Here is a 72,089-nt window from a genome sequence, read left to right as displayed (position 1 = left end):
CCGTTGTTAAATCATCTTGAGTATGTTGAATGTTGCATACACAAAAATCCATTAGCTTCAAGCACTAGATGTTTTACTCTGATACTTGTTTTTAAACCTGATACTTGCTTGAAACTGATTTTGAAATTTATACTCTGTTATATTCCTTACTGTTAGCTCTGTTACAAAATGATAGGGGGAGAAATTAATGAACTTAGAGCTAATGCATATTGATAGGGGGAGCATCGATTTCTAATATTAATCTGTAAAATTACATATTGGTGTATCTTTGTATGACATTCTGTTTCTATTTCTAAATTCCTTTTTTGCTAATGCCCAAAGGGGGAGAGATACTAGAAATTATAAATTGAAATTTGATGTTGCTGAAAATAACTGTTGAATAATTTCTGGTTGTGCATCATGGTTGTCTTCTACATCATGGTTGTGCATCATCAAAAAGGGAGAGATTGTTGATAGGGGGAGCAATGTGAATGCTAATCCCAATTCCCATATGTTTAGTTTTTTATGATGACAACACGCATATATGTTACCATGACAACAACAGAAATGTGTCTTTATGTTTTATACATATATTGCTTAAACTGATTGTCTGCATACTCACTATGATTATAAATGTGTTTACATCTGTTGTATGCATTCTCATGTTTTCATATGTTAGAACCACTTGTACAATGCAAGTCTGTATGAAATAATCGATTACACTGGTTTAGTAATCAATTAAGTTCATCAGATAGCTTTTGCTTAAATCTGTGGCACACTACACAAGTTTCAATCGATTACGTTAATTGTAAAATCGATTAAAACTCGTGTCCTTACAAACACCTTTTTAAAAATATGCAGTGATGTGTTTCGAGAAGAAAAAGTTTTCAAAATTGTCTAAGTGTAGGACTTAACCGATTACATTGATTATGTAATCAATTAAGTCTGGTATTCTTTGAAAACTGTTTTCAAGCTAAGTCATAATTGTTATAATAGTCATATTTTTAAATGTTTTGACTTACTGTTAACATGCAATCAATTACATTAGTTATGTATTCAATTAAATATGTATCAATGTAATCCTGGTATAAACTTTGTTAAAGCATAACCGATTACATTATTTTTGTAATCGATTAAAGTGCGTCTGATATGAGAAATTCTATATAATAACATGTTGCGTGTTGTATTAAGGACTTTTGACACTTTGATCATTTGAGGATTTTCATATCTGATATCAGTAAGTTTAGAAAAAGATTGCAGGTGCGCTTAGTGCTCCAAGAATCAAGATTCAAAGGTTTGAAGATTTTGAAGATTTCTTAAAGGCTAGCATTGAACGTGTATAGGCTGATCACTTCTGCACAGTTCACGTGTATTCTTTACTGATCAGAATTTGTTTTGCAATCAAGAGAAGATTGTTGTTTCCCTATGCGTGTTGCTAAGAAGAAGAACTTGATGTTCTTGGTACTTTGACAAGAGCTCAAAGGGTTACTGTAGTGTAGAGGATTGTTCTTCTGCAGGGTGTTTTGTATGCTATATTAGATTGGTTTGAGTTAGAGAGGAGTTTTGTATTTTGACAGTGTGGTCTATGTAAAGCCTTGTTGTAAAAACTCAAAATCTTTATAGTGGAAAGTCTTTCAATCTAAGGTTGATTGAAAGAGACTGGATATAAGCATTGAGGCTGAACCAGGATAAAAAGACTGTGTTTGTTTTCTATCTTTAATCTCTCTACTACATTATTTTGATATTTCTATTGTGTGCATTAAAAGATCATCTATAATTCCTAAAAGGATTAAATAAGAAACTGTTTTTATTTTATACCAATTCACCCGCTTGGTAAAAGAAAGAGGCCACATATCTTTTCTTACCGATATTCTTTTTAAATATGTTATCATTGACATTGTTATGTATGAATATGATTGTAGCAAAGATAAATGTGATAACTTGTTCGGTTTGTTATATTTTCTTAATGCATGAGGTAGAAGATTTAATTAAACCTTGGCTAGAGCTTAGGTGTATTATTTTTTTAGTCACGTTTTTTTTAGCGAATGAGAAGGGAGTAGGTTCATTGAATCTAGACATAGGCACTAGAGCTAATGTTAATTAAGGTAAGGAGGAAACTTGAAGTTAATGCGCAAATCAGAGAAGCATGATCAAATTTTATTTTAACGTGATTTAGAGTCAGAAGAGGAAAGATATAATCAGAATTAATCAAGTAATTAGCACAAAAATATTCTAGAAAAATTAGAGGAGGGGAGGTGGAAAGATGTTTTAGGGTTTCAACATGTAATATTAATAATTTTCTAAGAAACAAACCTAATAACGCGAACCTACAACAATCATGAGTTGATGTGTCTAGAGAAAATTACTTTTGTCTCAGTTGAGAGTGTAGGCCACTAGATTTTGATGCATGTTTCTGGAAAGAAAATTGACTCTAGAATGAAGTGATTATTGCAATGTTTTTAATTCTGGAAAATTTGTAAAAAAGTTATGCATGGTAATAAATTCGTGCAATTATTTGTATGGATAGAAAATTTTGTTTAAGAGTGAACATGCAATGTTTAAGTGCTATTTCAGAGTCTGTGTATTGGCTTTGTTCAGTGCTTAGTATTAGAACTAGTTTAGAAATGGTTACGTTGATTGTTCAAGGCCTATTGTATGCGGTCACGCTTTTTTGATGGTTCAGTGCTGTGTGTATATTGGTTGTTGTAGTGTATAAGTCAATTGACAATTGCTAGAAGCTGACATATGGTAGTGGACCTAGTGCAGGGTTATTTTGGTTAAAGATTATTTATGTGTTAGAAACTGAAACTTGTAGCGGTTTGAATGCATTGGTTGAGTGTATATATTGGTTGTTATAATGTTGAAAACAACAGATGATTTTGAAACCCGAAGTCTAGAAATAGTCATGGTGCAACAGTAAGCTTGGTCAGAAAATTTTGTTGTTGAAGACATGAGTGTGCAAAGTTTTGAAGTGTTGTTTATGTATGAATCTTGTCTTGTTCTTTTGAATATTATTGTAATTTTATTTTGGCTTGTTTAAGTAATAATTGCAGGTTGTTTTCTTTAAATTATGCAAACTGTGTGTTTTCTTAATTTTAAACTAGTTAATTGCATTATTGTGGGCATGGATCAGGTGTTGAGTTTTGTTTTTAAATTGAGATGCTAATGACTTAACACGTGGGGTGATTAAGTTTAATGTTTGGTTGCCATTTTTGATCGAGACTTGTGGTGTTTTGACCAAATTTCTTGTGTTGTTTCGTCTTGCTATAATTTTCCTTGGATTTTATAGAAGATGTATGAACACATATTGGATGGTTGTGGATTCAATACATGAATATATGAGCTTTTAAGGGCGATTTATGTGTGGTGTTGGAACTTGGTTGTGATGTATTTTATTTACTGTGAAGCTGAAAGATGTGTTGGTTGCTACGTGAAGCTAGGATTGTAAAGCCAGGATTGTAACTTTCACTTGTATGAAGTAGTGGAAGAGGGGAGGTTCAAGTGTTGTACCATGTTGTACCATTTTTCCTGTGTAAAGTAGTAGATAAAAGAAGGATGTTTCACTTATATATTTCCAACTTGTTGCTAAGTATAGTGCTCAGTATATGATGCATCGAAGTTTTACTCGTAGATCCTTGAGGTGTAGGGGAGACAAATATGAATCCGAAGATCAATACAAAATATACAAAATATTGTTGACAAATATTCTTAAATGTTAAGACATTTATATTAAAATATATATGCACTAATAAACTATCAAAAAGTGACTAATCTTCTTAAATTGTCTAATCAAACAATTCAATGTTGAATTCATATAAATTATTAGTACCGACTCCTTTTATATTAATTTTAAAAAAATACAATTTCATCAAAAAAAACTTAGAGACAATATATAATTTTGGTATTGAATCTCAGATGGAAAACTAAGACTAACTAAATGCAAGAAAAATCTATAATAAACAAAATAAATCAATATATTTAAGCATATAATTAACCACATATCTAAAGCAAAGAAAACAAACAACATACTACAAAAATATAAAGCAAATTAAGAACCTAGGAGTGAAATGAAATCAACAATGAAGGAGCAACAACGAGAAACACCAATGCAACCGTACCTAGACAACAATAGCCACAAAAATCGTGAATAACATTAGAGTAACCAACCTTAAGGAAAATAATCTAAACAAAAAATGAAAGAAAAAATCTAATAGGGAAGAAAAAACACTCTCTCAATAGTGTTTGACGTTGAGTAGTGGCAGGGACACGAGTTCAACAACAATAGGTGGCGATGCTCAAGAAAAAGGGAAAATCAGGGTGTAAGAGAGTGTAAGTGATCGTAACAACGTTGGAATACAATGATATTAATGGAAAAAAGAAGAAGAAAGCAAAATGTTAATAGTTTAGTGGTGGTCATACAATGGCGGAGGAGGAAGGAAATAAAATAACAAGGACAAAATGTTTGGTGCAATAGTAAAATTTCATAAAAAATAATCTTCAGCATATAAGATTCAGTTATTTGTAAAATTAAAGTCCAAACACGTTTATCCTTCGGTTATAAAAATAACTGAAGCCTAAAACTCTGTCCAAAAAATAAATTAAAAACTTTTAGTGGCATTTTTGAAATTAATGTGAACTTTTAGGCATGATTATCAGAATACCAAAGTCTAAAACTCTATCATAAAATAAATTAAAAAATTCCAGTGGCAATTTTTAAATTAATGGAAACTTTTAGGCACTGGTTCTCGTTTAACCAAAACCTAAAGGTTTAATTGCTTCCTTTGTCCCCAGTTTGGTTGAATTGTGTCAAATTCATCCTCATTTTTAAAAAAGTTTCATTGTCGTCCTCACGTGGTGTAAAAGTTTCATTGTCGTCCTCACGTGGTGTAAAAGTGTCAATTGAATCCAAACATAGAAAAAATTTGTGTCAAAGTAGTCATTTTTCCTATATCTCTGTGTCTTCCTTTCATATGTCACTTCTCTGGAGCTATGAAAAGCCTTAAATTGGATAAGGTAAAATGAATATCTGTACTTGATTGTATGAAAGGAAGACACAGAGATATAGGAAAAATGACTACTTTGACACAAATTTTTTCTATGTTTGGATTCAATTGACACTTTTATACCACGTGAGGACGACAATGAAACTTTTTTAAAAATGAGGATGAATTTGACACAATTCAACCAAACTGGGGACAAAGGAAGCAATTAAACCAAACCTAAATGTGTATATGCTTTAGTTTTAAGTCTCAACCGTTTAAAAGTGTCACTACGTTTTAATATGTTCTCTTTTTCTTAAATCCCGAACATATTAGGGGAAATTAAATGAGCTTTTTGCAATAATGGATATAATGATCTATAAAATTTCATTGAATTCAGGTAATATAAATTGTGATTGGAAATTTTTTTTATATAGATATTTAATAGAAATAAACATTTTACTGTTAATAAATTAAAAAGGTTTAAATTGTTGGCAAGTTCTATTTCTATATACACGAGGAAAATATTTTAGCACACGACTAACTTTCAAGTAGTTCTTGAAAACATTTAAATGTTATTGAGTAAACCTATTCGGAGGTCCCTAATTTTCGTCGGGTTGTCTCAGTTACATCTCCGTCTTCTAAGTTTTGTCAATTAGGTCTTTAATATTGAAAAATTGAATGAATTTTGCCCCTTCCGTTAAATCAACTTAACGGGGTTAAGTTTTTGCTTACCCGTGAGGTTGACGTGGATAATTTTGGATACGTGACGTGCACAGACCCTTATACCTGGGTTTTTTATTTCTACGTGGATTTTTCTTAAACAACAAATTTAAAAATTGGGGTCTTTTAGGGATTATAAAATTAGGGTTAATTGAAAATTGAATTGGGATTATAATTGGGAAGAGAAAATATGAAGCTGAGTGTTTCGCAAGCAAAGGTGAAGTCCTTAGGGTATTGGAGCTTCGTGATTGGAGTAAGGGTTGCTATATGGTCGTGAATCGCGAAGTCCTTGAACGTGTATCGCAAGCAGTTGGTGTGGATTTTCGTGGGAGGTTAGTATGTGTACTATAGATAGGTATCAATTTAATATTCGATGCTTTTTGTTGTTATCTGGCCATGCTTTTTTGAATGTGGGGTTGGGGTTCATTGTAGTGTGATTTATGCATATTGCGGTTGTGGTCCCGCGTGTCCCCCATAGTTAAAGTTCTTTGTCTGCTGTCATTATCAATTGTTCAATGTTTTAATATTTGGTGTTTTTTGTCGTTTTACGTTTATTTATAGGTGTAGAATATTCTTGATTTTTTTGTTTGTGATGGAGGGTGATATAAAGGTTGTTATTCACCATGGGGGAACTTGGTGAACGAGGGGTGCCTGAAGTATGAAGGGGAAAATGATACTATGCATTTTGACCCTGACTTGTGGAGTTACTTTGTTGTGGTGAGTGTAGTAAAAGCGCTTAGATATGATGGATTTAAGGATTTGTGGTATTCTGTTGGATGTGGTCCTGTATTAGATGGTAAGCTAGAAAGCCTTGTGTGATGACGTAAGAGCTATGCATATGGTCAATTTAGCTAGGTTAAATGGTCTGGTTCATTTATATGTTGTGCACACTATGTTTGAACCTGATGTCATTAAGATGATTGAATATAATGTTCATGAAGAAGGTGAGGAAGTTGCACTTGAGATGCATGAGGGTGGTGAGTGTGCAATGTTGGATGAAAGGACAGAACAAGATGATGGTTTATGTCTTAGGCAATCCTTGGGAGATGGTGGTGTCACAAAATAGTTGGATGATGGGGTAGGTGGTCATGTTGGTGAGGGTGACAGAATAGAAGTTCATGTTGGTAAGGAGGACATAATAAAAGTTGATGTTGAGGGTGAGGGAATACAAGATGATGAGGCTCATGACGAGAGGACATCACCAAATAATGTTCAGGAGACAATAGAAGTTGATGTTGAGGGTGAGGGGGACATAATAGAAGTTAATGTTGAGGATGAGGGAATACAAGATGATGAGGCTCATGATGAGAGGATAGAACCAAATAATGTTAAGGATGAGGGAATAGAAGTTGATAAAGCACATGATGAGAGTCCAGAAGCAAATGATGTTGAGGGTGAGACAGTGGAAGTTGATGAACCACATGATGAGAGGACAAAAGTAAATGACGGTGAGGTTAACAGAACAGAAGTAGAAGAAGAGTTGGAGGACATAGAAGAACAAGTCCGTGAATGGAGTACATCAGATGATGATAATGCTGAAGTGAATAATATGGATGGTTTAGTAGACATAAACATCCAGTGTGACTTCAGAGAAAATGATAGTTCTGGTAATATGGAGGTTGATCGCAGTGTTCTTTGTGAGTCATATTTGGAAGAACATGACATTAGTGATAGCAGTTTATTCAATGATGAATGGGAATCTGAGGAGATAACTTCTCCTGATATCAGTGATGAAGAAAGTGATGTTGAAGAGGGATATGGAAATTTTATTACATTCACTATGCCAAGAAAGATGGTTGATTTCAACTGGGAGGTGGGAACATTTTTTGGGCACAAAAAAGACATCTTGGATGCCATCAAAACCTATGCACTAGAGAATGGAAAAAATCTAAAATTTATTAAAAATGATAAAAAAAAAAGAATAAGGCTTATTAAGTGTGTGGGAGCAAAAGAAGAATGTCCATGGATGGCTTATTTTGGTTGCATGGAGGCAATAGATACATGGCAGTTGAGGACCGTGGTGGATCAATACACATGTAGTAGGAAGCATAAGTTGGGCCTATTCAATGCAAAATGGCTAAGTAAAAAATTGGAAAAAATAGTAAAAGAGAATCCTAATGTTAAGGGTGTTGACATTAGAGATAAAATAAGTAGGAAATGGAACATAGCAATAAGTAAAAATATGGCTTACAGGGCGAAAGCCTATGCTTCAGACAAAGTGGAAGGGTCCTTCACTATGCAATATAGTAGAATTTATGATTACGCTCATGAGCTATTAGCAAGAAACCCAAGGTCCACTATCAAGGTCAAAGTGTAGGACTATGATGGAAAGCGAATATTTGAAAGGATCTACGCATGCCTCAAGGCATGCAAAGATAACTTTGTCTCATGCAGGCCAATCATTGGCCTTGATGGAGCCTTTTTGAAAGGTAGACATCGTGGTGAGTTGTTAACTGCTGTTGCTCGAGATGCAAATGATCAAATGATGCCACTAGCATATGCCATAGTAGAGGTCGAGAATAAGGAGACTTGGACATGGTTTATGGAGCTACTCATTGAAGACCTAGGTGGACCTGAGTTGTGTTCTTCACTTACATTGATATCAGATCAATAGAAGGTAAATTGCATTATTGGTTTTTGTGTTTTATCTTATAAATATCATCATACTTATTGCTGACTCATTCACAGGGACTCCTACCAGCTGTACAAGATCTACTTCCTGGAATTGAACACAGATTTTGTGTAAGGCATTTATATGCCAATTATAGGAAGAAAATCCCTGGAAAGAATCTTAAGAAGCTTATGTGGAGGGCAACAACGACAACCCACCCACAGAAATGGGAGAATGAGATGAGAAGTATAAGAGAGGTCAACGAAGACGCATTTCACCACTTGATAGCTATTCCTCCAAGGTATTCCACTGTCCATCTTTAGATTTCTTTTACTGTCTGTTAGGAAGCTAAAAGTATGACTTATTTTAAATACTAATTGTATGACTTATCTGAAGTAGTTGCATCCAACTAACACTTTCGTCAATTCCCCCCTCACTGGACCATCTGAAGTAGTTGCATCCGGCATTTTCACTTCCACCCTTATACCTAGGGCAACCCCAAAATTGTTTGCCTCGATTCTTACTGGTTTTCGCAGTCCTCAGCACAGACTTCTCTCCATAATGGCAAATCAGTGACGTGTCCTTCCTATTCCAGCCTACATCTCCACTACAGCTGATAGAGCGGAATTTCTTTCGACACTCATTGCAAGTGGACGATGAACACGAATGCTGCATAGACATGGTTGCGTCTTGCTTTCCCACTTCCCTCTTTCCAACCTTCAATTGCTTTCCAATGTTCAACAACACAACGAACCCTAAATGAACCCTAAATCTCAATATTTATAAAATCAGTGATGGAAGCTTTTAAAATGGGTCAGAAACCCCAATTTTTAAATTCATTGTTTAAGAAAATGCCACATAAAAATAAAAAAACCCAAGTATAAGGGTCTGTGCACGCCACATATCCAAAGAACTCCATGTCAACCTCACGGGTAAGCAAAAACTTAACCCCGTTAGGTTGAATTAACGGCAGGGGCCCAATTGATTCAATTTTTCAATAGTAAGAACCTAATTGGCAAAACTTCAAAGAAGAGGATGTAACTGATACAACCCCACAAAAATATGGACCTTCGAATGAGTTTAACCAAATATATATGTTTGATTCATAAACAAATTCTAAATTTTTAAAACTAAAAATATATTTAATCACTTAATAAATAGTAAGAAAATTATGAAAAGACAGAAAGGCAAAAAGCCGATGCAAAGATTGGAAAAGACCCTCTAGAAATTGAAATACAAGAGTAAAGAAAAGGCTGTTTACAAAGATAGAAATAGGAAAGACATAAAAAGAAAGGGATAATAAAAAAAAGTAACGATAAACAGCTTATAGTTGTGTACTCTACAACATCAAGTGAATGAAGAGTTGTTGGAGAACCTTAAATAGTTTATTAGAAGGAACCTTTTGAATTGCCAACTCTATGCCTTTTATTTTCCAACATTACCTGACACACACAAAGTGTCATAGACTAAATGGGCTCACGACAATGACCACTTCGTGAAAATTCTACATTTGCCATTCGATCTTAAATTGCACCATTTTGTTCTGGTTCTTTCTACTTTCTTGTTACTCTCTAGCTCTTTACATGGGGGCTCGTTGCTCTAAATTCTCTTTCTGCTGGTTCCACTCCCACCTCAAGCCTTCTGTTCTTGAGTCCTCTGACCAAGGTTTATGTTGTTCTTTGTTTTTGTGTGTTTAGTTCACACGCACATCTTTTGTCTAGAAAGTCTTGCTTCTCTTAAAAGTGTCGTCTTTGCTGCAGAAAATGGTGAGAAGAATGAGAGAAAATTGTGGCCCAGTTTTGGTGAGTTCAGTTTGGAGCAACTGAAGACTGCCACAAATGGGTTCTCCTCCGAAAACATAGTGTCTGAGCATGGTGAGAAAGCTCCCAATGTTGTATACAAAGCAAAGCTTGATAATGGACAGTGGATCGCCATCAAACGTTTCAACAAGTTTGCCTGGCCTGATTCTCGCCAATTCCTAGTTTGTAACATGCACTTACACTACATTTTCTCTTTGACTGATTTTTTTCAAGGTTATAAATGCCATTGAAATTGACTCCAAATGCTAAGGACTACATACAATTGTGGAGCAAAGTTTTAATTTGCAGTCATCGTTGCAGTTTTGTCTCAATCCTTGATTTTGAAAGAAATTGTTGACAAATTTGACTGATGCTGCCACAATTAAGGCGCAGAGACTTCAAAATCCTTAACACCGCTCCCGAAATCACAATTGTGGACCATTTTAAAATTAGTGAAAATGCAGCTGGTATAATTGTGGCTGGGATGTAGTTGTTAGATCTACAAATGCTATAGCCACAATTGTGGTCTTGATGCAATTTTTGAGATCTCCAAAATCCTGATGTTGAGGCTGAAAATTGAGCAATTTGAAACTTCAAATTTCTTGTACATCTTTTCTTTCAGAGTTTGACATGATGTTTTCTGTGCTTTTAGGAGGAAGCCAAACAAGTGGGGAGCCTTAGAAGCGAACGCCTAGCAAATTTGATTGGTTATTGCTATGAAGGGGAAGAGAGGCTTCTAGTAGCAGAGTTTATGCCACATGAAACTCTGGCCAAGCATCTATTTCATTGTGAGTTGTTTGTGTTACGTTAAACATTTATGTTAATATTGATGGGTTTCAAATCTTCCCTTAAATTGTTTTCTTAGGACTTGTAATTTTGAACATGAAAATAATTATGGTTTATTTGGTGCAGGGGAGGCACAGCCAATGAAGTGGGCCATGAGGTTGAGGGTCGCTTTCTACTTAGCTCAAGCTCTAGAATATTGCACTAGTAAAGGAAGGGGCTTGTATCATGATCTCAATGCCTATAGGATCTTGTTTGATCAGGTAGAAAGGGTTTTAATAAATACTTCCGAGTTCCAATTAAACCTTGTTTCTTGCTATTTTTAACTTGGGACTGGCTTGTGCTGTATCAACAGGATGGTAATCCCAGGTTGTCCTGCTTTGGACTCATGAAGAACAGCAGAGATGGCAAGAGTTACAGTACAAACTTGGCTTTCACCCCTCCTGAGTACTTACGGACTGGTAAAGTTTTTAGGTTGTTTATGTGTGGTTGTTAGATGAGTGTATGTACTTGATCCGGGGCACAACTGAAAGAGATCTGACGCCACTGAATCAGCCATAAAGTTGTACTGTTCTGTTTGTAATACAGGATCTTATTGTATCACAAAGGGGCCTGCATTCACTTTTACACCCTCTTCTGCAAATAAGTCAAAAACTAATTGCTTTATTTTTTTTTTTCAGTTTTAGAAACACAAATTTATATGGAAATTTATCTGGAAAAAAAATTGAGCTTCTCTTCCTTTTTTCCTTTCTATTGTTTCCCTAACCTAAGAAGAGTCATCCTTTAAGATGAGGGACCCGTATTTGTAGTTAGTTTGCATATGCTTACATATTCTGGTATGTGACTCTTGTTCTTCTGTACATTTGGTTCATATGCAGGTAGAGTGACCCCAGAGAGCGTGGTTTACAGTTTTGGAACTCTGCTGCTAGATCTCTTGAGTGGTAAACATATTCCACCAAGCCACGTAAGCTTTTCCTACTCTTGTTATGTCTTAAACACTCAATGATGTTAAAATTTAACTATATGTATTTTTTGATACTTGAATATTGAAACTGGATCTAATAATGTATATTTGTATTTTTCACTTTAACGAGTTTTCATTTGATAAGCTTCCTTAGTCACAGTGTCCAATATTTAGAGCTTTTTTAAGTTTCAAAAATAGTGTGTCGACGTAAAAATGTGTTAAATATTTAATGTTCATGGGACCATGTCTTGTATAAGATGATTCATCGAGGTCGGTTAATAAACGTGCCAGACTTGATGAAGTTAAAAAATTGATATTCAAAGCATTCACTTCTCTCTACAGGCACTTGATCTTATTCGTGGCAAAAACTTTCTGATGTTGATGGATTCTGCCTTAGAGGGTCACTTTTCAAAGGATGATGGAACTGAGTTGGTTCGTTTGGCCTCTCGTTGTTTGCAATACGAAGCTCGTGAGAGGCCAAATGCAAAGTCTCTTGTTACGTCTCTTATGTCACTTCAGAAAGAAACAGAGGTATACATCATTCATGTCGAGTTTTCATAATAGCTTGTGCATATGTTTAATAAGATTTTATTAGATCATCAGATCATGCCATTCGTTAATATGATGTGACGCTAAAGTAAAATCCGAATATTATGTGTGTATGTAACAATATTTTATAATAACAATGTATATAAACTAAACTCGTATGTGTATATAATTAAGAATTATATTCAATTTTTAAGATGTTACATAATCAATGTGAAATGTGACAAACGTTATACCCGCATGTTAGGAAGACTATAATTTCTGATTTGGATAGTATATGAGCAGGTCCCGTCGTATGTTCTGATGGGTCTACGGCAAGAAACTGCATCCTCAACAAAGCAATTGTCGTTAACACCTTTCGGTGAAGCTTGTCTGAGACTTGATCTTACTGCAATCCATGAAATATTGGAGAAGACTGGTTACAAGGACGACGAAGGAATTGCGAATGAGGTTTTCTACCATTTTAAACTTCTAGAAAAAGGGTTTCATCTTACTTGAATAGAATTTACAAGAGAAGCTTTGTTTACAGACTTTTCCCTTTATATTTGTTGTTACTATGACTACAATGTTGATTCCCTTAATGCTGAAATTGCAGCTTTCCTTTCAATTGTGGACCAGCCAAATGCAGGAAACCTTGAATTTGAAGAAGCATGGCGATACAGCTTTTCGAGCTAAAGACTTTGTCACTGCCATTGACTGCTACACTCAGGTAAGAGGATTTTTGCTTAATATAATTTGTTAGTGACTGATCTTGAAAGCTATCTAGCTAATTCAATTTCTAGTATCTACTTAAACAAGACCAACCAAGGCATTACTTGATGATATGCATCACCAGCTTGCAATAATGGTGCTCACAAACATAACCATTGTTTATTTAATTTGTTTCAGTTCATAGAGGGAGGGACCATGGTGTCACCCACAGTGTATGCAAGGAGATGCTTATCATATTTGATGAATGACATGGCACAAGAAGCTCTTGGGGATGCCATGCAAGCCCAAGTTGTATCACCAGAATGGCCTACAGCTTTGTATCTTCAAGCAGCTTGTCTTTTTAGCCTTGGAATGGAGAATGATGCTCAAGAGACTCTCAAAGATGGGACTAACATGGAAGCCAGAAAAAACAAAAACTGAAAAATTGTATAGATTTTCCTATTTTCCCTTTTTCCTTTTCTTGTCTTGAGAATTATTTAATGCCCTTCTAAAGTAGTTTAATTTGTTAGGCTTTGCTTCCCATATCCTCTACCATCATTCATTTCTTTTTTATTTTTTTGGCTTTTGGCTTTCCGTGATGCCCGGGAGTGAAAATACAGTGCCTGATTTGAAATTTAATACGCGTGCACCCTCTTTTTCCTTCTTTTGTTTCACCTGCATGTCCTTTGTTGTCTCCACTCAATAACAATGATGTCAAAGTTATATATCTATGCAGTACAATTTATGATGGACCAAAAGGAACGTTCAATAATTATGATGTCACATGGAAATATGTTATTAAATACAATTATTACTTTAAAAATATATTTAATATATTTTTTTTATTAACTCGCTGAATTTTATTTTGTGATTACATGCCTGCATATCCATGACTTTTTAGAGGCAAAACAAAAAAAATAAATAAAAATCAAAACACTAAATACTTAAATACAGAGTGTATTTAATTTGAACTTTGCTGTTTAGACAAAATTAAATGCCTTACAGCAACAGTTAAATGCGATATTTCAATCTCTGAATTCTTCTTGACTTTTCATAAAAGCCGTGGCTGATCTTGATTATTTGGAAGCCTATAGTATTCTTAAAAATTGTATATTTTTTCAATGATACAATAAAAAATAATGCCTAATTTAATTTAATATTATTATGATTATAAAATAAATTGTGTATATTTAATAAATAATTTTTATTTTTTTAATTATTAAACCCATCAATAATTAAATCAAAACTAAAATTTTCAGTTATACTTTTTCTGATGTAAATAATTATATTATATACAAAAGATTTGTCTTCCATTTTATTTCATAATCTTATTTTGAAATAATCATTACAAAAAGAATCTTTTTATTCAAATAAAAGGTATTTCTTATTTTTGTCATAGTTAATAAAATTTTTCAGAGTTAAATATTTAAGAGCATTAACTATAAAATACTAAAGTTTAAGTTTTATATTAATTTTTTATTGAATATGATTTGGCAACTTAGTTATAAAATTATTAGTTAATAGTAAATAAGCATGTAAAAGAATAATGATAAATATTATTACCTTTCTTCATATTTTAAATTCTATAATTGTTTAAGTTTTTTCTATAACAATTTTTTTGAAGACTCTTACTTTAAAATAATAATATTATATTATATTTTAATAAGCAATATGTGAAAAAACATTTGGGGATGGGGTTCAAGGCCCTCTTAGTGGTCAACCAAACTCCGCGACTGCATAGGAAAGGTTCTTTTTTTATGTGCCTATATACTACAATATTTAAGACTTTTTAGAATATTTTTTAATTATGTATTCAAAATGTTACTATAAATAAATCTCGTACAATATATGACTCAATAATCTTTGATTTATTAGGGTTAAATATGACTCTAGAAACAAAATATGGATGTTCAAAATTAAAATTACTTACATATGAGATGATTGAACCAATCAAACTGAAAGAAATCAAAAACCCACATGGTTTATGATGTAGAACTCGTGAAGACACACATAAATGGTTTGAGCAACGTATGTGTGAATTTAATTGTGATAGTTTATTTTATATGTATGCTTATATCAAAGTTAGCTTATTTTTTCGCTTTGTGTGGTTGTATTGTTTCTACTTGCTATGATAATGTAGTCGCATGTGAGAAGATGGTGCATCATGTGCAATTAATGCTTTCAAATAGTAAAGGCATGAGAAACCCTTATAGTATAGGAGATTTTGTATATATTTATATTCTTCAGGACAGATAATGTTAGAATTGCACAACAAAATCTATGTAAACAAAAACCATAAGGATGAATTGGTTTAGTTAATAAAATCGTGTTTTTTTACAAAATTTCTATTTTTATAATCTAACTTTACAATAAAAAATTATCTCATTAAGAAAATAACAGATAAATAAAAAGTCTAAACAAAGAGAATTTTACACAAAAAATTTTATACTGGTTCGGATAAAAAATATCATACGTCTAGTTGTTAATCACTCTAAAAAGAGATTAAGTAATCATTAAGAAATAATAACAACTTACAATAACAAAGAATAAAGTTTGAGTTAAAAAGCATTTCTCTTGAGGAGACTAAGAGATGAAAAATACCTCCTTTTTTGACACATAACGGATGAACAACTTTTCTAACAACAACAACAACACTCAATCACTTAAGACACACCCAGTGAAAGTTCTCACTCTATCCACACTAGGTTTTTCAAAGCCATTTTTCACAAACACAAAGAGTTTCTCTAAAGTTGTAAGATCCAAGAAAATTAAATATTTAGATCGGTGGTAGACGTTGGCATTAATAATTAAAAATAAGAAAGGATAAGTTGTATAGAAGTGAAGTGTAACAAAAATAGTTAAAGCTCTTTGTTATGGATTGGTGGTCATGGGTTCAATTTTTCTTATGGCATAAAATGTGTTTACTTATTTTAATTATTTTAATTATTGACATGCTATGTATGTGTATAATTATATGTTTTGTTAAGCATGGTTATAACAAAGATAAAGTGATACTTGGATTTCTCTTTGTTCACATCTCTTTTCCTTTACCAATTTTCACTCTTTCTCTCAACTCTCAAAAACATTCTTTCTTCTTTATGCTCTAAAAAAAATATTTTATTGATGAACTATCTCTTAGATAAACATTATGTAAACCTGACTTATTTAAGGGATTTGAAAGACCTTTTTTTTTATTTTTAAGACTCAAAATGAGTTACAAAGGATGTTAATTTCTTATGAACAAACATGTCCACGTATTAAAACATGATAGCTTTTTAATTGCGACAAGTTGTCTTTGGTTTTTTTTTATTCATTTCCATTTTTTTTATGTGCTAAAAGGATTACTTGCAATCATTTTAAGATATTGTCTCTTGTAAGTTGATTCTTTATGAAAAAAAATGGATGAGGGAAAGTGATGAAGAAGGAATTTATTTTAGCAATTTCATGCTATACAAATCAAATAAATGCTTCAAAATAATGATAAAGGTTTTATTCATTTATTCTATTAACTCATTTGACCAAATAGTGTTTATTTTGCTTTATTTATTTATTTACTTATTTTCCTTTTTTTCATTAAAATAATTCCATGAACAAATATGAATTCATTAAAGCATGACAATTTTTTTAAAAAAAATATTATGACCCATTTATTGCTATGTACAAAGAAAAGGCAAGGAGAAAATGATAAAAATGTTGCTAATGCATATGATGTATAACGAAAGATGATAAAAGGTGAAAGTGTTTGGTAATAATGAATAGTCGATATTACAGTAAAAGATGATCCAATATTTATATACAATAGCCCCTTCTATTATAGAATTCTAATAGGAGAACGGACAAAATAGCAAATGGAAGAACGGACAAAATAGCAAATGGCAGAACGGACAAAATAACAGAACGAAAAATATGCAGTGGTGCAAGATTGCAAGTTTGTTACAAAAAGAATATTATACAAGTTTGTTATGATGCATGTACCAAATAACATTGATGAGAGTTAAAGAACCACATGTTTTCCCCCCTTTGTGTTTTAAGGTAGGTTTAGTGTTTTATGCTCTAGGCATTGTATGCAATCTCATAGGGATGGTTTCCTAAACCTAAAATCAAGACCACCATAGTCATGTCCTTTTTACAACACTTTTCATACCAGTTGAGGTGTAAGTAGATGTGAAATTACATATGAAAAGAGAATCTGGTTGAAGTTCTCATTATAGCCAAACAAGGTGTATTAAAGTTCTAAATCGACTAGATATAAGACATTTAAAGTATATATGAACATAGATCTCATTTTAATTTAAAAAAAAAAATATCTTCAGCTATTTTTGGATGCACCACTTGTCACACCCATTATATCTCTAAAATGATGACATTCTATATGTTCGTTCTTATGTGGTTATTGAATATTCAAAATTGAAGACATTTCCATTTGTGACTACAGCTCAGTGAAGGTATAGCCTGGTCATGCAAGTGGGATGTAGCCATTCTGTTCACTTAAAAGCAAATAAGAGTTTCTTCTTCTAGCTATAGGATGGATAATATATTTATATACTTTGAATAGAAAAAACCCAACGACTTTCTATGGATGGTGCTTGCGCAATTTAAGCTGGAAAGGTTAGTCAATGTGGAAAAGGGTGCATACATACTCACTCATCATAGGAGACAAACCATAAAACACATACCACGGAGAGGCAAGGCAATGCAGAGCACAATGATTGGGTTGATAGGTGAGTGATGCAAGACCATCATGATTGAGGCATGTCTGTGAAATCCATTTAACCACCATTTTCTTTGCCTTTACGTGCATGCTTCTGCTTTCCCTTAGAGAGGGTCCTCTTGTCCCCACATACAGAGGATCAATCATCACACCACTTCTCTACACACTCTTTGTTCGGACTTTTTTTCAAATGAGTTTTTTCTACTTCGATGGACCAGTATATCAATAAGCATATTCTGATATTCCATTCATTTGACAAGAATTTACACTCAATACCAACACGGAATACTGTGCTATAACAATCATCCCTCAGCACGTGGGACTATAGAGTATATTTATTGTTTAAACCTTCTTAATATCGTATTCTGCTTTTGTTTCTAATCAATTACAAGTTTGGTTCATTGCTCTAGCTGCTAGCGATGGTGTCGCGTCATGCGCTCTCAAGTCTGTCTATCGTGTTGTGATTCTTATAATGATGACCCTTTTCTCATCAATGGAAATGCTTTTAGAAGGAGAGAAAAACTTTATGAATTTATCACTCCCTTAACAGAAGTGAATGTAAAAGTGTAACTATCAAAGTTACCGAAATTTTTGATTTTTAAATGTAGTCATAAATGCACCAACAAAACTGCACTTATAGAAAACCTTAAATGTAGTCATAAATGCACCAACAAAACTGCACTTATTAAAAGGAGCACTGATCGCAATGTAATAATTGATAAATTTTGTTTATCTCTCAAAGAATTTGTCCAACACTTAAACAACTCTTGAAATTCACAACTCAATTAGACAATAATGCTCACTACAACACAATAAAAACTATGTTTGTATTTTTATCAATTAGACAATAATGAAGTTCTTAGCCGATATATGGCATCTTTGGAAGAAGAGCTGAATTGTCAAACGTTACCTCAATGGTACAAAATCAAAAAAACACTTTATTGTTATGAGAAAGCATTAAATAGCATTAAATATTCAACGTTCAAAAACAACAAAACTAATATTTTATGAGTGGATTGTACATCAAATTTAAATCAGATCAGAAATAAGTAATAGAAAGACATTCAGAGAATGTTCCTCCTTTAGAAAATAGTGACACACTAACTATGTCCAAACAAATCATGAAATCAATATATAAAACACCAACCAAGAAGTCTCTTATAGACTAAACGATATTAGATAATCTCACAAACACAAAAACATTAGAAAACACTAAATCCTAAACAACTGATAAAAATCTCAAAAGCACTAAATAGGACATACTTGTTATACATGTTTTTATCTTGTGGAGTACATTTGCTACAAAAGTTCATCAATCTTATCTCATACGTATCAAAATAAACGTTAGAGAAAGAAAGACTAAACAGGTCATTAAAAGTTGTGCAAAAAGGACAAGACAAAACTACTTTTGACAAATCATCTGAAAAATAGGTCTACTCTAACAAAAGACATCATCTTATGACTGACATCTACACCAATAGCCAGAAAAGAACAGATCTCAAGACAAGCTTCGTCAAATTGTCATATTATCAAATCTCAAGACAAGCATCGTCATAACGGTTATATCATTAAGGTGTATAAATAGAAGGCAAGAAGAAAGATAAAGATAATGATGAAGAGGAGAGAAAATATGAAGATATCCCATCATCCATTGAGCAAGGAAATATCTTGAGCTATCAAAGCTAAATTCCTAAATTCAATATAAGAGCTCAAGAAAAGAAGAATACTCTCAAGCTTCATAAGAACATCCACTTGAAGAGAGAAGAGATAGTGAAAAAGTGAAACACAAGAAAAAGATCTCTTAAGCCTCACTGCAATATCTACTTGTATTTGTAACAAGAGAGAAGAAAGAGAATAGCAAAAGAAAAGCATCGCTCTAGTGTTTCATTGTATTATTTGCTTACTTGTGTAAGGTGAGAAAAAAAGAGTGATGAGAGAAACACCTGCGAGTATTTAGACTGGTTTAGGAAATCTAGGTGAGGTCGTCTAGTACCAAGAGTGGTGTGAATACTCAACTGATATAGGGTAATTGAAGGTTATTCACTGATTAGGGATATCAGGAGTTGTGAAAAATATTACACAACCAGGAGTGGGTGAAACTCAACTAGGCGGTATCGTGGACACTAGAATGCCTAGGGATGCCAGGAGTGGTGAGAATACTCAAAGAAATCTAGGCGCGGTAATCTAGTACTAAGAGTTGTGTGAATACTAAAGGGATATCTATGTGCGGTAGTCTAGTACCAGGAGTGGTGCGAATACTTAACCCGTCAAGGGTAATTAATAACTACTTATTGACTGAGAAACCATGAGTGGTATGAATACTCAACTGGTCTAGGGTAACTAGAGGTTATTCTCTGATTAGGGATACCAAAAGTGGTGAAAAATACTTCATAACCAGGACTGGGTGATACTCAACTAGACGGTGTATCATAATGATACTAGAAGCGTCTAGGGATACCAAGAGTGGTGAATATTACTACGCAATCAAGAGTGAGTAGAACTTAACTAGTCAGAAGTAACAATGGTTACTCAATAGGACTATAGGAACACCAAAAGTGGTTTAAAACTCTCTATTGTACTTCATTGAATATCTAACAGAACCCTCTAAGTTAACTTAGAGGAGAACTGAATGTAGCCCTAATAGGTGAACTAGTATAAAACAACTTGTGTGTTTTGGCTTGTGATAAATGATCTAGTTATAGGTAACGCTTCATCACACTCTCTTTATCTATTAACAAGCGTCACTTCATTTAAGGTCAGTGCCTACATACAACATTTAGATACATCGAGTTAGTCATGTAAACGATCTTGCCAAGATAACATTTACTGATAAGTTCCTCTAACTTGTAAGTATTACGTACATCATGTTCAGTTTGCAAGTTGCGAAAAAGTTATGGAAACATTATTCACCCCCCCCCCCTCTTCTAGTGTTTACTTACACCTTCACTTACAAACTCTATAGTCTACATTCTGAATAGCAGGACAAAAGCAACTATCTTTTACAATATTTTATTAGCTCTAGCATCTAAGCCTTTAAAAGAAAATTTCAAAGCTCGACAACATGCTATATCAGAAGGGTAGCTTTACGTTATATCAGCTTTTATCCAATTGTATCTCTAACTGCCAAGTGCTTTTATGCAAAAAGAACAATAGCTTTATGCAAAAAGAGACAATATTTTTCACAAATAATTATCTTTACAAAATTAATGCTTTTAAAATGGGTTAGAATCCGCGAGTCAACCTAGCCCACCATAGGTTCGGAGTAGGTTGGGTTTGAAAAACCTGTAATTTTTTTATACGGGTCAGTTTTCAACCCAGCCCACTTAGAACCTAGCTCACTCAGGCTGAACTTGTGATGAGCCAGGTTGGCTCACCAACACACATAATTTAATTTAATTATTTATTACTTTGTGTTTCAATATTATTAGTTACCCCTTTTTTATTGTATTGTAGATAGGAATAAAGAAGATGTTTCAAGAGAGTAAAATATTATAGATTTATCCATTCAAAATTAGTGATAAGTGACACAAAAGTTATCAATATTAGAAACTTATTTGTTTGTCTTTTGTTCTTGCTTTTTGATTATATTTGGATTATATGATCCTTCTTTTATTTAGAATTGTGTTTAACATCATTTTAAAAATGAAATTTATTTAGATTTGAATTATAAAATAATTGCATTTTTTTATTTAAAAAACCTTGTAATTAAGTAAGTCAGTGAGTCAACCTATTTAACCATCAACCCATGGTGGACTGAGCTGGGTTTAAATTTTTTCCGCTTGCTAATAAGTGAATCGGGTTGAGTTGACTCAATAAATGACCAACCCATAATAGGTCAGGCCTGATCAAGCCAGATTATCCGTTTTGACAACTAACTAAAATAGATTGATTGTTGTATAAAATGAACAAAAGAATTTAAAAAAAGAAAAAAAGTTGACCTGATCTTATATACTTTATTCACAATCGAAAATAAAATATATTGTAATTCTTAATTAAAAAGCTATTTGAAAATTTTCAAATTTTTTAAAAATAAACCTATTCTTACTCTTACTTATTTTTATCAACCATATATAAAATCAAGGATCACGTCATTTTAAAAAAAATTATTTAAGTAAAAATGTTGGTATTTTTTAATTTTAAAATTTATAGATATACCAAAAATCAAGGATCACCGAAATTTAAAAAAAAATATTTAAGTAAAAATGTTGGTATTTTTTAGGTTTAAATCCTTTTATGGTCCTCATATTTGTAGAGGAAATATTTGTAGAGGAATCTTAAGTGATTCTCTTGTTGAACAAAGTTTCAATTGGATCCTAAATTTTGAAAAATCATAACAAGTAAGCTCTTTCCGTTAAGTGTTGACAGACGACGTAGTAGATGCTGAGTTGTAATTTTTTTTAGAGGTTGTTCAACCACACTCCACCTAACCCATGCGTCATCGTCAACCATGGCAACCACCACATCGAAAACCTACACGAAACCCACATGGAGCAAATGTGTCACCCTTGTTGTCGCGCCACAACCAACTGCCGCAAAGATCACCGGAAACCTACGAAGAGGCAAACCCAAAAAATGCACAACACCCAAATCCAAATCGCGAAGCTTCTTCGTGCATCCTCTCCCTTTCTGCCGCGGCCACCCAAAAAATCAAAATATGAGAAAATCTCAAATGTACAAACTCAAATCGTGCAAATCAGTTCATCTCCTCGCCGCCACCACGTTCCCCACAATCATCGGACCTGCAAATTCAATTTCCGCCATTAACGCATCTCTAGAAACCTGCAACCAGAAACACAGAAGCAACAAAATCGAGTAAAACCCTAAATTATGATGAACCTTAATCGCGTAAGCAAGCCTCATGCACCACCAACCATAGAATCGCACTCAACCAACGTTCATCTTCAATCGCAAACTGGGGAGGGAGAAAAAGCTTTATTCCCTCAACCCAGATTCATGGCCAAATCGCGAGTTCTCCTCCATCACCAACCCAATTCACGACGCATAGGCACTCCATTGTCGCCATCAACATCGTGCTTCATCAGCTTCATCTCACAAGTTTGTTTCCTCATGACGACATCAGCAAGAAAACCCAGAAACAACCCATAGCAGTTCATCACGCATCAAGATTACAAACCGTGAAACCCTTCTCCTTCTTCTTCGCGAATTCACACACTTGAAAAAGGAAACCCAGATTGCGAATGCAGAAGACCATCACTCCACCATGTTGGCTTGAATAGAGAAGCGGCGGCGGGGGAAAGCGGTGAGGGAGGGACAGGGTGTTAGGGTTTGAAATTTCCAAAATCTTTCTAATTTTTTTTTCTTTTACTTTACTAAATTTCATGTCATAATTTAATTATTTCCACGTAATAAAATGATCCACCACCTTAGTATATTTACTGTGCACCACATCATCAAATTTTAATGTCGTTTCTCACCACTTAATGGAAATGATTTAATTATTACGATTTTACAAAATTTAAGATCCAATTTAGACCATTTTCAATATCAGGATTCACTTGAAATTCCTATACAAATATGAGGATCATCCAAATATTTAAACCTATTTTTTAATTTTGAAATATATATATATATATATATATATATATATATATATCTTTTGAAGAAAGAGAAATATACCTAGGACTAGGATTATTATAGAGATATCATACAACCACAAGAGAGAAAAAAACATATTCTTGAATTCATTTTAAAAATGAAAAAAATTAAATACTAAGATAACGTGAACATCACACGAATATTCGTATTTTATTTTAAAAACACTAGACGACACAGACGTGCATACATACGTCTAAAAAGAAAGTGTATTTTTGAATAATTTTGAAAAAAAAAAAGCAGGACGACGCAAGGATCTTACAAATACTCAAACCTTTATTTTGGTATATGAAACTATGCAACCGTATATACACATCCAAAAAGTAGAAGCGGCCATAAAAGTCCCCAGGAAAGCGACAAAATGAAATTTAACTATTTTGTTTGACTACAGGTTTTTGTATTAAATTTATTATAGGAATTAAATTTTAGAAAAAAGTAAACATTTTTCTTTCCAAAGACTAATTTTTCTCACGCAAATAATGCTAGCAATGAACCCAAATTGTGCCATGCAAAATCCTTTTGCAAATATGGTTTTCAAAGAAAATGAAACAGACCCATTCAGGATACAAAATTGGCACTAAAGAAATGGGCTAGCTTTATCCAAAGTATCGTGGCAAATTCCTTCTGCAGCCACCTTTTTTTCTTCTTGCACCTCCGTAGGCATGCTGAAATGACAATGTTGCCTGTATCTAGCCAATACCACTTCATCTCCATTGTTGTGTGTGTATTGTACCCTAGCGGCGCCTTTCACCTCCACCAATGTGTGCCCAACCCTTGTACCCATCAATGTGTGCCCAACCCTTGTACCCAGCAGCACACCCACCAACACCACCACCACCATTATGTGGGTTTGCTATTCATTATCGTGCACCTCCACGACGATAGTTAGCTAGCGCAATATACTGTAACTAGAACTGTCAAAATAGGTATTCAGTCTGATCCAATCCGACCCACCACGGGTTGGTGGGTTAAACGAGTTGGTTCATTGGTTCATTTAATTAATTTTTTTTTCACTAGCACAAGATAAAATTGTCATGCTTGTAGATAAGTCTAAAAACAAGATAAAACAAATAATATATTCCTGAATTATCCAATCTATAATATTATCCATCTATTAAATTGGAGTCCTGAATGGATAAATTCACACTATTATGCTCTCTTGAAGCATATTCTTCTTTATCTCCATTTATAATATTATCCAATCTATAATCTTAGGCTTTTATTTTCATAGGGGAACTTTTGGAAAAACAGCAGCGCGAGAGGCTCTATTGCTAAGTAAAGGTTGTGCATTTTGAATAATTAATTTAATTAATTTGATTTCAATAAACAAATAGGATTTGAATAATTAATTTAATTAAAAAAATAGGTGCATTGGTGAGCCAACCCAACCCACCACAGGTTCAACCGTGTGAACCGGGTCAAAATTGACTCGCATAAAAAATTTTGCATTTTTTTCCAATCCAACCCAGCTCAAATCCGTGGTGAGCCGAGTTGGCTCACGGGTTTCAACCTATTTTGACGGCACTAACCGCAACATAGACAATTTTTCTAAACCCTCAATCATTTCAACATAGGGTTAAATATGTTTTTAGTCCTTCAACTATAAAGTGTTTTTGGATTTAGTCCCTCTTTCAAAGTTTGTCTCATTTTCATCCTTCTCCTTAATGAAACTATAATTTTTAATCCTTCATGACTAACGGCGTTAATTTTTTCTGATGTGACTAACGGTTTTAATTTTGTTTTTGACTACAATTAAAATTAAAAGAAAAAACATTAAATTGTAGAGTCAAAACTGGAATCTCATTTCTTCTTCGTTCATGGGGTTCATCTTCTGAGACACAATTATGTTCTTCGTCTTCAACTAGCCATGGCCAACACCTTCTAACAGTAATTCACACACTTCTTCTATAGTTACGTTAACTACTCTTAAGAAGATAATAATGTTCTAGGACTTCTTAGGATCCAACATCCTATCGTCTTGATTTTGCGAGGCAAGAACCGAGCGAGGAGTTGTGTCCTTAGGTTTTGGGTTTGGCATATTCACTACAAACAAAGTTTCGATCATCTCCTCGTTCAACTAATCCCACACCATTTCACGATCAGAGTTTGCCCTCACTTTGTCCCAATGCAAAGGCTTCAACTTAGGTTTAGATGACTACAGAGCTCTCCTCGAAATTCTAGCTCGAAATTCTAGGAGCTAACAGGTGGCAACTCCACCGGAGAAACCATTGTATTTGGGGTTTGCAACACAAAAGGCCTGGAAGGAGGCGCCAGTGCAGGCGACCTCGAAACATGTTGACCCACTGGCGTCACGGGAGAAGGCACCGCCATCTCCCACTGCTTACGTTGCCGCAAAACTGGTGGATGTGGTGACGACAACAGTGGTGTAGTAGGGGCTAAAACACTATTACTCGATGGAGCAATTGGTCAGAGCCTAATCTGAAGCATCGAATATGGTCGGAGACTGATCCAACGCATGATCCAAGTTCATCCCTTTATCTGGCAACGACAGAGAAAACGCCGAGGACTTCCCAGTGAAAGAAGCATTGGACAATCTCAGCGACCCAATGTCACTTTTGGACTTGGACGAGCTAAAAGATTGCGTCTTTTCAAGTAAAACAAGTCCTGGGGATGATTTACCATCTGGATTTGGGTTTTTCCTCGGCGACAGAGAAAGCGGAGACAACGATGGCGACTGACACTCCCTTTGCACGAAATTGAAGACGACGACAGCATGTGATGCCCGAAACCCGGCAAAGGCGACGACCATGTGGACAAGGACGACAATCTTCTAATTGCCGCTAGAGGTGGCGGTGGAGAATGGTGTGCTACGATTTTTTCAGGCGATTTGGGTTGTGATCTTCTCGGGCTTATGCTCACAGGAGGAGAGAGACTAATGGAATGAGAGCAATTTGGGGAAGCAGAAGAGTAAGATGAATTGGTAGACTCACTACTACTACGACCAACTAAATTTTCTTTGGCAATGGCAGAGAAAACTCGTCGAGAACTCGATCTAGTTCTGGTGGCCATGGCTGGTTGAAGGTGGAAAAGAAAAAAGTGCCCAAATGAACCCATGAACGAAGAAGAAAAAAATTCCAAGTTTGATTCTATAATTTAATATTTTTTCTTCTAATTTTAATTGTAGTCAAAAACAAAATTAGAATCGTTGATCAGATAAGAAAAAATTAACGTGTCGTTAGCTAGGACTAAAAGTTATAATTTTATTAAAGAAAAGGATGAAAATAATACAAACTTTGGAAAAAGATTAAATCCAAAAACACTTTATAGTGAATGGTTAAAAATATGTTTAACCTTTTATCGTATATAAAAAATTTTAAATCCAAAAAGAACACCTTATCCGAAATACAATTCTTCACGCCATTTCTATTACGGAAATATTATTCCAGAAGCTTTTGACGCGGTACAGCAATAAATTTGATAGGGTGCAGGAAGTCCTCACCTTAAATTAGATATGATGTAATTACGCCTAAAACAGAATGGGTGTTTCATCTTTTGCACCTCCAAAATCTCAATTTACACCTTCATCTATTCCACTTTTAACCTTCATAAATATTTTTTATTTTTTTCTTTCTTTTTAAAATCATTCTGCACCTCCTTTAGTACTAATTTCAAGATTCATATTTTTTTATTAAATTTTATTTTTAGATTTAAAATTTAATAATATTTTACTCTAAATTTAAAATTTTAATATTAGTTAATATATATTTATATATTAATAATTATTTAATATACATTTTAAATAATATTAGATTATAAATATATAAATATATATTAAATAATATTAAAATTTTAAATTAGATTAGATTATTATTAAATTTTAAATCTAAAAGTAAAATTAAAAAAAAAGTTATGAATCAAATTATAACCAGATATGGTCAGAGCCCCCAAAACATGATCCAAAACCCAGCACGAGCACAGACTCCAATTGCGCCAATAATGAAACTCTTCATCATTACATTACTCATTCTCATGCAAAACTAAAATGTAACACACGGAGACAACCACACGAACCAACATGAACACGACACACGGAGACATTCCAAGAAATGAAACCAAAAATCTCAAAAAAACCAAAACGAAAACAAAATTGCGCAAACCCAGTTATATTACATTCATCCAGCCAAAACCAAAATCAAAGCAAAACAGCGATCCTCTATTTACCCAGAATCGTGGTGGATTGGTGCTGAATGTCGGCGAACGGAGCTCGTTCTGCTCAAGCGAGGACTCGTGGTGGATGAGGCGCTGCTCCAGCGTCAGCTTGCTTTACCTACGGTGGGTGCAAGGAGTTATGGTGAGATATTGCTGGCGGCTGCCTCAAGGTGTGAACCTAGTTGGTTTTGTTGGGAGAGATGAAGTTGACACGTGGCATCCTAGCATTGGTTATATTTTTTTAGTGAATTTTATGTCACTGTCAACATCTGATTGGGTCTGATTTTTTTTAGCGGTGGGAGAGATGAAAATAGATAAATTAGGAGTGTAGGAATAGGTTTTGTGTGACATATTTGAAAGAGTGCATGTAAAATAGAACTTAGGATTGTGTTTAGCTCTTTTTTGATGATTCATTAATTTTGGCCTTATTAGCTTGCAACAATTTATTTTCATTTTGATGAATCAAAATTTTACTTTACTTACGTCAAAAAAAACATTACAATATCCAAAAATATTTTGTATAACTAAAAAGTAAATTTTAATTCATTTTTATTTCACAATCTCAAAAAATCTAATTATCACAAATGATCAATCTTTAAACGTAAAATTTCAAAATTAAATATTAAATTAAAACATAAATATGCACTCATCACCTTCATAATACATACAATTTTGCTAACTCTTACTCAATCTTAAAAACAAATAGTCAAATTTAATATTGTACAAAAGATTAAACTAAAGACCTGGTCATTACTTGACATACCTTAAAACCCATAATACCAACCCATAAAAACATGTACAAATATATTATCTTATAAACCATCCTCTAAAATATACCACTAGTAAAAAATGGAGTTTTTAACGTGCTATATACGCCTCAGTTTTACTGAAACCGAAGCGTATAAAGGTGGGTTTTTTAATGATGGGTTTGGAGATCTTTTGAGAAAGCTTGTTGAGGTGCCTGAGATATTGATCTCTGGTGTTGGTGGTGGTGTTGCTAGCAGAGCTTGTGGTAGGAGGGACGCGTTGGAGGAGCAGACGAAGGGAAAGAAAATGTTTTGCAAGCAGGAGGAGTGTTGGAGGACAGAAAGGATCGCCGCCATGGATCATCACCACCAGATCCTCATCCCCAATTTTATTACTTTCTACATTGTTTGCAAAATGTATATTACCCATTTGCAAGATTTTTTTGCTGGTTTATTCTTGATTTTGAAGAGAATTTAGTGTGTAAAATGTAACTGAGGTTATTTGATTATGCAGATATGTATGCAGAGAGTCGTGTGGAGAAGTCACTGCCTATGTATGTGCCAAGGGATGAACGTTTTGAGGAGTTGAAGCAGAACACATTCACAATGAAGAGGCCGAAGGCAGTGCTCCATAACTTGATTCCTGGTCTTAAGACCAGTCTTTCTACTAGGCCAAAATATAATAAAAAAGTCTAACATACCTCGGTTGCATTTGAAAAAGTCTGATAAAAAAAAGTAAAAAAATTATGATAAAAAAAAAGTAAAAAAAGTATACTCTCTACTGCCTCGGTTGCATTTGAACCAAGGCAAAAACACACACATTTTTACCTCGGTTCATGACCAAAAAAAAAAGTGGTAGACTTTTTGCCTCGCCTCTATATACCTCGGTTGCAGAATCGGTGCGGATAGGCGAAAATAACCGTTGTCATTTCCCTTTATTGCACTAGTGTACTCATCATCAACCACAAATCATTATGCCCACAAACACACATATACACAGAGTTAAAACTTCAAGATCTTTATTAAGAAATTGGTTTAAAGCATACTTCCTAGAAAAGAACCTCTTGAGGGAACTCACCCAATAAGATGTTTTGATATATGGAACAAGATGCTTTGGAGGTATAATGACTTACTCATCATATGTTAATGATGAAGCAACTTTAAGAGTGAAAGATGCTCATTGCGTCATGATAGTAGTCATACTTAGAAGATATTTGAATTTATCTCACCATGTCATATGGGTCAAGCAGCAACCCATACACATTATAGTTATGACTCCTAAGGGGTATAAATAATCAAGCAATGATGTGCATGATCTCATGGTACTAGTTTATACATCAATTCTTCGGAGGTTGAGTCTATGAAATTTTGATATATATTTATATAGTATGGATCAAAACTTTATATTATATTTCTTTTTATTTTAAACACTAGGTTGTTCTTTTGTTTGTAAAGATGTTTTCTTTTGTCATGAATGTGTATATGTATGAGAACAGAGGATATATTAGATGAGAAGCGTACGAGTGATGGGACTTAAGAGTGGAGTAAGCATGGAAAATTACACTTTCTTAAGAATAATTTGTTTTATATTGCATATATTCTTTCTTTTTAGTTTTCTTTTTAGTTTTATGAACTTGATATTTTGAAAGACTTTGTATGAGAACATTAGAAAAATACTGTAATGTAATATAATGAGTATTATCGTGTAGTTTTATGTTTAATATTAATAGATGGAACACTTAAATTAGTAACCGATTTATTTATTAATTTGGAGTGTCTATATCACCTAATTAACTAAAAAGTTTAACACTCACAACTCAATCGAAAAGCTTTAAATTTTTTACAATTCAATATATTACAAAAAAAAATTAATAAAGACTCAATTAAAAGTTCACAAATTTATAAAAAAACTACTTAATAAAGCGTTAGTTTTTATTTAGTGCACTTAACTTCAAAATCAACTCGATAATTAATGTATTTTTTAAAATTAATTTTTCTTACTTATAAGCGTCGGTCCAATCAATGATTAATGTATTTATTTTCTTATATTGTCTATTTAACGTCGACTGAACTGATGCTTATATTAAAAAAAATATTTTTTTTACCAGTTATGTATTTAATTGTTTTTATTAGGACTTACATGGATTAGAGGATACTAAAGAATTTATTATTTATTTTAAATTATGAAATTAATTTTATTTTAATGTTAACAGAAAAGTTTTACATTCCTAACTCAATTGAAAAGTTTTAAATTTTTTAAAATTCAATAGAGTAAAAAAAATTAATAAAAACTCAATTGGAAGTTCCTAAATTTATCTGAATTTGAAACTTAATTCAGTACACTTAGTTTCTAAACCGTTTATAATTAATATAATTAATGTATTTTTAAAATTTATTTTTCTTACTTAACATTGGTCCAGCCAACAATATGATTAATGTATTTATTTATTTTTATATTACCCACTTAGTATGGACTTGACTCATACTTATATTAAAAAAAGTTATTGGATAAGTTAGATCCACACATGAATTTAATATATTTAATTATTTTTATTAGGATTAATAGAGGATGTTAAAAAATATATTATTTATTTTAAATTAAAAATATTTTCTATTTTAATGTTACACATGTTAATGTAAATAACTTTTCTTTAATTTATATTTTCTATTATTTACATTTACTGTTTATTGATATAGAATCGGTTTGATATATCTATTCTAATGGCTTCTTTTTTGATCGATGTTATTTTATGAAAATTTATCCTGCATTTTTGCAATAATAATATTATTGTGTAAGTACACATGAATATTCACTTTTCGTCTAAGTTCTCTACATGTACTAGTTCTACTAGCAAATACTTTTCGTAATTTTGTTAATCTTTACACAACCATAAAAACAAATAGGCAAACCTAACATTATAAAAAAGATTAAATTAAGGACCTGGTTATTACTTAACATATCTCAAAACCTATAACACCAACCCAGAAAAACATGTACAAATATAGTACCTTATAAATTATCCTCTAAAATATATTCATCATCAACCATAACTCATGATGCCCACAAACACACATGTACACATAGTTGAAGTTTCAAAGATCTTCATTAAGATATTGGTTTAAAGTATACTTCTTAGAAAAGAACTTCTTATGGAACAAGATGCTTTGGAGACATAATGATGATGCTTTCTCGTCATATGTTAATGATGAAGCAACTTCAAGAGTGAAATATGGTCATTGCGCTATGGTAATAGTCATACTTATAAAAGATTTGAATTTACCTCACCATGTAATATGGGTCAAGGAGCAACTCATACACATTATAGTTATGGCTTCTAAGGGGTATAAATAATCAAGCAATGGTGTGCATGATCTCATAGTACTAGTCTATACATCGATTCTTCAGAAGTTGAGTCTATGAAATTTTGATATATGTTTGTATAGTATGAATCAAAACTTTATATTATATTTCTTTTTATTTTAAACTCTACCTTATCCTTTGGTTTATAAATGTGTTTTCTTTTGTCATGATCATGTATGTACACGAGAACAGAGAATATTATAAGTGGAAAGACTAGTAGTGATCGGGTTCAAGAGTGAAGTAGATATGGAAAACTACATTTTCTTAAAAATAGTTTGTTTTATTGCATATATTCTCTCATTTTAATTTTATGTACTTGGTATTTTAAAAGACTTTTTAAGAGAATATTTGAGAAATATTATAATATAATATGATAGTGTAGTTTTATGTTTTATATCAATATATTGAACACTTAAATTAATAAACGATTTTCTATTAATTTGAAGTGTCTGTATCATCTAATTAACTGAAAAGTCTGACACTTACCACTCAATTGAAAAGCCTTAAAGTTTTTAGAATTCAATATTATACAAAACAAATTTAATAAGGACTCACAAACTTACAAAAAAACTACTTAATTAAGCCTTTTATTTTTTATTTAATGCACTTAACTTCAAAATCAAGTATTTTTTAAATTTATTTTTCTTATTTGCATCGGTCCAATCAATGATTAATGTATTTCTTTTTATATTGTCTAACGTCGACTAACTCATGCTTATATTAAAAAAAATATTTTTTTACCAGTTAAATCCACATAGAACTTTTATGTATTTAATTATTTTTATTAGGACTTACATGGAATAGAGGATACTAAAGAATTTATTATTTATTTTAAATTATGAAATTATTTTTTATTTTAATGTTAACAGCAAATTTTTACACTCCTAATTCAATTGAAAAATTTAAAATTTTTTAAAATCCAATAGAGTAAAAAAATTAATAATTAATAAGAGTTGGGAGTTTCTAAATTTATTCCGAATTTGAAACTTAATTTAGTGCACTTAGTTTTTAAACCGACTTTATAATTAATATATTTTTAAAATTTATTTTTCTTATTTAACATTGGTCCAACCAACACTATGATATAATGTATTTATTTATTTTTATATTACCTACTCAGTATGGACTTGACTCATACTTATACTCATAAAAAAATATTGGATAAGTTAGATCCACACATAAATTTAATATATTTAATTATTTTTATTAGGATTAATAGATGATGTTAAAAAATATATTATTTATTTTAAATTAAAATATTTTATATTTTAATGTTACACATGTTAATGTAAATAACCTTTTTTTTAATTTATATTTTCTATTCTTTATTTGCAATAATAATATTATTATATAAGTACACATGAATATTCAATTTACGTCTTAGTTCTCTACATGTACTAGTTATACTGATAAATACTTTTTTTTATATAATAATCAATATACGCATTAATCTAACTTCGGACTGGGTTGGTAATTGTTAACCATTAATGGAAGGTTGGTAAAATTCTCCGCTTCACTAAACATATAAGACTTGACTATTTTTATTTTATTTTATTAAAGAACATTACTGGAAGGGGGCAAAATCATCAAAAATATATAAATATAAAAGATAATATACATTTCAATAAACCAAATTATGACTAAGAGATAAAGAGAGAAAAATATAAATATAAATATAAAAGATAATACATTTAAATCAACCAAATTAATGAGGAATTAAGTGTTAACAACAATTAGATGATATATATATATATATATATATATATATATATATATATATATATATATATATATATATATATATAGTAAATCCTAGATGATTATGTACCTGTATGGTCTTAACTAATTTGAATGTACTTATTTTAATTTGTAAAAATAATTAATAAAACCTAGTTATTAGATAGAAACAAATTAAAATTATGGTTATCCTTCCATCTTAACAATGTGGTTATAAATTTATGTTTATGATTCTTGTCAAAATTTTAAAACAAGTTGAATAAAGTGACATTTTGTTGCCAACATATAGCAAAGAGTGGAACACGAACCGACACAGTGACTATGAATCACGACCGTAGAAAGCATACACATAAATTTCTTCACTGTACAAATCTATGTCCAACTCTACATATAACTGTAAGAATCCTCTACTATATCTGCATACATACAAGTTTCTCTCTTTCAGTCTCTGTTTCGTAACCCGCTGAATTGTTGTGAGCATTTTTACATGGAGTTCGATCCGTGCTTTCAAGGGCCACAGTACCTATCTAGTATATGTCCCAAAATCCCCTACTTGAATCCACACGCTCAATACATGTTTCCATCCCAAAGCTCCATTTTCATTCCTCCATCTCAACCCATCATGTTTAACCCTAACCATGTTTTCCACCATTTTCAAGACCACATCGTGAATGTCCCTCCGTTTGTGATGGACGGTTCCAACCCCATCGTAACCCCCATGTATGGGAACGGGATACCAACCCCTTCTTTCGGTGATGGGTCTTTTGCTAACATTAACAGTCACCAGCCTGTGATGTTAGTACCCAAGAACAACAGCAAAATTGAAGCTTTGTATGATGACCATAAAGGCAAAGTCATATGGGATTTTTCCCAGAAAACCATGGTTCATCCTTTTGAAGCGTCTTCTCCCAACTCACCATCTCCTTTCTGTCTCTCTAATGAGTATGGATTGGGTATGAGTGAATTTCATAGGGACACTGATCGAAGGATGGTAGAGGTGGAAAACAATACCCACAATGCTACTGATAATATAATCAAAGGACAGTGGACTCCCGAAGAAGACAGGTATATAAATAACATCTGTTCTTCCAATCTTTTCTCATTTTCTTTGATTTTTCTCATTTTTCCATCATGAAGAATAGAATAATTTAGTAATGAAAACTATTTATCCAGTGGTAATAATATAATGAAAATTATTAAATCATTTAAACAATTATATGTAAAACTTGTCATTTACTTTTATTTTGTTTTTGACGTGTTTTTAATAAAAATAAAGTCAACTAACCGATTGTATTTTAAACTATTCGTGATTTGCTTATATTTTAATTACTGAGAAGTTTTCTTTTCAGTCATCTGCCAATGCTGAAAAAATTATTAATGTTTAATTAAATCGAAATTTCTGGGTTTTGTAGTGCTCTTGTGGAGTTGGTGAATCAATTTGGACCGAAGAAATGGTCAGAAATTGCAAAGTTGATGTGCGGCAGAGTTGGAAAGCAATGTCGAGAAAGATGGCACAATCATCTCCGGCCAAACATTAGGGTTTTTCTTCCTTCCATTCTTATGAATATAGAACTTTTGGTTATGAGATTGAAGTTTAAACTTATTAAACGAATAACACATAAATTAATGTAATAAATTATACATAAACATGGTGCAGTTAATGATAATCGTTGTAAAAATAAAAATAAAAATTTACTTAATTAAAGTTGCATTTATATAATTTCTTAGTGATTTTTTTAAGAGAATTAATAATTTATAATAAGTGTCTGTGTTCCGTACCATTTCAGTTTGTTTATAATTAATAAAGGATTTGTCCATCCTAATTTTTAATTTAATTTTTTAATTAATATATATATATATATATATATATATATATATATATATATATATATATATATATATATATATATATATAAAAGCAGGAAATAATATTTAATTGTCCCTTTTTTTAAAGTTTTATAAAATACTTATTTTTTTGATAAATATTTTTCATTGTGAAGTTAAAGAAAATTCTTCTAACTTTAGAGAGAGATATATATTATTTCTTTTATAGACTTTCTTATAGAGATAGTTACTTTTTTCACTTTATAGACCAGATATTTGAATATAATTTATTTTTAATATTATTTTTATTTTCAGGTTTTTTCTCGTTTACTATTTTTATATTTTAAATAATAATTAGTTTTTGATAAATATTTTCATTGTAAAATAAAGACATTTCTTTTAATTTAAGAGAGATATGTTACTTTTTACGGACTTTAATATTAAGAGAATTGTTTCTTTCTCTTTATAAATCAGATATTTGAATATAATTTATTTCTCATTCATTATTTTAATTTTAAAAAAATTACATTGCAAATTTTTGTTAGCCTGTCTTTTAAACTTGATTATAAATAATATATTACGAAATAGTTATTACATTTTAAAAATGTAGTAAGCTAAATTATGAACAGTACACAATTTGAAATATGCTAACAAATTTACTCTAAATAATTTATATTTTTCCTGATTTTTAGACATTAGCTATAACAATTTAACATGCAGTCGATTAGGTGCATGAGTCCCAATTGGAGAAACAAATTGTATAGTTGAATTACATTAAAGATTTATTATGATTATTTAAATGCATGGAAAACATACTTTTTAATAAAAGATAAGCTTATTTTAATGACATAATTATTTAGATAAGCTAAATAGACATTGATATTTATATACGTCAAGCATTGATTTTTTTTTTTAATGAAAATTAAACTTATAATTATGATATATGCAAAACTGATGACCTAAATGTGTGATTTTGATTTTTTTTCTTAGAATATTTAGTTTATTTTAAATTTATATATAATTTCTCTTTATGATTTAAAAAGTTATTGAAGTTACAAAACATTTTCAAATGAAATTTTATATATAACAAATCTTGGTTCCGTCATCAATAAGTAAAGTAAATTCATGAGATCACTTTATTACTGAAACAAAAAACAAAAAACACATGTATTACATTCATTTAATTTTATGAATGTTTTCTGATTTATCAATTAATTGTCAAAATCAAATAGTTCTTCCTATTTATACTTAACATAAAAATAATCCAACATTTTCTTCGTAATTAAATATTACTTAATTATTGATAAATTAGACATCATCTTTAAAAACATATTAATAAATACATTGACCTGAATTTTTATTAAATAAATTGAACATTTAATAAAAAAAAAAGTTAATAGGTATTTCACACAATCCATTTTATAATTCGAAATGTAAAATTATTAAATCCATCCTAATTGCCACGCCCCTGATAAATTCTTTGAAATTGATATTTTATTATGGTTTGGAAATAAAATATTTTTGAGTGGTATTTTTTTTTCTTTCTCTTAAATTGTATATTTTCTGGAGAGAATGATGATATGGAGTCAGAAAATGTATATTTTCTTTCTCAACATTGATCTGCATCAGTGTCTTATTAAATTTGAAAAAAAAAAAATCCATATTTATGTTGTATATGTCTTTGAATATTCATAGCTATACAGACAGCCGCAAAGTATGGTTGTCCTGTGTTCAGTATTAGTAATATGGAGCATATAGTAATAATATTTTGGTGTATGAACTAATTTTGCAGAAGGAGTCGTGGAGCCTGGAAGAAGACATGATTCTGATCAAAGCCCACCAGGAATTTGGCAACAGGTGGTCAGAGATTGCTAAGAGGCTACCTGGAAGGACTGAAAATAGTATTAAGAATCATTGGAATGGAACCAAGAGACGCCAGAGTTGCAGGAGCTACAACGGGAGTAAGAAAAACCCTTACGAAGGATCAATGCTCCGTGCTTACGTTAAAAGGGTCACTGCTATGGAAGAATCTACAAAAGTGTTGAAGAAAGCCACAAGCAAAAAGAATAAGAATGGGCTAGCCACTTTGTTCAGGTGTACAAACGAAATGTTTATTGGAAATAGCAGCAACTACGCGCCATTGCAAGTTAAAAGTAATAATATTGGGGTTTCATATGGTGCAATTGGAACGAATGCAATCAACAGGGGAATGAATCCGATAAGTACAAAATACTGATTAACAAGGGTATGCGAGCATCATTATATACTTTTCGCCTTAATTTTGTAAGACACATTGCTTAACTCCTTCTATTATGTTGCTGTGTTTTCTTAGATATTAGTTATGCAGGAATGTCATTTTATGCTGTTATCTATCTTCCGGATTTTGCGTTTCTTTTAGTTCTCATGCGGTAAGTTTTTAAATGTATTTTGACTTTATAAATTGTATTGTTTTTAAGTATAAAATTCAAGATACATACGTATTTTAGAAAAGGAAGGCATTTAAACATTTCGCGAAAAGATTACTGTTTATAGAAAAAAATAACACGTTCATATTATATTGTTCACTATCTCACACAAAAATTCAATACATATCATTACATTTCATTCCTCATATTTTATTTTATTTAAAATAAATTTAGATGGGAGGTAATCTTCTACTCAAAAATAAAATAATATATATATATATATATATATATATATATATATATATATATATAATGGAAAACAGAGAGAAAAGGGTGCAAGAAGAACTAGAGAGAGAGAGAATTCAGAAATGTTAAAACTGTATTATGTATGTAAGAGAGGTAATGTAAATATATACAGAGTGAGAGTATGCCAACTATCGTACCATACAGAAAACCTATACTGTATGACAGCTTTAATTACATATTCTAACACACCTCCTTAATTCAAGCTGTCCAAGGATAGTACTCCAATATCTTTCCTAAGTAACTCAAATCTATCAAATTTAAGTGATTTAGTGAAGAGATCAGCCAATTGGAAATCTGTTTTGCAGTAAACCACTTCAACTTTTCCTTTGTTTACCATGTCTCTTAAAAAATGGAATTTTATTTCTATATGTTTGCTTCTTCCATGGCTCACTGGATTCTTTGCTAAATTTATTGCCGATGTGTTATCCATCTTCAATACCATTGCACCCTCTTCCTGTATCCTTAACTCCTTTAGCACTTCACTTAGCCAGATACCTTGGCATGCAGCATTGCAGCCAGATATGTATTCCGCCTCACAACTTGATAAAGCAACTACAGATTGCTTTTTAGAGCACCACGAGACAGGTGCTTTGTTCAGGAAGAAGATGTTCCTTGAAGTACTCTTTCTTTCAACTTGATCACCTCCATAGTCTGAATCACTGAATCCAGCAAGCTTCAACTCATTATTCTTCATCCCGTATGGAAACAGAATTCCACAACTTCCAGTTCCTTTAACATATCTCAGCACGCGTTTGGCAGCAGTCATATGACTCTTCTTTGGATTGCCCATAAACCGACTTATCAGACCAATGCTAAACGCAAGATCTGGCCTGCTGTTGCAAAGAAAACGTAGAGATCCCACTATCTGTTTGTAGACAGTTTCATTCACACCTTCTTCAGATTCATCTAATTTTAGCTTCTCATTTTATCTCCAGTGGGCTTTTGGTCTCGTTGCAGTCGATCATCTTATATCTCTCCAGTAGTTCTTTTGCATATTTTTGTTGGTGCATCAGCAGTCCAGTTGTTGTATGAGTGAACTCCATTCCCAAGAAGTAGCCAAGTTTCCCGAGATCCGTCATCTCGAATTCAACCTTCATCATTTTCTTGAACTCATCAATCTCCTTTTGGCTTGAACCGGTAATTAGTAGGTCGTCAACATACATGCAGATGATCATTTTTGCACCATCAGAATTCTCCTTCACGTAGAGGCCATGCTCTACAATGCATCGCTCAAACCCGTGACTGCTGAAGAAGGTATCAATCTTCTTGTTCCAAGATCTTAGAGCTTGCCGTAAGCCATAGAGAGCTTTCTGTAGCTTGTACACCTGCTACTTCCTGTCCTTGACGTTGAATCCAGGAGGTTGTTGAACGTATACCTCCTCCTCCAAGGGTCCATGCAGGAAAGCCGATTTAACGTCAAGTTGGAAAAGTGACCAATGTTTGGCACAAGCAATAGCTATAACTAATCAGATTGTTTCTAACCTTGCAACTGGAGCAAAGACCTCTGAGAAATCGACCCCTTGACGTTGTAGAAATCGACCCCTTGAGTTTGTGTTTAAAAACCCACTTTACTCCAATGCAATGTTTATCAGGTGGAAGGTCGACCAACTTCCACGTCTCGTTCTTTTCTATAGATTTCATTTCTTCAATCATCGTTGTCTTCCAAACAGGTTGCTTTAAGGCGTCTTCTAGAGTTATTGATTCTGATCCAGCTAACAAGGTCATATGAACTAAGTTTCCTTCATCACTCACCCCTGTATCAGAGTAAACTTCATAGTTCGAGAACCTGGATGGTCTCACAGGTTGTCTCCTTGGTCTCTGTGTTGTGTTTTCCAGATCTGCTTGACTGTTGGTGAAATCGGCGGGATCTGTTTCAGTAGATGTAGATTCATCTACTACCCCATGCATTATCGATATCCTCTTCATCTCTGTCTTTCTTTGTTTCCAATCCAAATTTTTATCTTCCAGAAACACCACATCTCTACTTAGCACCATCTTGTCTTTCACAGGATCATAGAGCTTATACGCACCGGTTGGATGATATCCTACGAATACCATTGCCTTTCCTTTATCTTCCAGCTTCGTCCTTCTTTGATCTGCAACATGAACAAAAACCAAAGATCCAAATACTTTGAAATGCTTAACCGAGGGTTTCTTACCTGTCCAAGCTTCGATGGGCACTTTGTCTGCAAGACATTTAGTGGGACACCTGTTCAGAATGTGAATAGCTGTTGACACAGCTTCGCCCCAGAGAATTCGTGACACACTCTTCTCTCTCAGAAGACATCTGGTCATGTTCAAGATTGTCCGGTTTCTCCTCTCAGCCAGGCCATTATGCTGCGGAGTATAGGGAGCTGTTACCTCGTGATTGATTCCATTTTCTTGGCAGAATTGCTCAAACCCATGAGATGTGTACTCGCCTCCACCGTCAGTTCTTAACACCTTGATTGCTTTTCCACTTTCTTTTTCAACTCTGACTTTCCACTTCTTGAATATTCCAAACGCTTCACTCTTTAGCTTTATTAGAAACACCCAAGACATTCTACTGAATTCATCTATGAAAGTAATGAAATACCTATTTCCGGCCAAGGTTGACACCTCCAAAGGACCGCAAATGTCAGAGTGTACTACCTCGAGACACTCTTTAGATCTCATTTCTATCTTTGACTGAAATGATCTTCTCGTTTTCTTTCCAATGACACAGGATTCACACATGCTTTTTGGTAATCTGATGTCTGATATTCCATCTACCAAGCCTTTCTCACTTACCTTTTTCAAATCTTTGAAATTCAAATGGCCAAGCCTTAGGTGCCATTTCCAGGTTTCATCGTCTTTCACAGTCTCTGATCCTTCTACAACACCACTCACGCCTTGTACACGAAACACGATTCGTATTTGAGTGCTCCACCTGCTCCAGTTCTTGTCTGTAAGAACTGGAAAGTTTATCGTAGAAAGATCAGCCATCAACCCTTCTTTCTGCTGCAAGAACTCCTTTCTTTGGACGTTCCAATCACACTTGGCCAGTTACACTGTGCCCAGACACAATACCCCTTAGGTCCTTCTCAACCAAGGCTCTTGATACCACTAATGGAAAACAGAGAGAAAAGGGTGCAAGAAGAACTAGAGAGAGAGAGAATTCAGAAATGTTAAGACTGTATTATGTATGTAAGAGAGGTAATGTAAATATATACAAAGTGAGAGTATGCCAACTATCGTACCATACAGAAAACCTATACTGTATGACAGCTTTAATTACATATTCTAACAATATATTATAAAAATATTCAATATTATCAATGGATACTGGTTGTCGAAAATAGTACTGTTTATAAAAAAATAACACGTTGATATTGTCTACTATCCACAAAAATTCAATATGTATCATTAAACTTCATCCTTGCATTTTAATTTTTATTAAAATAAATTTAGACGGGAGGTAATCTTCTACTCAAACATAAAATAACAAAAACAAATATATATATATATATATATATATATATATATATATATATTATATAAATATTTAATATTATTAATGGATATTGGTTGTCAATAAAATCTCTCTGTAATTTATTAATGGATTACCGACAGTGTAAGTTTCGTTGATAATATGTTCGTTTATAAAATTTACAAACAAATTTATAAAATTTCTTGATAATTATCGCAATATATTAAATATCGGTAAATTGTATTACTAATGGATATTTTCGTCAATATTATGATAACTTGATATGCGACATTACTGATAGAAAAATTAATCCGTAAGTTGAACTCTTTAACATGTGTCTGTTAAAGACAAAATCGTATATACAACCAAACACTCTCATGTTTTGAAGTTTAATCAAATAATATTAAAATGAGTTAAGAATCAGAAAATAACCTAAGGTGAGAACACAAGATTTAAAGCCAAAATCCCAAAACACATATAACCTAGAACCTAAACCACAAACATAGAAAAATATAGGATAACACTTAGGTCCTAAGTAGAAATAGAAAAACAATTAGGCTAAAACACTCATACGCATGGCTAAACGATGTTCTGCCTAAAGTGTCCAAGAGAGATTGAGTTAAACACTCAATGCTTATAATACCTAGAATAGGTATTTAGCTTCTCTCGAAAATAAAAGAGGTTGAGACAATGTCTCTGACAAAATACATTAAAAGACTTAATTATCAAAATATGTAAGGAAGCTTAAGCAAGCTAAACGCTATCTATTTAAAAAGAGACAAAAGCTAAAGAAGTGTTTGCTTGATTAAACGATACCATGAGCTTAACAAGTACCTCATCTTTTGATGAAGTGTATATCTATGCTTGGTATCTTCAAAAGAAAGAACTTAATTGTAAAATGCTATCTAACGGTAAGAAATCAAAAACACTTTGTTGTTCTGAGCAAGCATTAAATAACATTAAATTTCAACGTTCAAAAACAACAAAAGTGATAAGAAAAGTCATATCTGTTGCATGCACAATTTACTCTAATTTTGCATATAAGTTATTCTACACGCATCCACAATGCTATAGATCAAATATAAAAATGTGGATGTTAAAGACAAAGGAGATACTACCGGAATGTTCCTCACTTGAAGCAAAGTCTAAAAAGATCGTACAACCTACTTCAAGCAAAGAAGAAAGAGAAAACACAAGTATTAAGGCTATATACTACAAACTTAGTCTAACAGAAAAATATCCACGAAGCCTATAAATAGAAGATCTCTCAAGAAGAAAATCAAGATGATAGCTTAAGAGAATATCTTAAGAAATAAGAGCTTACAACGAAATATCCATCCTGAAGAGAAAAAGAGAAAGAGCTCAAGAAAAAGAATACATCTTAGTTGAAGAAAATAGAAGAGAAGAGAAAAAGAGAAAGAGATACCCTCGAGCTTCATTGTCAAATTCCTTACTATTATAAGAGAAAAGAGAGAAACACCTGTAAGTGGTTACACTATTTTGTATTGTATTCAAATCCTCTCGTTGAGAGATAATATTATTATGTAAGTAGACATGAATATTCACTTTACGTCTTAGTTCTCTACATGTACTAGTTATACTAACACTACAGGAAATTCATGAATTATCGACGGACTATTACCGACGGCCCTCAGGCCTTCAGTAAATTTTTTTTAATGAAGGATTTCCCGGCGGTCTCTAGAGTAGTATACAATTGGAGGATTTTGGCCTTCAGTACTCAACATGGGACATTACCGAAGGAACTTGACCTTCGGTAAGTGGTTGGTGTATAAGAAAGTGAGATTTTTCTCTCCCCTCATTTCACTAAAGCTCTTCTTCCCCCAATATTCAAATTCTCCCAACTCCTTCTTCCCCTAACTCCTTCTCCCAACTCCCTCTGTCGTTTCTCCAAGATAGATTCATCATTGGTTATCCACAGGTCATTGTTCAATTTATTATTGTTCAGGTTTCAAATTAATTAAAGTACATTTTTAATTAACTCGAGGGCGATCATACAATTAACCAAAGTCGATTCTCAATCAAATGCAAGACCTTTCTAGATTATTCACAATGAATTCAACCAAAATACATTCTCAATCAATTGTGTTTAGTCATGTTTATTCTTAAATCTCTTAACCAAATTAAAAACTAATTAATCAAAGTAAATTCTCAATTAATTATAGTTAAAATTCTTACCACCAATCAAAGTACATTCTCAATTAGTAGCAAGAACACGTTTAATCATATGAAAGTTCTTAAATTCAATCAAAGTAAATTCTCAATCAAACCTAGAAACCCTTGAACTCATATGATCAATATGCATGTAGATTCAAACATCTTTTGATGCAAAAATCATTACTTTTAATATGATTGAGAGATGAAAGACATAGAAGAAGAATAACTCAAATCAATAATCAAAATATTCAAATTCATTAATTCAACCTAGCTTCAGAATCCATAATGAAATTATAGTGGAATAGTTCTAGAAGCATAGCCCTCTATGAATGGAGTAGAAAACATGGTAAAATAAAAGTGAGAAGAGTGTTGGATGATTGCTTCCAATGGAGGAGTCTGAGTGAATTAATGAGTTCTCATTTTTGCCTCCCCTAGGTTTCTTTATATAGGGCTTGATTGAGCTTGGACTCTTAATATTTTATTGATAAGATATTTTATCTTATATCTTCCAAATAATTAAAAGATTTAGATCATTATAAAAATATTTAGAAGATCTTTTCTGTTGATATTTCTAGATTTAATTCATTATCTTTAAAATAACAACTGAATTGTCTCTTAAATTTCATTTACGCCCTTCTTAATTTTCCAAAATTGTAGAGAAGCCCAAAAATTTCCTTTATTTACACTTTAACCCTTTCTTTCTTTTTTTCAAAATTGCAATTCAAACTTTAATTCCAACTGCATCAATAAACATTAGACTATCCAAAATAAGTTATGCAACTAAAAATCACATTTTAAGCCTCTTTAATTTCCAAATCCGATAAAGCTAATCATCACAAATCTTATTCAAATCAATCATTCAAGCATAATTATTCTACTAAAATTTTGAAATTAAATCTAAAATGTAGACATAAATATGCACTCATCACCTATCTAGGTCCAAAACATCCTATTTTGACTCCAATGTGAAGCTCTAACCTTGCAAAGAAAACAATTTTCAATGGACATAACTTGTTATGTTACTTAGGAGGTTATTTCTGTTACTTGTTTTATTACCTAAGAATGTTACCTTATTTAGCCATGTCGTAACAAAACTTTTTGTGTGAAATTAAACAGATACCACCTACATTTTCAACAAAGAGTCTAAATACCATATTCAAATCCTTCTAAATCATCACAATCCACGGCACTTCCCCAAACTTCCATGATTTGATCTCATGGATGTCTTAGATGCACTAAAATTTACATTTTGTCTTTACATTTTGCTTTTATACCTTTGTCAATGTGCAATTGGCATAGCATAATAGAAGCTTTATGAAAAAATAACCTTTGTTACATTTGGTAATGCAATATTATGATGAATAAAAATTTAAGTCCTACTTTAACTTTTAAATTTACTTCTTAATTGGTTTTTATGCTTAGCTTTAATTATAATTTAATTATAATTAGATTTATTGAACTTATGATATAAAACATGTTAAAATAGGTTTATGTATTTTTTTTTACCATAAATATTATCATTTTTAGTTATTTATTATTTTTCTTAGTTACATGTTTTTTCTTATTTTTTTCTTTTTCATTATTTTATATTTCAATAGATACAATATTTGAAAGGTAAATTCTTGTGTTAAGAAGTGAACTTTTTAACCCTAGAAAACCGGCTTAAAGTCCACCCATTAATGTCTAAAGATATGTATACCTCGTGTGATGGAGACGTACCGCATGGACAAAAAATAAGGTCAATTTATAGTATATAAGTGAATGCAAACCTCACCTTACAAACCGATTTTGTGGAATTGAGTTAGACTTAAAGTCTACTTCTTAGTATCTTGTTTAACTTTAAACATTTCTTTAACTCATTGATATGTTTTAATAGCTTAAATACATCTATTGATTTTTTTTAAAAAGAAAAAAAAACTACAGAAAAACTGAAAACCATCATGCCATGCATTATTAATTTTTGGTCTCCTAGTTATCATCTTAATGATACAAAATCATATAAATGTAAAAATTACTTTTACAAAATTTTAAGTATAACATAGTATGTTTCTATTTTTATTTATTTTACTTACAATAAATATTATATTCAACTGTCCAAAAATAGCCACATAAATTAACAAATATGGGATAAAAGAATAGTACAAATATTACAATTTTAACTTGATAAAAACTAATATGATAAATGTCAATTATTGAATCTCATCATAAATTATTAAGTTTATCTAAATGTACGTCTTACAATATTAATAGTTTCTTCTTGATCATTTAAGTTGTAAATATTATTTGTTAATTATTATATTAAAAATCTCACATTACCAACTAAATATAATCGCACTTATTATGATAATATTAAAATCTTTCAGTATCTATCTTATTAAAGTTTATTGTGATGATGATACTTCCCCTGCTAAACTCTTATTATAAAATCATAATTTGTAAATAAGATGCAAATTTGATTTAGAGATACACTCACCTACTAAGAATTACGATTGCGTTATCCATATTTAATATTTGATTCTTTCCCTGTATAAAAACTAACTCAATAGTATACACGAATACATATACATTGCTTGCATAGAAAATAATATTCCGTTCAACGCCAAAACTGAATATTCAGGGCACCGAGATGACCAAAACTTTAATATCAACCCTCATGTGCATTACACTTCAATTCAACACTGAGACTGAAAATATTTAATGCATCCGAAGATTACCGAAATTGAATATCATCCCTGTTAAGTGTCACAAGTACATTTACTTAAACTAACCTGAACTTCACTTCATATGACGAAAATATTTATGGCATCAAAATATCACAAGAATTTATTATCATCCTTCCCAATGGCATTTAACCACAAAAGAGGGGCAAAAGGGCTGTATATATCAGTCATCAGGAAAACCAAGGAAATTGTTTATATGCTGGGCCACCGGTGTAGCATCACCTGGAGAGTAAGGAGAGAGAGAACTTAAATCCATATCAGCTATAGTTTGTTGTAGTGTTTGAGGACTGGCACAATACAGATGTTTTCTATCAGCAAGTTCTTCGGCTAGTTCACTTTGATGATTATCCATCAAATCTTCATTTACGACCACGATTAAAGGTTTGCCAAGCCGCAATGTCTCAAATATGCTACCGGACCCTGCATAAATTCGTAGTTACAGTAAGTTACCAAGCCCCAAACAATAAAACAGAAAAATAGAGATTACCTAACCCTTGACTTGACAATAACACAGCAGAGGTTACTTAAAGTTTCCACTTATTATGCATTGTTGTCCTTTTTCTCATGTGAATGATGTTCTCCCAGCTTAATCACAATACAACAACAAATTTAAGTGTTTTGTTTGATGAAAGGAATAGCATTGCTAGTAATGGAATAAACATCAGTGCCAACATCTCAAAATATCCATTTTAAATAAGATACAACAAAATGACTCCCGATACTCGTCAAATCCATTATAAATCTTGTGACTAATGAAGGATATACTGATATTGAATACTGTTAGGAAGCTAAAAGTATATAAGAGGAGTAAGGACCGAACGGTATATACCGAACGGTGGATATGAATGGAGGAATAGAAGAGGAGAACCGAAGCCGAGTGAAAATGTTGAAGTAATATCCAAACGATAATGTGTTAACACCGAATGGTGTTGCATTGGAGGAGAGAGCTAATGACCGAACGGCTCAATAGCGGGGAAGTTTGTTAGTTGTTCGTAGAGAGAGAGAAAGTATAAATAATTACATAATAGGGGAAGAGGGATTATCATATATTTTCTTTTGGGTATAGACTAGGCATAATTGCCCGTGGAGGAAGATAGGCTTCCTTGGGGGAGATTACACTTGTAATTTTCTATACTTTACAGAATCAATATTTCATACATACATACTGTCAATTCGGTTGTTGGAGTGTTTGAGTGAGAAGAGAGCATATATTTAGGTTACTCGTATAAAGTAACCTAACAAATCCTGTACAGCTGATGTGGGCAGCAATAAAGCAAATGAATGATTATTCTTTGCTTCTTTAAACCAATGTTACAGTAACACCCCGCTTAAATTCAGAGTAGTTAGAGTAATTTACCAAGCCTCAAACAATAAAAACTAATAGTTTTATAAACCAAGTTTGTGCTTGAAACAGAACATAAATTGGGGAAATCTAACATCAAATGGGCCCAAGGAATCAAGTAGGTCAGCCACTATTAATTAAGATGATGAGAATTGAGATCCAAGTGAATCAGGAAAGGATCCATTAATAATGGACTGGTGCTAGTAATCAATAAGAACATGTCATAGAAAATAACTGATTACGTGTTAGAAGTTTTGAATTAAAAACAGCATATCGGTTATTCAATAAAAAATCATTAGGAGTATATATTTGGTAGAAGGGTGGGTATAAAGGTAAGTGTACTTAAAGACTACTCTACAATAACCAGTCTATTGCCATAATGTTCATCATGTCTGGCTGGGAAGGACACATACCTACAAATAGAAATTCATGAACATAAAGACTTGCAACAAAACATCTAGAAATAAACATTTCTTCATGCTTTCGGAGTTTAAGTGCTTGGTGGAAGCATCTTCTAGACAACTTGTAAAAGGAGTTCTCATATTTGTAAATCTTTCATGTGTGAAGTTAATCTCTTATAACAAGGTGTGCTTTTATTTGATATCCAATCGGTTTAGAATGAAACTGTTAGGTTCTTAGGTAGAGGAACCCAAAAAAACTACTGTAAAACACCAAAGCTCACCGAAAAGATCCTCCTATTGGTACCCAAAGTTGGACGGTGGTATGCAATAAAAATTCCTCCTATTGCTGATTTGATCCCTATATTCTGAATTGATATCTATCAACTTCTTAGTTTCAAATGAAAGAGGTTCTCAAACATTAACCAAACACCATTCGCACAAAAACATTCGTCCTGAAAGCTGATTAATAATAGCAGAATATAGAATTAGGTACCAAGACAAAGTACATGATAACCTGCCAATATAGACATAAGAATACACAAAAAATCATGCAATAGACAAGTCTTAGCCAACATACCTGCGTGGCTGATGACAAGAGAAGCTGATCTGAGATGAGCTGCAATACTGGATGAAAAAGTGAAGTAGTCTACAGCCAAAGAAGCATCTTCTTCAGACTACAAATATAAAAGAAAAGGTTAATAACAAGAACGAAACACTTAGTAAAACGAGACTATAAAAAAGAGAAATAATAAAGTCTACAAATTGTTATCCCTCTCCATCTTTTGAATTAGTTAAACTTTGTTGCATACAGTTACTAGATGTCAGTTTGCTTAAGTTGAGTTTGTTACACATATCCACACATATTTATCTGATAACCAAATGATATGTAAACCTTTCTTTCAAGCAAGCTTGCAATGTTGGTTCAACAAATGAAGTGAGAATTTCACATCCCCTATCAGCACAAATTGATTTATAATTTAATTATTACAAAAGAAATTCTCAACCAAAAAATATCAAATGAGAAAACAGAGGGAAAGAAATTATAAAGGGGAAAGTACCTTTGTGGGAAGATATGATCCTCGACCCATTTGAATAAAAAGGTGGGTGTATCCTTTCGCAAACAAGGCTTGTTTAACGATGTTAGAATCCACAGCTCTCACAAGAGCATCAAAACAGGTTGTCCCAACAGTCACAAAAACCACTCTATTTTTCTCATCACCAGCTTCATCGTTCCCCATTTAGCTACACCCACTTGTTTCAATTCAATTATAGTCCTCCCTCCGTTGTGCTGACATCAGAAGCAACTAGCCTTAAAGAGAATTTATTATATCATTAAACAAAATATGCCAATGAACAAAAACTATCCAGTTTAAACTGAGAAACTACCCTTCTGAACATTGTGCAAGAAATTGAAGTTAGAGATAAGCAATGGATTTGCTTTTATTCTAGGTTGAGTAGTCTTCTGGGTTGGAAAACTGGGCTTAGGTCTTGCTAAATTTAACATTTTATATCAAAATATATTTAAACTATAAATATTAATTATTAATATTAATAATTCTCCAATTTTTTTAAAAGTATTATTATTTACTAATTTAATATTTCATATTAAAGTTAATTTTATATTGACATTAACTATAAATTGTTGAAATAATTTGTCTTGATTACTTGTTTAGATAGGCTAAGTAGTATGTCCTTGATAGGGGAATAAAAGTATATGTGAGGAAAAATAAAGGCGGGAAGGAGAGAGTGTCTGTTAAAAATTAGGAGGGAGTTTATGTTAGAAGTTAGTTAGAGGGAAAGGGGAGTATAAATAAGAATTAGTGATAAAGGGCGGGGGGTATGAGATTAGTAATTGTTGTTGACTGGAACATTAGTCCAGTGGAGGGAGATCGGGCTTCCTTAAGAGGGATTACTATACAATTGTATTCTTGGTTCATTGAATAAGAGAAGTATATTCAGAGAAGTATAATCTGTTGGTGTGGTTTATTTGCTTTCTTGACTTCTTGATTTAAGAAGTCCAACAGTCCTAGAAAGCTAGTTTGGTTATTAGTATTAATTACCTAGATATTGTCTTTTCTTGTACAACACTCTTGGTATTACTTAAGATTAAAAAAGAGAGAAAATATATTATGGAGGGCTTACAAGATTCATTCACACAGTCCAGATTCATTACACAGAAATGCAGTTTGACAATAAATCACTTCCACACAGCAATAACATATATTAGACTAAATATTAAGCACGCATCACATCACCAAATTCTGCAATTTATGTCATAACACATACAGTATCAATTTTAGTAACTGTCCCTAACAGTACTGAAACAATTTAGCAACATATGCAGCAGTTTCACGCAGCCAAGGGTTTCATACAAGATGAACATCCAATAACACCGTTAGAGGCACATAGCATTCCCTCCCATTCACTTATTTTCAGACATACAATACCCTGCCCTCACGTTAATTCCCGTTTTAATCCCAGTACTCATGCTCAACTTAAACACTTGTTCCTTTTTACTCTTTACAGCTATATATACTTATTGAGAGTGTCTAACAGTATTGAATTTCAAACCTGAACCACTTTACCATTCGAACATATATTTAGACCAACCTAGACACATACAGAATCAGTAACTTATGCACACAATTAATCAATTCTGGAAATTTACAAAACATCGCAGTTCATATTAAACACAACAATTCATCACTCAAAGGTCTGAACATACAGTTTTCCACTCGTGTTTATAAAATTACCGTCCGATTATACAAACCCTTTCCAAGCATTCATTCATCACCATGATTCACAGCTTCAAACAACAAAATACCCATTATCTCTCTACCCTTGAACATACATGGTTTTTCCCCTTTTTTCCAGATAAAGACAATGTTCATGTATGAAGATAGCACCGTAGTTATCAGCCCAAAAAAAGTTTCCATTGACTTAGGATTATTCTTCACTATCTAACGGCATACATAATATCAGTGCATAAATCCAGGATCTCATTCAATCCTACTTCAAATTATTATAATTCATCATGCATTTTACAAAATAGATTTTTAGTACAGATCACATATTCAACCAATTAGTGATGCTATTTACATGTATATATCTCTTCACCTATACAACTCATACTCAGACCAGATAAACACAAAAAAATACCATGGTTCCGCAATCATCAAACAATATCATAATTCATCCAACATTCACAGGTATTACAGAGTATATTTCACGCAGAGCATCATTCAATTATCATTCTAACAGAGTCTAAATTTTCCCTTCAAAGCTAAATCATCATAGAATCATAATTTACCGTTTTAACTTCATTCTAACACATGAAGATTCATGTTATCCTTGACCGAATCAGAACAGATATCCATAATCAATTTGTATAACTTATATCTAGATTAACTCAATCACTAACGTCCAGACAGTCCATTCAAAGTGCACCCAGTTCAGATAACTAACTCCTAACTTCATAATGCGCATGCATTCACCAACTTCATAAAACATGAACTCATAATCCTTATTTTACTATCTCAGATTTCATAGGTGAAACAGAGCATCTAACACATTCTTTCCAAAACCCAAATACCACTCACATACCAATTAATATACTGAACGGAATCAAATCATCAGCACCCTATTTTCATTTCCACCCAACATACAATTATATCCTTCCCACATCACATTATACCCGAAGGAACATCAACAGGGAAAATGCATATCATACCACATACAAGCAATCAATCAAAACCAAAATAGCTTCCCATACCTGGAATTGGTTCTTCCTCACAGCAACCCGCACTTCTACCGAGCTTACAGCACGCGCCTCTCTCTCGGAATCTCTCTCTCACTCTTAAGTTTCTAGAGATGCTTGCTTTGGTGCCTCTACCATTCCCACTCTGGCCCTTTTTATAATCTTCCTCTATCCCCCACCATAAAACCTCTGAACCCTACCATTAACCTTACCAACCTCGGATTCCCTCTTCTCCATAACTCATCTTGAAACCGCACCTCCTTCCTCTTAAATTCACTATTTCCGTTTCTCTCCCGGAGCATTAATTGCTTCCCAACGCCGTTCTCTCTCACGCCGGTACTCCCCTAATCCTAGGTTTTACAAATCGAAAAAAGAAAAAGTAGAAAGAGAAGAGAGGAGTAGTATCGGAAGAAGAAGAGAAGAGAAGAAAGATTGAGCCTCAATGCTCTCGACCCTGTCTATCCTCGTTAGCTTATGTATGTTGTTTACCTAGTTTATTTATTTTTAATATTTAAATTAATTTGTGATCTTATGATTTTGAAACAAATTGAGAATAAATGCATACGATTCCGACGTGGAAGTGAGAATTCAGATATCAATATCCGATACATATGTTTAATATTATACATAAAACTTTATTTATGTTATTGTTTTAATTATTTTATTAATTTTAAAATTATTTATGATTTTGTATTAGTCTATAATGAAATTACATATGATTTTGTTTTCTGAATTTATTAAAATTAATATAAGTAATTTAGAATAAAAAAATCAGTTACCTATCGAAATTCGATTATATATATATATATATATATATATATATATATATATATATATATATATATATATATATATATATATATATATATATATTTTGGATTTCCATATCCGAGAATGAAAATTTCTCGCCTATCTTATTTAGTAACTATTTTATTTAGTATCAGTGCTTGTTATTCAGCTAACCATACATTTTTTATGAGGAAAAACTGAGTTACCTATTTGAATACTCAATTATTACAAGTAAGGATTAGCATTTATTTAAAAAATTGAAGATGGAACAATATATAATATATTAGATTTCCATAATATATTTGACAGCCATTCATTTATTTATATAATTTTTAGTTATTTTATATATTATTTTATTATTTTATAATTATATTTAAGTATATGTATAATTTTTATGAATTTATAATATAATTAGATAATATGTAATTTTTAAAAATAATTGTTACGAATTTTTCATAATTTTGCATGTTGTTTTATGAATATTATTTAAGTAGGTTTGTTTTATATAAAAATTGAATAAAACTAGTTAACTTTATTTTTATAATTATTATTTGTTGTTAATATAAAAAATGCATTTTAAATATTTAATTTTTATAAGTTTTAGATATAAAAATTGTTATGAAAATTTTTAATAATATTTTACATAGTTTTAAGTTTATTTAACTTGGTGTTTGATTTAAGTTAGATTATATTGTTCATAAATTTATAATTGTATAATTATTGTATTAGTTTTTGATTTTATAATATAATTATAAATTTATTGTTTTATTTTTTTTATTTTTTATAGGTGATTATAATTTAAATGGACGAATATCATTATGAGATGGATTCTGAAATAAATTGTACCATGCTATCAGGATTTTCATCATTTATAAATGAGGTTGCTGAGGAAGATCTGACGAATAATTTCACAACAAATGAAATTTTTTCTTCTCGTGAAAACTTAATTAAATGGGTAAAAGGGATTGCATATGATCTAGGATTTGTTCTGGTGACTATAAGATCCGATAAAGCTACCGGTCAACCTGGGAGGAAGACGTTTATGTTGCTAGGATGTGAAAGAGGCGGAAAATATAGAAAATACAAACCCGACCAACCTAGTGCATATGGCACCCGAAAATGTGAGTGTCATTTCCAGTTAAGGGGCAAACCATCTGATAATGGCGATGGGTGGGTATTACAAGTGATATGTGGATACCATAACCACGATTTAGCAAAAACTTTAGTGGGGCATCCTTATGCTGGTAGGTTAAATCCTACTGAACAAGCAGTACTTGTTGATATGACTAAAACCCAAGTAACACCAACAAATATTTTGTTGACTCCGAAACAAAATAATGAGCATAATGTAACTACAATAAAACAAGTTTACACAGCAAGGTATACATATAAACGCTCATTGAGAGGGTCGAGAACTGAGCTGCAACAATTGAGGATGACGTTGGATCGGGATAATTACATATATTGGAGTAGATGTGCAGAGGATTCTGAAGTTGTTAGTGACCTCTTTTGGACACATCCTGATGCAATTAAGTTATTGAATGCATTTAATGTTGTTTTGTTAATGGATTCAACTTACAAAACAAATAAATATTGGTTGCCATTGTTAGAGATTGTTGGTATGACATATACTAGGTTAACCTACTCAGTCGCATTTGCATTCTTATCAAGTGAGAGTCAAAATAATTTCACTTGGGCTCTTCAAAAGCTTAGAGGTTTATTTTTGACATCTGATATCGGTCCACAAGTCATTATCAGCGATAGAGACTTGTCTTTGATGAATTCCATCGACAATGTCTTTCCTTAGTCATATCAGTTGTTATGTCGCTTCCATATTTCAAAAAAATGTCAAAGCGAAGTGCAAAATGTTACTTGATTGTAAGGAAGCATGGGATGTCATAATGGAAGAATGGGAGAACATCATGGATTGTGAAGATGAATCTATGTTTGGGGACTGTGTGAATCACTTTGAATACACTTGTCGTTCATGCCCTTTATTATTTGAATATGTGAATAATACTTGGATTATTCCATACAATACTTACTTTGTGAAGGCATGGACAAACAAAGTTATGCATTTAGGGAATACAACAACGAATAGGTATGTTTTAATATTATATTAGTTTACACTGTATTTGAATATTTGATAATATTGTTGATTTATTTTTGTTAGGGTTGAGTCTACTCATTGGAACTTAAAGAAAGTATTGGGAAACAGTATGGGAGATCTTTGTTCTTGTTGGGATGCCATTCATAATGTAATAGTGTTGCAACATAATAAGATCAAAGTGTCGTTCGAAATTAGTCTGAATCTTATGAGTGAAGCTTATAAAGGCATAAAATACAAAAAACTTGTTGGACGTGTATCCAGATATGCTTTAGGACTAATAACTAAAGAATTAGAACGAGCAAATCTTATAGGTCTCGATACGGGAAGATGTGGATGCATACTTAGACGGACGTACGGTGTCCCCTATGCTTGTGAATTAGCACGTTATGCCCCTGGTATGATTCCCTTGGGTGAATTTCATGTGATGTGGACAAGATTGTCTATTTCAGATATTGTATCGAATGAATCACAGCCAGAGTTATCCATACAACATGAGCTGACTATGGTTGAAGAAAAATTTAAGGAGGTTGAGATTAGAGGTAAAGTGACAATTAAACAAAAGTTACTTGACATTGTTTGTCCTGCAATGACATCTATGATACCTCCATTGCATAAAGTTAAGACGAAGGGTGCACAAAAGAAAAAACTTCAGAGAACAGAGGTCTACAAAGCGTGATCCCTCATATTTTGAGCATGTAGACACATTTCAGTCAACAATTGAATCTTCGTCTGCAAAACTATAAAAGCTAATTCAATTTGAAGTAGATCGTCTTCCACGAACATGCCTGTCACGAACATTCCTGGCAGCTATCCTGGTCGGTGAGTACTCTTCAACGGCTGCGTCAGCTAAATCCAGTAGCTCTCGTGCATGAGTGTATCCTATTGTCCCCTCGGGAATTTCCCTACAAGAGAGCATTTGTTGTAACCTTTTACCAAATGTCCTCACTACACCCTGCATTATAACGATGACACATAATTATATAAACAATCCCAACAAAATTATATAATATAAATAATGTAGGTAAACATACCAGCAAACCAGACTGTGAAGCCGATCTACGACGCTGCGGTACTTCATCAGGAATGTCACGTCGGAGTCTGAGAGCAAGACTCGGTCGGTCGTCATCAGCAGCACGAATAATGTAAGGATGAGATATGATCCTAAACCAACGAAGGTAACCATCAACACAATCAGATGGGAATCTGCTGACGGACACACCCGTAACAACGTGATCACGATAGTGCAACCACACATCATCGGTCGCCAGTATGTCCGCATCTGCAACAACGGGTGGGTCTCGAGGGATGGACTGTCGAAATCCAAACTGCCTCAAAACACGCTCAGGCAAATGTCGACACAATGTCTCACCAATCCTGATCCATCCCGAGAACATACAAACGCTGTAAAAAGGACGACTCTCTCGATGTGACTAATAAGGGTACCAGATGACTGAATCATATGTAAGCGCATCCAAGTGTACCTTGACCTCTAAGAGGGTGGAACCCTGCCTCGGTGACTCCCACTTTGCAGCACGAGGTTTGTCTTCCATGTACGAAGACACCATACGCCTTCTTCCCAATGTAGGGAAGTGCTCATATATCCAACTCTACAAAACAAAAAATTATACATTATTTCATAATCGACATCGAAAAATTTCAATCAAATCAAATTGTAAACTAAATTTCTACCTGTAACAGAGTCAAATAACCTGCCATCTGTCTGGTCGAAGCCAAGCTGGCATCTCCTAGCTGGTCATACAGGTATGCTAGTGCAGGAACGGCCCAAGCATATCGACCACATGTGTGTACGTCTCTAAAGAGCAAAAGATAAGACACGCGAATGGATGTGGCAGTCTTATCAGCAAATATATTGCATCCAACTAGATGCAACAAGTATGCCCAGGCAGCGTACTCCCACTGCTGTTGTTCACAGTGCTCAACGTAGATGTCTCGAAGCCAGCTCAATCTGACTTTCACACCGTGAGCTGCAGTTAACTCAGCACCAGCTCTCCCGCCATCCACGCCTAAAAGCTCCACAATGACGTGTCTACTGTCTTCAAAATCTACTTCCTCTAGATGACAGAACTGCCCTAAAACTGGGAGGTGCAGCAACAATGACACATCATCTAAAGTCAAAGTCATCTCACCCACGGGGAGATGGAAACTGCTAGTCTCGAAATGAAATCTCTCTACAAATGCCAACAGTAGACCCCTATCGACATAGTCATATGATATGCCCACCAAAGACATTAGACCATAACCATTAACGATGTCTTTAATGCCCTCGTGGCAGGATCCTAATCTGTTTAACTTCTTCCCATGGGAGATCAACTTGATCTCCTCCCGTTCCTAAACAATAATATTTAGTATAAAATTATTTCAACTAAACAATATTCATTAAAATTAAAGTTTTCCACTTACCCGACCCTCCCATATCGCATAAGCAACATAGTGAATGTAATGTGTCAATACTGAAGCGTTTAATGGACCTCCAGGAAATCCACCTTCAGCAACATCCTCATGATCCTCAACTGCATCCTCGTGAAACCTCACATCTCCATGGTCCTCAACATGAATTTCAGACTCAACTGCTCCACGTCTTCTACGAGCAGAAGTTGTAGGTCTCCGCCTCTCACCCTGTGACGAACTTTCTCCGCGATGTGAAGAGGAACCTCCTCGAGTACGAGCCATGTCTATTCTAAATTTCTTTATTAACAATAATATTATAATAATTAAAAAAAAATTCACTAGTAAAAAATATTAAATTATTCAAAATAATTTATTTCAAATAAAATCAATTTAACTAATTCATTATAAAATTAAATAATATATTATTACAAACAAAATAACTTAAATCTCTAACAAAATTATAAATATTTCAAATAATTACAAAAAGTAACTAAAACATTTTTAACTAACTGTAAAAATCTAATATTTCACAAAAAAAAATAACAACAAATCTTCTAACTATAAAAAAAATTAATTCAAATCTTGATGTAAATAAAACATTAATTCAATTAAAACAATTTTATTAAAATTAAAATCAAATAACTATAAATTCAAAAATTATAACAGAAAGTTTAAAATAATTAGAACAGAACATTTAAAAAAATTAAAACAGGAATTTTGAAGTTATTATAACAAAATATTTAAAATAATTAAAACAGAAAATATAAAATAATTCAAAAAAATAATATAAAATAAATAAAACAGATAAATTAAAATATTTAAATTTATTTAATTAAAAATAAAAAAAAATAATTCGAATCTTTATATAAATAAATAATTCATTCAATTATAAAAATTTTATTCAAATAAAAATCAAATAACTATAAATTAAAAAAAAAATAAAATAGAAATTTGAAAATTAAAATAACAAAATATTTAAAATAATTATAACACAAAATATAAAATAATTAGAACAAAAAATTTAAAAAATTAAAACGAAAAATTAAAATAATTAAAATTATTTTATTAAAAGAAATAAAAGTATTTCTTTATATTAATAAATAATTATTTCAAATATAACAATAAATTTAAAAATTAAAACAGAAAATTTAAAATAATTATAACATAACATTTAAAAAAATTAAAAGACAAAATTAATAATTATTATAACAGAACATCTAAAATAATAACATTTCAAATAACTCAACCAAACACAACAAAATAAAAACTGAATATTAAATTAAAACATAATATAAACAAAATAAAAAAAAGCAACATAAAATCGGGTATGGAGAGTCGAAAGGGGCTGAGTCGGATCTCCATAACCGATTTAGCATTCATCGGATCTGGACATCCGATGAAGGCTGTATCGGTTATGGAGATCCGATTCAGCTCCTCTGGACTCTCCATACCTGATTCAACCAGATCTGCACAAGAAATCTACCAGCATAAAAAACAACACAAACCAACCTCCGTTGGGTGCTCAAAGGGACCGTGGGTGGGTATTTCTCTGCACTGGACATCCGATGAAGGTTGTATCGGTTATGGAGATCTGATTCAGCCCCTGTGGACTCTCCATACCTGATTCAACCAGATCTGCACAAGAAATCTACCAGCATAAAAAACAACACAAACCAACCTCCGTTGGGTGCTCAAAGAGACCGTGGGTGGGTATTTCTCTGCACTGGTCGGCGTTGGATGAGCTCCTCTATCTCTCTGGCCTTCGCGTGACGACCAACGGACGACCTCTGTGCGAGAATGGACGACCTCTGTCTACGACAATGGACAACCTGTGTGTGTGCGACAATGTAAGAGGAAATTGCTGGGTGCTACTGGAAAGCTTCCGATTTGAAGGAAAAGCAGTGTGCTGGGTGCTATTGGAAAGAGGAAACGTAGAGTGCTGTGTGGCGGTATGGAGAAATGAAATGCGAAGATTGAGAATGAGATGAGAGAGAGAAAAGCGTGGGAATAATATCTCTGCCAGAATCTTTGACCATTTTAATTTTTTCTTTTAAAATATTAAATCCTCTTAATTATGGGTATTAATTATGGGTAATGTAGGTATTTTAAAAAAATTTGGATGTGCAGGATGAAACACTTGGAGGTGCAGGATGAAACACTCTTAGCTTATGGGCTTCGTGTCCAGCCCAAAATAACCGAAACAACATAAAAAAAGGGTGTTGCTCCCTCCACCACCACCCTATACTTCCTCCACCTCCCCACATTATTTTAAATACAATTATATCCTTAAGTTAAAAAGATTTTTACTTTTACCCTATTTTAAATAATTTGAAACCCTAATTTTACTTTCCCAGCACCCACCCACAGAACTCTCTTCCCCTTTCCCCATTTCCGTTTCACCTCCCCACCTCCCGCACTTCCATTCCTTTTTCTTCCCAGTATTTTTTGGTTTGAAAGCTTCCATTGCCGCCATGGTGTGAAGGAGCGTCGCCGCCGTGGCGTGGAGGAACATCGAGGAGCGTCTAGAGCATCAACTAGCGTGAGGAAGTATACATCAACGGAGGTGACATCCTTCCCCTAATAAAACAAACTCTAAAATAAAAAACGTAACCTTTAAACGGAGGTGACATGATGTTGACATCCGTTGAAGGATGTCACCTCCGTTTAAAGGTTACGTTTTTTATTTTAGGGTTTTATTTCAAGGTTTATTCGAATACGAGGAAGCACGACACACACTGCACCACTCCATGCACTGCACCACGAGAGCGACACTACACCACGAGAGGGAGACTGCTTGATAATTCTTTCCACCACTACCAACCTTTGCAACTTGTAGTATCTCACAACGACGAAAGAAAGAGAGGAAAAAATATAATGTTAAAATGAAAGAAAATTATTTTACTCATGTACGGGACTAGAATATGTTATTAGTGAAATAGGTTTTGAATGGGTAAAATTAAAAAATAATAACCCTAAAAATAAAATTTTACTGAGGGACAAAATAGTAAAGGGGAGGTGGAGGGAGAAAGGTGTGGTAGTGGAGGGAGCAACACCCGTAAAAAAATAAGAGAGTCCGTGCCTGCACCACCACACAGTGCTCTCTACACCTCCCCATTTCTTTTTTATCTTTATGTAAAATTTTAATTTCTGATTTTACTTTCATCAACATCCAAGAATTTCATTAAATTTCATTAATGATTTCCACCAGCACCCTCACACCCCATCACTTCCAAGAAAATCAAATTATTCTTCATTTTCTTCTCTCCTGTCTTTAAAACAAAATCAATTAACTGTAATTAAATTAATAAAAAATATTTGATTAAATAAAATAAAATAAATTTAGATACAACTACGTAACAAATTAAAATTAAAACACTTAATTTAAATAGTATCTATAGACTAATTTAAAAAGTAATTAATTAATAAATTTAAAAAAAATTAAAAGAAACTATGATCCCCTGCTACAAGAATTTGACAGAAAGGAAGCTACATATTTGAAAAGGCCGGTTTCTTGGACCGGTTTCAATACCTTCCTTGATAGCAAGCTTTGCTTTCTCCTCTGTGCTCAAACTTGGACCACCATCTTCTCGCCTCCTGATCTCTGCCACCCACTTGATAAATTGTTCAGACTTGGATGGTAGTGATGAGACTATAATTGAAACAACCTGATGAACATGTGTTTGCAGCTCAGAGTATAAAGCAATTCAGGTTTCCACGAGGCCTTGATACAAGCAAGAATCCTTCTAGTAGCCTCGTCAACATAATTCATACCTTCCCAGAGAATTTTAAGAGGGATCCAATGGGGAGGATACTTAAATCGTGCAACATCCAAAACAAGTGTCATGTCCTTTCCAACGTGATATCCACGTTCGTTGGCCTTGAACAGATATTGATATTCGTGAACGGATATCCACATCCGTGGAAGAAAGAAACGCTCCTTACGAACAGTGCACCACCACTACACCACCAACACACCATCAATGCACCAAAATGGAGAAGAAAGAAGGAAGGAACTCGAAACGAAAATGGAGAATGATAGGAGAAGAAATAGATATGGAGGAGAGAAAGTGAGAAAGTGAGAAAGTGAGAGTGGAGATGAGAGTGAGGCTGCGACTTTCTTTGAGTGAAAATGTGTAGAGTAATTAGGGTTTTGACATAAAAGTAAAAAAAGAATAAATGTTAAAGGTAAAAAAGATAATTTTGGAACTAAAAAAATTGAAGAGGTATAAGAAATACTGGTGGTGGTGGAGGGAGCTGTTTCTAGACTGGTTCAAGAGGCTCCACCACCATACACTCCTCCCTACACACTCTCATTACACACTCCTCCCTACACACTCTCATTACTTTTTTACCCTTAAGTAATACTTAAACGGATGTCAATATTAGATTTCTAAACGGATATCAACGTTGTATACGGATATCGACTTCCGTATGGATATCGACTTCGGTATGATATGATATCGACATTCATCGTCGTAACCCTTCTCTCATCATCGCTGGTCACAAACTGATCTAGTTTCACCAACTTCAGAGCCCTAAGACCCCTCACTGAGCCGTGCTTTGCAGCAACAATGGAGGGATTTTGGAACTTAAAGGATCTGGCACATACCCCATCATAAAATTTGAGGAAAAATACACAATGTGCTGCAAGAAACATCAAAGGCTATCTCAGTCCTGAAAACTCTATCGATGATTTTGAAATTACTAAGGCATCAAACGGGCCCAAAATTTGACCGTTTAAATTCACAATTTTGCTGTCTCCTCTCTTTCACTTCTTCCAAACTCAAAGTTTCTTTTTTCTAAATTTCACAATGCAGAAATTCAGGAAACCAAAATCTACCAACGTTGCTTTGACGGAGCGCCGAAATTGGGGTAATATCTTCAAATCTTTGGTTCAGATGGTGCGCGACCAACAAAACCAGCTTCAATCGTTCGCTAGCCACCACAAGTTTCTCGAAGACCGTCTTCGGATGCAGCACGAAGGGTGGATCTTCGATGTTCGCTTTCACAAGGATCAAATTAGTCTTCTTTAAGGGCTCCGCTAAAGTTTAAAAAAATAACTTTTTTTATGTGTTTTTATGACCACTGTTTCTTTAGTTGAATGAGATTTTGGCATTTGAGGAGAAGAAACGGTCTCCGGAGGAAGCAATGATCGACATAAAAATTCAATGAAAAAGATTAAGTGAACAAAATTCGAAAAAAATAATAGAAAAAAGAAAAAAGAGAGGTCGCATGCATCTTTTGGCATCGAAACGAAGACAGAGACAGTAGAAGTTGGAATTGCAATTTGCTTTGGTTGTTTCTAAGGTCAAAGAGGGCTTATAGGGTTAGAAAAAGATAGAAGTGAACACATTACATATCTATTTAATATCTACTTAAGTTATCTTATTTTTCTTATTCTACATTTTACACCTTTTTAACTTAAATCAATTAATTTACATCCCATATAAAATATATACACGACACCTTTATCTCACCATACTAAGTTTTGGCTAATTAAACATAATATTTTTTGTACCGTATGGTACCCTGGGTACCGTACGGTCTCCTATGCAGAACTAGAACATCAAGTCATTTCAGCCTGGCCGACCGTCTAAGCCGACCATCAGGCCAACCAACCATCAACCGTACGGTACCTAGGGTGCTGAACGGTCTTCTGCACACAACCATGTCGGCCGTCCAGGATGACCACCTTAGTCGACCAACTAAACCAACCAACCATCAGGCCAACCAGCTTGGCCGAGCACATGGTTTGGTTACTAACGATAATAGCTCATTAAAACCCCCAACGGATATTAAGGTATGATTGGGCCATCATTAGGCCCACAAAAGGTAAAAGCCCATTACAATTGGTATAAATAAAGGTCCAAGGTATGATTTCTGGACAGGTTGCATAATACATGCTCTACTTGCTATAATAATCGCTCGGTCACTTTACTGACTTGAGCGTCGGAGTGCCTTTGACAGGTGCCCGCCCGCCCGGCTTGGAGAACGAGGAAGGAGAACAAATACTACAACTGGGATACGAAGAAGAGGAGAGAGCCCATTCGGTCTTCGCCAGCACGTCCAGTCCTCAACAAACAGGTAACCGTGCAGTCTTCCACAGCTTGGAGCGCTTAAAGTATTTACGTGGCCCGTCCAGTCTTCAACGTCCGGTCATCAAGGTCTGCCCTGTCTTCGGCACAACATGGAGTGTTTTGAGCATAGGATTCCCCAAACCTTATACCCGAAAGATAATGGCGCCCACCGTGGGGCCGAGCGTGCATCCCCATTTGTAACCATAAGGAAAGGGTGAGCAGTGCTCTTGGGAACCTCATGTGAACATCTTCAGCCGCTCGGTCTCGGCCATCAAGCCTCAACCCTTCGGCCAAACTTGGCCCCTGGCCTTCTCATCATCAACCATCCGGTCATTTAGGTCGTAACTTGGCCTCTGCTAACCATTTTTGGCATCAATCGTTTGGCCATACGCTGGCCCCAACCTCTCGGCCTCCTGTGGTCTCTACCGTTCAGCCTTACGATGGCCTCAGGTACTTTATCAAACCTAGTCTCACAGGTACATTGTCGACCGTTCGCCCCCTCCACCATTTGACGATCCAACCATCCGGCATCAACTGTTCGGCCTACCCTAGACCCGTAGGCACTCAGCCAAATTTGGCATCAACAAGTCAACCGTCCGACTTTGGAAGCGTTAAGCATCTACACATCGGGCGGTGAACGACGAGTTCGTTACTGAACCACTGCCGCCCGGTTCCAGATGAAACCCAAGTTGATGAACGAAGTTTCACTCCTATCAACTTGGTCGGGTGATGAACAGCGAGTTCGTTAATGAACCATTGTCGCCCGGTTCCAAATGAAACCCAAATTGATGAACGGAGTTTCACTCCTATCAACTTGGTCGGGCGGTAAACGACGAGTTCGTTATTGAACCACTGCCGCCCAGTTCCAGATGAAACCCAAGTTGATGAACGAAGATTCACTCCTGTCAACTTGGTCGGGCGGTGAACCCTTACCCATCTGGAACGCATCGAAACCCAAGTTGGTGAACAGAGTTTCACTCTTGTCAACTTGGTCGGGCGATAAACAGCGAGTTCGTTAGTGAACCAATGTCGCCCGGTTCCAGATGAAACCCAAATTGATGAATGGAGTTTCACTCCTATCAACTTGGTCGGGCGGTGAACGACGAGTTCGTTAGTGAACCACTGCCGCCTGGTTCCAGATGAAACCCAAGTTGATGAACATAGATTCACTCCTGTCAACTTGGTCGGGCGGTGAACCCCTACCCCCCAGAACGCATCGAAACCCAAGTTGGTGAACGCAGTTTCACTCCTTTCAACTTGGTCAGGCGGGGAACGACGAGTTCGTTAGTGAACCATTGCCGCCTGGTTCCAAATGAAAGCAAAGTTGATAAACGGAGTTTCACTCATGTCAACTTGGTCGGGCGGTGAACGGCGAGTTCGTTATTTAACTACTGTCGCCCGGTTCCAGATGAAACCCAAGTTAATGAATAGAGTTTCACTCCTGTCAACTTGGTCGAGTGATGAACGGTGAGTTCGTTAGTGAACCACTGTCGCCCGGTTCTAGATGAAACCCAAATTGATGAACGGAGTTTCACTCCTGTCAACTTGGTCGGGCGGTGAACGGCGAGTTCGTTAGTGAACCACTGCCGCCCGGTTCCAGATGAAACCCAAGATGCTGAACAAAGTTTCACTCCAGCCAACTTGGTCAGGCAATGAACCCCTACCCCCAGAACGCATCGAAAGCCAAGTTGGTGAACGGAGTTTCACTCTTGTCAACTTGGTCGGGCGGTGAATGGCTAGTTCGTTATTGAACCAATGCTGCCCGGTTTCAGATGAAACCGAAGTTGGTGAACGGAGTTTCACTCTTGTCAGCTTGGTCGGGTGGTGAACGGTGAGTTTGTTAGTGAACCACTGCCGCCTGGTTCCAGATGAAACCCAAGTTGATGAACGGAGTTTCACTCCTGTCAACTTGGTCGGGCGGTGAACGACGAGTTCGTTATTGAACCACTGCTGTCCGGTTCCTAATGAAACCCAAGTTGATGAACGAAGTGTCACTTTTGTCAACTTGGTCGTTCGGTGAACGACGAGTTTGTTAGAGAACCACTGCCGCCCGGTTCCAGATGAAACCCATGTTGATGAACGGAGTTTCACTCCTGTCAACTTGGTCGGACGGTGAACGGCGAGTTCGTTATCAAGCCCTTAGCCAAAGTTTTCATCTTCACTCAACCATGGTCATTCGGCCAGACAACCTTAACTATACGAACGTCCGTCCTCAACAGCTTGGCCGTCCACAGCCTTGCAACTTCTCAACCTAATTTGGCGTCAACAATTTCACCTCACTTCGGCCTTTATTGCTCGCTCATCCGGCCTCAAGCATTTGGTCGTCTGTCCTTCAGCCGCCCGTCTTCAACTGCTTGGCCTCCCATAGCCTCGCAGGTACTCAGCCAAGTCTGGCTTCAAGCACTCGGTCGTTCGGCCTTTGCCATCTAGATTCTGTCATTCGACATCGACCACCCAGCCTCATACGTCTGGTCATAACCTGATCTCTCAGATATTCGTTCGACTGATTGGACCCCATCATTCGGCCTCTAAGCCTCGACTATTCGGCCTCAACCATTCGGCCAGAGCTTGGCCTTAACTTCTCGACCTTTTGTGGACTCAATTGTTAAGCCAAAATCGGCATCAACCATTCGGCCTTACATTTGCCTTAACCGTTCAGCCTTACGTTGACCTCACCTTCTCGACTATACCCATCGACCAGACCTTGGCCTCCACTGCTGGGCCTTCCACGGCCTCGTACTTAACCAAATTCTTCACCTACTATTCTACCATTCAAGCTTTAACTACTCAGCTATCCAGCTCCGGCCATGCGACCTCCATCATTCGGCCTCTAGCTCTCGCCCATCCATTGGCCTCAAGCACTCGGCCTCCCGTGGCCTCAAGCTTTTCGACCTCTAAAAAGGCCTCAACCGATCGGCCATATTTCAGCCTTGAGACCTCGGCAATTCGGCCTCGGCCTATTAGCCAAATTTGGCATCTCCGTTGAACCTCGGCCATTTGGCCTCGACACTCGGCCTCCAAAGGCCTCAGTACTCGGCCTCCAAGCAGAGGCGACTTAGAGACGAAAGCGAACCAGAGAACCCGTCCTTTCTGGGAAGGCCATCTACAAAACCCTTCGCATCATTAACATCATGCTCGGGCTTGGGGGACTGATGTACCGTATGGTACCCTGGGTACCGTACGGTCTCCTATGCAGAACTAGAACATCAAGCCATTCCAGCCTGGCCGACCGTCTAAGTCGACCATCAGGCCAACCAACCATCAGCCGTACGGTACCTAGGGTGCTGAACGGTCTTCTGCACACAACCATGTCGGCCGTCCAGGACGACCACCTTAGCCGACCAGCCGAACCAACCAACCATCAGGCCAACCAGCTTGGCCGAGCACATGGTTTGGTTACTAACGATAATAGCTCATTAAAACCCCCAATGGAGATTAAGGTATGATTGGGCCATCATCAAGCTCACAAAAGGTAAAAGTCCATTACAACTGGTATAAATAAAGGTCCCAGGTATGATTTCTGGACAGGTTGCATAATACATGCTCTACTTGCTATAATAATCGCTCGGTCACTTTACTGACTTAAGCGTCAGAGTGCCTTTGACAGGTGTCCGCCCGGCTTGGAGAACGAGGAGGGAGAACAAATACTACAACTAGGATACGAAGAAGAGGAGAGAGCTCGTTCGGTCTTCGCCAGCACGTCCAGTCCTCAACAAACAGGTAACCGTGCGGTCTTCCACAGTTTGGAGCGCTTGAAGTGTTTACGTGGCCCGTCCAGTCTTCAACGTCCGTCCGGTCATCAAGGTTTGCCCTGTTTTCGGCACAACATGGAGTGTTTTAAGCGTAGAACATCCCAAACCTTATACCCGAAACACTTTTATAATTTATTTAAAAAACCAGACAAAACTCCCATTCAAATTAAATATCCAATAATGTCTACCATCATACTCTTACAAATTATAATTTAAAAGGCTAACAAGAAATATACAACCCATGTATATTATTTACATTTGTTATTTACTACAACAATGATCTCCTTTTATCGCATCATATATATGCTTTGAATAGTGAAATTTCACACTTTCTCTGTTGCTTGGTTAGCGGCTGATTGGCTCATCAGCCATTTACATCTCAATTAAAAGAAAAATTCAGCAACACAACCCACCAAGTAAAATTCGGAAAAACAGTTTTGCACCATAAAAATATATAGCAAAACATTACCACTTAAACCATCAAAAACAGATTTCATCATTCACCGAACAACCACAATTTTTCCAGCAACTAATTCAAATAATTTATCATAAAGCATGCCAAAACAACCCCTAAAATCACTGCACCAAAGACCGAATTTTCCAAACAACATCATGACTCAAAACAACAAGTTTCAAGCATCAATTCATTCTAATTTAATTGTACTATATTTTCCAGAATTAAAACAAAACACAAAATCAGATTTTTAACCATCAAATATCATTGCACCAAAACAATTTTTCCATCCCATACCATTGCACCCAAAAAAAAATTCCAAGAGGTGGCTTTACTAAAGGTTTCATGCGTCAGCCTTTTAAAATTTTACCAACTTTTTAATTCAACAAAACTGCACTTATAGTGTGCTAAAACATAATTAGAACATGTCATAATAATTTATGCATTGACCAGCAAGGCATCCACCCCATATTAGGCCAAAACCCATCATCTAAAAGCAAGCATAGCCTCAAAAATTCTACACGTACTAATAAATCTCTCACGGCGCACTCTCTTCTGTTTTTCTTTTTTCCCTCCTAGGTTTTCACTCTTAGCAATAATTAAAACTCATCTCATCGTAGCCTCTCCCTAAGACTATTACCTCTCCACTCCTAATAAAATTCAGATAACATGATTTCAAGCCTGATTGATTCTGACCCTAGTTTCCTTTCCTAGCTTAAGCACGTTATCACCATATTTCCTCTTTCCTTTTTGACTCTCAATCACTATAAAACTAAAATTTTGATAGGTCTATGATTGACACGTTAATGGAGCACTCATAAGTCCTAAGCTAGGTTCGAACCCCTCACTTCAAATGCTAAGCAAAAATCTAAACCATCAACCTATAACGTTTCTTTTGGCTATAACATGAACCACAATCATAAATCATATCCATACATCACATGACAATAACATGTTAAAAAATAAAATACGACAGTTTAGGCATCTCACTGGGATTGAACATATGACCATTGGCTTGAGCTCGCACCAACTGAATTACACATTACTTTTGAAAAACATACAACTTTTGTTATTAACATACATTAACCACGTTACAACATCTCTTTTATACACCTAGTTTTTCTGGGTCTTACATTTCTCATAGGATTTTGGGTTTGCAAAGTTTAAGAGCAATTTGAGATTCTAACGTCTAATTCTCTTTAATGTTTTTAGAAACTTTGTCAGTTTGAGCATCTACGGGCTTGTGGGAGACCAAGAGAAATCCCTAAATCAGGTAAGGGAAGCTAAACCTTTAGTTATAATTTAATGAATTTCGTTTGGATTTTGATTATGCATTGATGTTGTGTTTGGGTAAGTCATTTTGGTATGATGATTTTGTTCTTTGTGGGTGTGAGATGAAAAATCCCTAATTACATGTTTTGGAATGTGTGTTATGAAATTTTTGGGGTTTCTTGAATGAATGGTATTTGAGATAAATTTAATTGAATTAGAGGTTGTAATGTGAAATGGGAGATGCTTGTAACTTGTATGAAGCTCAAAATTTGGATTTTGGTATATTGATACAGCCAATTGCATAATTGTGTTATTTGCAAACCAATTTGACTCTAATAATTGATTACATTCTGTTGGTAGTCAATTACCAATTGTAGAATTATTATCTATAGAAGTTTGGGTCTAGTAATCGATTACAGCTTGGTAATCGATTACTAGTTGAATAGTTGTATTTTTCTATTTTGACTCCTTGCTCCATTTTGTTAGGTTTCTCTTTTTGTGAAAGCAATTTTACTTAATGTGTTAACGGGTTGTTATGTCCTTGTTTGCAGTCTTGGTTTTATCTTGGAGTAAAATTATGTATTTTGGGAATGATAAATGTGTGTGATTTGAAGGGTAAAGTATGCCAATGTGATGAAATAAAATTCTATATATATTTTGTGGATAAATGTTTTGAATATATGAATGAGGAGTATCAAGTATGAAAAGTTTCAAGGAGGTTATATCATATGAAATGGTATGAGAGGAATGTAATTAAATGTTTTAAGGGGATGTTATCAAGTCTAAGGAATGTTGTATGTGGATTCAATATTGTGTTTGAATTGTATGATTATTTAAGGTTTTGGCTTCTAAGGAAGAATTACAAATCCTTGTTAATTTAGTGTTATGCATTGACTAGGGATACGTGTTTGAAAGAAGTCATCTTATACTCTACTAGACTTACAAAATCACATAGAGTGTCGTAGTCTATGAGGTGGGAGTTGAAGAAGATTCTTATATTTGGATTAGGGATGGGACTCCTCGTTTGGCGATGTCATAGATAACCTACCTTATCTAGAGGAATTTGATTGAAGTTTGGTTAGGCCAAATGGAGCCATGGTCTTTGCCGCAATCCACTTTTATGACAAGTTTAAGGCTTCTTATGTCTAAATCAATGCATAAATCTGGATATTGAGTCTAGAAGAGTCTTCAATTGTGTGGTTTATGCCTTTACAACTGTTTGGATTACCTTATATATTAATACAACATGTTTATTTGATATATGATGTGTCTTTTGGTAAATTAGCTTACCATCTTTTATGTTTTTTTATGTGTTTCTTTGTAGTGATTGTCATTGTGGCGTGAGCAAATAGAATTACAGAAGATGGAGAGTCTAGACCATACGAAGAGTCGTGATTTAGTTTGCTATAGAAGTTTGAAGCATAATGTTGGTTCCTAAAACTGCTCGAACTTATTTATGTATATTTAATAGTGTAATTGATGTTCTTTTTATAGTCAATGTTTTATAGTAAATGTTGGAGTTACACTTAGGGATGACAATGGGTCAAGTCGAGCACGAATAAGAGCGTTACTTCCTTCACCACCACACAGTGCTTCTTCCACCTCCTCATTCCTCTTTTGCCCTTCAATATTTAATGTGGTAAAATTTTTAACTTTCTCCAACTTTCAACCACTTCATTAATGGTTCCCACCAATATATGAATGCACCCCGACACTCCACCAATTCCACGGAAATCAAATTCCTCTTCTTTTCCTTTTTCTTGTAATTGTTCTTCTTTAAAAATAAAACAATTCAAAACAAAATCAATTAACTTTAATTAAATTAATAATAATTAATTCATTAAATAAAACAAAATTAATTTAATTATAAATACATAATTTACTTAAAATGTAATTAAAATCTAATTACTTAACTTTAAAAGTATCTAAAAATTAATATACAAATCAATAAATTAATAAACTAAAATGTAAAAAAAAATAAAAGAATATGTTCAGCTTTCCATGCTTTCTTTTATTTTTTTTTTATAAACGCTTTATTTATAAATAAATAATACTACAGAAAATATTAAATTAAAATAAATGTAAAAAAATTAACAACCTAAATAAAATTAAATTAATAACCTAAAAAAAACAAGAAAACAAAACCCTAAGGCCTCATGGGAGATCCCTTGGACCTTCAACGGAGGAAAACACCCAAAATGTTGAAAGGCTTCAACGGATATGGGACATCCGTTGAGCCTTCAATGGATCTTGAGATCCGTCCACAGATATCGAGATCTGTTGAAGGCTCAACGGATGTCCCATATCCGTTGTAGCCTTTGGCGTTTCTCTTCTTCTTCGTTTAACACAAAACAGATGCGCATATAAAATCACTAACCTGGATCAAAGACAACAACAAAGGAAGCACCAAACTCCACAGCACCATGAACCCACCATGAATCAAGAAACAACACGAACCCACCACCAACCAAGCACCAACAGGAACCGAGCAAAGGAGAAGAGAACCTTGACGGAAATGATAAATTGGAGAAAGAGGAAGATGGAAAATTGGAGAAAGAGAAAGAGGAAAATAAGAGAGGAAGAGAGAAAGTAAGACTGTGGGGGTTGGGGTTGGGGGTGTGGTGTGCGGTTGAGTGAATAAGAGAGTAAAAATTAGGGTTTTAAGAAAAAGTTAAAAAAGTAAAGGGTAAAAGTAAATAAGGATATTTTTGGAATTAAAAAAAATGGGAAAGTGTAGGGAGAAATGTGTGGTGGTAGAGGAAGTAACACTCCACGAATAATGCATATCCGCTATCCGACCTGTAACAAAAGAATTCACCCGTTACTCATCAAGATACCCATTTAAAAAGTATCCGTGGATATTTTAAAACCCGCGAGTACCCATGGATATCCACAAATATTAAAAAAATAAATTTTATAAATTTTTAAAATAAAATTTAAATTAAATTACAAAAAACTATATAAAATATAATATAAATTAAATTAAATATAAATTAAAATTAAATTTTATTTAAATTTAACCTAATAAAATATAAATTAATTTTAAATTTAATTAAATTTAACTTAATAAAATATAAATTAAATTTTTATATTAAATTTTTGTGGGTAATGGATACCCACGGGTATGGGCAGTATAATATCCGCACCCAACCCATTTATAGGCAGGGTATTAAAATACCTGTTATCCATGGATAATGAATATTTGCATAGATCATCTATCCGTCGCGAATTTTATCTGTAGTTATCCACGAGCATAAGTATTTTTGTCATCTCTACTTACACTTTATATGTGTGTGTGTGAAGTACCTGAAAAACACTAAAAGGGGTTGAATAGTGTTAATGGAAAACTTTCGCGACCCTTCTGATATAGCACGTTGTCAAACTCTTGAAATTATTCTTTAAAAGCTTAAATGCTCGACTTGATAAATATGTATGA

The 72,089-nt window shown here is 33.8% G+C and overlaps 6 protein-coding genes across 9 annotated transcripts; 4 read left to right on the top strand and 2 right to left on the bottom strand.

Annotated features, from left to right (window-relative positions):
* Positions 1-9,665: 9,665 nt before the first annotated feature.
* Positions 9,666-13,739, top strand: LOC108346898 (serine/threonine-protein kinase BSK6). The gene is made up of 10 exons (XM_017585959.2): positions 9,666-9,957; positions 10,053-10,273; positions 10,744-10,879; positions 11,004-11,137; positions 11,230-11,335; positions 11,753-11,838; positions 12,181-12,369; positions 12,670-12,834; positions 12,980-13,093; positions 13,273-13,739. The coding sequence occupies exons 1-10, from the start codon at positions 9,876-9,878 to the stop codon at positions 13,513-13,515; spliced, it is 1,476 nt and encodes a 491-aa protein (XP_017441448.2). The 5' UTR covers positions 9,666-9,875; the 3' UTR covers positions 13,516-13,739.
* A 20,160-nt stretch (positions 13,740-33,899) lies between these two features.
* Positions 33,900-37,472, top strand: LOC108346697 (transcription factor MYB115). Its single transcript, XM_017585755.1, has 3 exons — positions 33,900-34,477; positions 34,825-34,951; positions 37,029-37,472. The coding sequence occupies exons 1-3, from the start codon at positions 33,900-33,902 to the stop codon at positions 37,470-37,472; spliced, it is 1,149 nt and encodes a 382-aa protein (XP_017441244.1).
* Positions 37,473-46,176: 8,704 nt separating this feature from the next.
* Positions 46,177-52,269, bottom strand: LOC108347595 (uncharacterized). Of its 3 annotated transcripts, none has more exons than XM_017586945.2 (4): positions 51,806-52,269; positions 49,092-49,321; positions 48,611-48,707; positions 46,177-46,710 (listed from the first exon to the last, which is right to left on the bottom strand). In XM_017586945.2, exons 2-4 carry the CDS (start codon positions 49,269-49,271, stop codon positions 46,454-46,456), a joined length of 534 nt encoding a protein of 177 aa, XP_017442434.1. In that variant the 5' UTR covers positions 49,272-49,321; positions 51,806-52,269; the 3' UTR covers positions 46,177-46,453. The 3 variants fall into 3 exon arrangements, with proteins under 3 accessions (XP_017442434.1, XP_052724631.1, XP_017442433.1); XM_052868671.1 differs by having other exon boundaries at positions 49,092-49,337; positions 51,806-52,257; XM_017586944.2 differs by having other exon boundaries at positions 49,092-49,342; positions 51,806-52,256.
* A 1,133-nt stretch (positions 52,270-53,402) lies between these two features.
* Positions 53,403-54,386, top strand: LOC108346698 (protein FAR1-RELATED SEQUENCE 5-like). The gene has a single exon (XM_017585756.1). It carries the CDS (start codon positions 53,403-53,405, stop codon positions 54,384-54,386), a length of 984 nt encoding a protein of 327 aa, XP_017441245.1.
* Positions 54,387-54,444: 58 nt separating this feature from the next.
* Positions 54,445-55,365, top strand: LOC108346699 (uncharacterized). Its single transcript, XM_017585758.2, has 2 exons — positions 54,445-54,680; positions 54,753-55,365. Exons 1-2 carry the CDS (start codon positions 54,445-54,447, stop codon positions 55,363-55,365), a joined length of 849 nt encoding a protein of 282 aa, XP_017441247.1.
* LOC108347257 (uncharacterized) lies at positions 55,278-57,057 on the bottom strand. Of its 2 annotated transcripts, none has more exons than XM_052868819.1 (3): positions 56,379-57,057; positions 55,721-56,296; positions 55,278-55,641 (listed from the first exon to the last, which is right to left on the bottom strand). In XM_052868819.1, the coding sequence occupies exons 2-3, from the start codon at positions 56,081-56,083 to the stop codon at positions 55,441-55,443; spliced, it is 564 nt and encodes a 187-aa protein (XP_052724779.1). In that variant the 5' UTR covers positions 56,084-56,296; positions 56,379-57,057; the 3' UTR covers positions 55,278-55,440. Both variants share the same exon structure in this region; 1 of them encodes a protein (XP_052724779.1).
* Positions 57,058-72,089: the final 15,032 nt, after the last annotated feature.

This window comes from Vigna angularis, chromosome 9 (assembly GCF_016808095.1).
Source record: "Vigna angularis cultivar LongXiaoDou No.4 chromosome 9, ASM1680809v1, whole genome shotgun sequence".
NCBI classification, from domain to species: domain Eukaryota; kingdom Viridiplantae; phylum Streptophyta; class Magnoliopsida; order Fabales; family Fabaceae; genus Vigna; species Vigna angularis.
Note: the sequence above shows the minus strand (reverse complement) of the source record. Positions and strands in the feature narration are given on the sequence as shown.

Bases quoted from the DNA above. Each gene is read 5' to 3' on its own strand.
- LOC108346898 (XM_017585959.2), top strand. From the start codon at position 9,876: ATGGGGGCTCGTTGCTCTAAATTCTCTTTCTGCTGGTTCCACTCCCAC. The intron at 10,880-11,003 runs GTGAGTTGTTTG...TATTTGGTGCAG, and splicing joins GGCCAAGCATCTATTTCATT to GGGAGGCACAGCCAATGAAG. The intron at 11,138-11,229 runs GTAGAAAGGGTT...CTGTATCAACAG, and splicing joins ATAGGATCTTGTTTGATCAG to GATGGTAATCCCAGGTTGTC.
- LOC108346697 (XM_017585755.1), top strand. From the start codon at position 33,900: ATGGAGTTCGATCCGTGCTTTCAAGGGCCACAGTACCTATCTAGTATA. The intron at 34,478-34,824 runs GTATATAAATAA...TGGGTTTTGTAG, and splicing joins TGGACTCCCGAAGAAGACAG to TGCTCTTGTGGAGTTGGTGA. The intron at 34,952-37,028 runs GTTTTTCTTCCT...CTAATTTTGCAG, and splicing joins ATCTCCGGCCAAACATTAGG to AAGGAGTCGTGGAGCCTGGA.
- LOC108347595 (XM_017586945.2), bottom strand. From the start codon at position 49,271: ATGGGGAACGATGAAGCTGGTGATGAGAAAAATAGAGTGGTTTTTGTG. The intron at 48,708-49,091 runs GTACTTTCCCCT...TTATATTTGTAG, and splicing joins GATCATATCTTCCCACAAAG to TCTGAAGAAGATGCTTCTTT. The intron at 46,711-48,610 runs GTATGTTGGCTA...GAATTTATGCAG, and splicing joins TCTTGTCATCAGCCACGCAG to GGTCCGGTAGCATATTTGAG.
- LOC108346698 (XM_017585756.1), top strand. From the start codon at position 53,403: ATGGATTCTGAAATAAATTGTACCATGCTATCAGGATTTTCATCATTT.
- LOC108346699 (XM_017585758.2), top strand. From the start codon at position 54,445: ATGTTACTTGATTGTAAGGAAGCATGGGATGTCATAATGGAAGAATGG. The intron at 54,681-54,752 runs GTATGTTTTAAT...TATTTTTGTTAG, and splicing joins GGGAATACAACAACGAATAG to GGTTGAGTCTACTCATTGGA.
- LOC108347257 (XM_052868819.1), bottom strand. From the start codon at position 56,083: ATGTTCTCGGGATGGATCAGGATTGGTGAGACATTGTGTCGACATTTG. The intron at 55,642-55,720 runs GTATGTTTACCT...GTTATAATGCAG, and splicing joins CTTCACAGTCTGGTTTGCTG to GGTGTAGTGAGGACATTTGG.